General features: G+C 33.9%; 5 protein-coding genes and 2 long non-coding RNA genes across 11 annotated transcripts; 3 read left to right on the top strand and 4 right to left on the bottom strand.

Annotated features, from left to right (window-relative positions):
• Positions 1-1,239: 1,239 nt before the first annotated feature.
• LOC145594286 (uncharacterized) lies at positions 1,240-2,414 on the bottom strand. The gene is made up of 2 exons (XM_081650619.1): positions 2,400-2,414; positions 1,240-1,842 (listed from the first exon to the last, which is right to left on the bottom strand). The coding sequence occupies exons 1-2, from the start codon at positions 2,412-2,414 to the stop codon at positions 1,240-1,242; spliced, it is 618 nt and encodes a 205-aa protein (XP_081506745.1).
• Positions 2,415-2,458: 44 nt separating this feature from the next.
• Positions 2,459-4,723, top strand: LOC145593544 (uncharacterized). Its single transcript, XR_014102761.1, has 2 exons — positions 2,459-2,938; positions 4,555-4,723. It is a non-coding gene; the product is annotated as an uncharacterized LOC145593544 (long non-coding RNA).
• An 11,472-nt stretch (positions 4,724-16,195) lies between these two features.
• LOC145593595 (protein RIK-like) lies at positions 16,196-32,121 on the top strand. Of its 4 annotated transcripts, none has more exons than XM_081649869.1 (12): positions 16,196-16,384; positions 17,913-18,132; positions 18,582-18,683; positions 18,898-18,932; positions 19,034-19,109; positions 23,999-24,070; positions 24,187-24,273; positions 26,227-26,320; positions 26,486-26,603; positions 26,936-27,410; positions 30,362-30,462; positions 31,094-31,232. In XM_081649869.1, exons 1-11 carry the CDS (start codon positions 16,254-16,256, stop codon positions 30,455-30,457), a joined length of 1,506 nt encoding a protein of 501 aa, XP_081505995.1. In that variant the 5' UTR covers positions 16,196-16,253; the 3' UTR covers positions 30,458-30,462; positions 31,094-31,232. The 4 variants fall into 4 exon arrangements, with proteins under 4 accessions (XP_081505995.1, XP_081505994.1, XP_081505993.1 ...); XM_081649868.1 differs by having other exon boundaries at positions 30,332-30,462; XM_081649867.1 differs by having other exon boundaries at positions 30,308-30,462.
• Positions 32,122-32,988: 867 nt separating this feature from the next.
• LOC145595560 (uncharacterized) lies at positions 32,989-37,608 on the bottom strand. The gene is made up of 5 exons (XM_081651973.1): positions 37,453-37,608; positions 36,265-36,401; positions 36,029-36,097; positions 34,815-34,921; positions 32,989-34,223 (listed from the first exon to the last, which is right to left on the bottom strand). The coding sequence occupies exons 2-5, from the start codon at positions 36,398-36,400 to the stop codon at positions 33,525-33,527; spliced, it is 1,011 nt and encodes a 336-aa protein (XP_081508099.1). The 5' UTR covers position 36,401; positions 37,453-37,608; the 3' UTR covers positions 32,989-33,524.
• A 158-nt stretch (positions 37,609-37,766) lies between these two features.
• LOC145595511 (uncharacterized) lies at positions 37,767-41,112 on the top strand. Of its 2 annotated transcripts, none has more exons than XR_014102966.1 (3): positions 37,767-38,212; positions 39,771-39,898; positions 40,650-41,112. It is a non-coding gene; the product is annotated as an uncharacterized LOC145595511 (long non-coding RNA). The 2 variants fall into 2 exon arrangements; XR_014102965.1 differs by lacking the exon at positions 37,767-38,212 and adding an exon at positions 38,228-38,419.
• A 5,572-nt stretch (positions 41,113-46,684) lies between these two features.
• On the bottom strand, positions 46,685-49,564 carry LOC145593594 (exocyst complex component EXO70E2-like). Its single transcript, XM_081649865.1, has 2 exons — positions 49,264-49,564; positions 46,685-48,886 (listed from the first exon to the last, which is right to left on the bottom strand). Exon 2 carries the CDS (start codon positions 48,826-48,828, stop codon positions 46,864-46,866), a length of 1,965 nt encoding a protein of 654 aa, XP_081505991.1. The 5' UTR covers positions 48,829-48,886; positions 49,264-49,564; the 3' UTR covers positions 46,685-46,863.
• A 7,012-nt stretch (positions 49,565-56,576) lies between these two features.
• LOC145595287 (serine carboxypeptidase-like 25) lies at positions 56,577-65,621 on the bottom strand. The gene is made up of 8 exons (XM_081651671.1): positions 65,243-65,621; positions 60,891-61,094; positions 58,134-58,309; positions 57,745-58,032; positions 57,524-57,654; positions 57,336-57,431; positions 57,109-57,214; positions 56,577-56,992 (listed from the first exon to the last, which is right to left on the bottom strand). The coding sequence occupies exons 1-8, from the start codon at positions 65,514-65,516 to the stop codon at positions 56,849-56,851; spliced, it is 1,419 nt and encodes a 472-aa protein (XP_081507797.1). The 5' UTR covers positions 65,517-65,621; the 3' UTR covers positions 56,577-56,848.
• Positions 65,622-72,089: the final 6,468 nt, after the last annotated feature.

Below are 72,089 nucleotides of genomic sequence, written 5' to 3'. Positions count from 1 at the left end.
CTACCCCTCTTAAAAGAAGTTTCGTCCCGAAACTTAGCACAAAACCCCTTAAATTGCAAAACTTTTGCATAAAACCATTTCAAAATTTCAAAATTATGTTGCTGGAATTCCAATTGTGTCATAATATCGACACTAATACCTTTTCACCATCCCAATTTACGTACTTCACGGGATACGTAAACAATAAATAGCTATGAAAAGCATAAAAACACCACAAAATAGCATAAAATAGGGTAAAAAGCGCGAAATTATACGCATTCTACCCCCCTTAAAGAACAAGAGTTACGCCCTTGTAACTTTCCTCATTAAATAATTCAGGGTATCTGGGAAAAAAGCGCGAAGTTATAGACATTCTACCCCCCTTAATTAAAGAACAAGAGTTACGCCCTCGTAACTTTCCTCATTAAATAATTCAGGGTATCTCTTTCTCATATGATCCTCTGCCTCCCAAGGGGCTCAAGTTCTTCCTCACTTTTAGAGTGTACAAAAAATGTCATCAATAAAAACAACCACAAAATTATCCAAATACTCATGGAATATTCTATTCATCAAGTCCATAAAGATTGCACGTGTATTAGTCAACCCAAAAGGCATAGCTGTAAACTCATAGTGCCCATATCTAGTCCTAAAAGCAGGCTTAGGTATATCTGTATCAGCCACTCTTAATTGATGATAACCCGAACGTAAATCAATCTTGGAAAACACACTAGCTCCTTTCAAATGATCAAACAAATCATCGATTCTGGGTAGTGGGTACTTATTCTTTATTGTCACATTATCCAACTCCTTATAATCAATGCACAATCTCATGCTCCCATCTTTCTTCTTCACAAATAAAACTGATGTTCCCCAAGGAGATGCACTTGGCCTAATATATCCTTTATTCAACAATTCTTGCAATTGCACTTTCAACTACTCCCCCATCTCAGCATGTGTCATTTTATATGGTGCCTTAAATATTGGTGTTGTTCCAAGAACCAAATCTATTGTAAACTACACTTTCCTTTTTGGTGGCATCCTAGAAATCTCTTCAAGAAATACATCCAAAAATTCATTCACAATTGGCACATCTTCCACATTCACCTTACTACTCATTTCCAAGTCTTGCACACAACAAAAGAACAAAGGGTACCCCTTACCTACAAGCTTTAACAACTTCATCGCAGAAATAATCTCAATACCATTTGGTTTCCCAAAACGTCTGTAAGTCACAGTCACCCCCAAAGGACTCCTTACCTTCTATATCTCACAATCAATCTTAGCTTTATAAGTGGCCAACCAATCTATTCCCAAAATGACATCAAGGTCACCTAACTCAAATTCTATGAGATTTGATGGAAAATCAGTCTCTCCAATCCTCAAAGGTAAACCCTTATGCATCTTAGTGCACCTCACAACTTCACCAGTAGGCAAACTAATAGACAAGTCAATCGATTTTGGCTTAAATAGTCCTAATTGTTTCACAACAGAACTAGAAATAAAAGAATAGGTGGCTCCAGAATCAAATAAAGCTTTTACAAAAATAGAATGAATAGAAAAGTTACCAATGACAACATAAGAAGACCTTTCAGCTTCTTTCTTGATCATCATAGACAAACGACCTGGAGTGACATTCTTTCCTTGATTCCCGGAGTTGTTGTTGCCAACATTTCCGTTCTTTGCATTCCCATTTTGACCATTTGAATTCTCTCCTTGATTGCTTGTTGGAGTAAACTTGTTCCCATTCCCTTGTTGCTTTAGTTTGGAGAAACACTCAAACTCCCGATGACCCTTCTTGTTACAGAACCTACACACAACCAAGTTCCCATCACAATCTTTTCCAGGATGATCCTTGCCATATCTCTTTGTAATACCCGTAAAATTTATGTATAGTTATTATTTTCATAAAGGGGGAATTTTCTGATTTAAAATATTTTTTTGATTTTTAAGTTTGGAAAAGAAATTTTTGGTACGATGCAAATATTTCTAATAGTATGACAAACAGTTTTGATAAGGATGAAATGATTTTAGTATCTTAATTAAATTGATTTTATTATTATTATATCTTTTATGATTTTATTAATCTTTTTTTAAAAAAAGAAAAAAAAAGAAAAGAATAATGGAGACGAGAAACTGGATATGTTCACCAGTTCATGTATACCATGGGTTAATCAAAACTCCTCATCTTCCTCGTTTCAATGAAATTTCAATACATATTTCAGTTGTTCATCCTAATTGAATGCCTAATTATCCTTTTATCATCCCCAACCTTTCATTCTCCCTCCCTGCAAGTATATAAATACATCATCCACCAATTTTTCATGAACCACCCTCTTCTCGAAATTATACACTTATTGGTGAGTTCTGATATATTTTCCTTGCTAGAGTATTTGATTATCTTGTTCTTATCCTTTAATTACCATGATCGTCACCATGGTTACTGACGCAAGCACCGTTGCCATTCCCAATATATCGACTAATCATACCGGCTATCTTCCACATTCTTGCTCTCAAGTTCATTTTTCTTCCTTGTAATTGTGTTTTAATCTTATGGGATTATGAGATTTCTTTAAAAAAAAAAAAGGGTTTTCATCTCTGTAGTTCGTGAGAACTTAACAGAGGAAAAGAATGGGTTTTCTTTTTTTTTAAGAAAGCAAGTGTTTTTTTTCCTCTTTTATGATATTTGGTGGTTTTACAAAAAAAAAATTTCTTTTAGGTTTTTTTTTTATTTAAAATCGGATTGTTGCAATTTTGGTTTTAACTTGAATTTTTTTTTTTTTTTATTATTTATTAATCTTGCCATTCTTAGCTTTGTTAGATACAAGGGTACAATTTATATACATGTATGATATATGCACTAACTTAGATATATTTTTTTTTTTTACCCGCTTATTTATAGACGGAGGCTACATAGGAGATCGCTCAGGAAATTAGTAGGACAAAATTACGCGCTATCAAGGTAATTTTCGATGTCCATCAAGAACATAGAATCCCGTTAGGAAACCGTTTTGATGCGATTATGTGGTAGACGTGTCATATGAATTTTTTTTTTTGACAGCCGAGAAAAAGGGACTTAATCCCCAGAGTTATAACACTTCCTAACAGACGAAACAACACTAAAACAATGAAATTCACATAATCTGCTTCTGATGTTGCATAGCTTATCCCTCACATGAAGAGCTCCATTGAAGTCTGCTTCCAGCCATCCAGCTAATCTGAGATCCTTGGCTAAGACCTGTATATGCCACATCTTCCTGCAAAGTGCTTCATTGATTCCTTCCTGCAGAGTAGAAACTATGTCATGCACTTTATCACCTATTTTCTTAGTTCCTTCCCTCTGTATCCTGTAGCCATCTTGGTGTTCAATTTTCCAGCACCAAATTGTCCTGCTCCTGTTTTTTATGTATTTTATTTCTAAATTGCCTCTTGTGCATTCACTGTTACCCTGTATCAAAGGCACTGTCCTGCTTAGCTCCTGCTCCTCTCTGCTGCTGCTTCTTGTGTCAAACCCAGGGGGACCATCCCTAGCAACCTCTAAACCACTTGCAGCATTCTCACTGTTGTGGCAGATCCTGCATAAAGCCTTACCTTCCATTTTTTTAATAGTAGACCAGGCATTCTGGCTAATTTTTGAAAAAATCAGGTTGTTCCTTGCATCCGAAATGCCTTCAATTCCAGCTAGAAACATTTGAAAGCTCTCTTCCAAACCCCTAACCTTGTCACAAAGGATATTATGCCAATTCTGAATCCAAGTAGAAATAGGTATGTGTTGTTATATGAAATTATTAATATGGATGATATTACTTTTATTACTACTAGTATCTACGTATATGATAATATTGATTTATCTTAAGTATTGATACTTTGGATATGTTGTTTCGTATATGATGTTTTGATACGACGATTTTATACAATGTACTATGATACTTGATTTCTTTTAAAAAGTGACTTGGGTACTATCATTTTTATAAGTATAATCTTAGATTATGTGTGAATTTTATGACTAAGTGTTTAATTGCAAAGAATTTAAAATTATAATAAATTTAAGAAGGGAAATGAAACCCCCAAAAGGGTGAAGAACAGGTTGCCCTACTAGATGTTTTATTGGTGCACATATGTGGATACCCAATAGGCTTCTAGTAGGTTTGGTACTACATTTTTCTATCTATTATCTTTCATGAGTCTTCCTCCTAATACTTTTGGTGCGCGGTAAATTGCGGTTACCCATTAGATTAGTGAGGGGTGTGCACACTAGGGACATTTTGTTGACATATACTTGGCCAATACAGGGTAATACGCAACCCTTGTAAGTAGGTGGTTACTTGGGATTAGTCCCGGCCTACTAGCGTTCTCTTTCCCTTTCTTAAATATACGTTGTAAGTAAACTTGCGTGGTTATGTCATTTGTTACCTGTGCGAGTGCTTAACTTGATAATATTAACTTATTTTAATTTATTGTTTCACGTAAAAAAAGGTGTTTTCAAAACAAAATTATTTATTTTACGGGATGGAGTCGTGATTACTCAGTTTATCTGATTTTGGAGTTTCTCCTTGTGTTTCCTATTTACTTTTGCAGGTTGGTAAGACGGGTTGGTTCGAGTGAGGACGTATAACTGAATAAGACTATTTGACCTTGTCGTCATTTAATATACTTTTGGTTTAAGTTATGTTAAGTTTGGGTTGTAATAAGTTATACTTGTTTTAGACCACCTAGCTATGGTATAATAGTTTAATGTTTGTTTTTATCGAACTATCCTATGCCTCTTAGTAACACTTCCAGAGTTTGAATGACGATTTTTAAATTTTGGGGGTGTTACACTCTTGCAGTTGTAATGGCTCTCAGCTTGGCCATTATGTCTAGAAGATCCTCCATTGTTCTGAACATTCTTATTCTGGAAATTCTCACTCCTTGGCTTCTTAAAGTTACCTTGGTTACTCGAATTCCCAAAATCCTTACGCTTTTCTCCAACACTTCCACTCTCAGTTGTGCTCCTGACATTAGATTGTACAGGTGCGCTGCTCTCCCATAGACCTTATCAAGAGTCTTAAATGTCTTTCCAGCCAAGTCCTTCTGCAATTGTTTGGTCAAACCTTGCTCAAATTTCAACTCCTCAGTTCAGGAGCAAACCTTGACAAGTTCATAAACTTGTTATAGTACTCAGTAATCAACATACTGTTCATTTGCAAATTGATAAACTCTTGATGAGCCTTTTGTTTCCTTAAGAATGGTGGATAGAACTTCTCCCTAAGTTTGGTTTTGAAAGTCTCCCAACCAAAATTAGCCTCAACGAAGCACATTTCCATCATCCCTCCACCAAATATCTGCCTCTTCCTTCAAATACATGGCAGCTTGATCCACTCTCATATTCTCAAGGCAATTCAAAGCAGCAAAAATCTTATCAAACTTCCCAACCTAATTCTCCAAAAAAGTTAGGTCTCCACCTCCCTCAAAGTATGGTGGCTTGACTTGAGCAAGCTTCTTAAACATCTCACCCACAGGATCAGGATTATCATTGAGGTTTTGGTTCAAGTTCTCAGCTAGTAGCCTAATAGCATCAGCTAAAGCATCTTTGTTAGCCATCCTCCTTCTCTGCCTAGAAATATAGCACACTCTTAGTCCGACATCAACACGAAAAAGCTCTACTTGCTCAATAAATCGCATTCATGATATAATAATAATTCCCTTGATTCAATTCCCACCAAAATCCAAGCATTAAGCAATTTTCGGTCTTCGGTCCAATCCGGGTCGGTCCGGTCCGGTCCGGTCTTGGACCGATAAACAACCCTAATAATAATAATAAAGGAAATTTAGAAAGGAATAAGGATAATGCCTTAAGCTAGATGTAGCTATTTTTATTTGGATAACCCTTTTTGCTTATAAGGATGATAACTCCTTAATTAAAGTGAAATAAGAGAGACTAAGTGATATTTTTTTGACTTTTTTGAGATATTAAAAGAAATTAGTGCAAAATAAAGCTAATGAACCTTTTTTTTACTTTTGATTTAGGAAAATAAAACTGAATCTTGAGAGATAAACTTTTTATTATTTTAATATAGACTAGCTAGGAACACTTAAGCAATTAAACTAAATTTTTTCAACAAATATAATAAAAAAAATAATACTTGAACTTGAAATATTTTTTTTTGTGGTTTTTTTTGTAGGAATTAAAGATAATTTCTTATGGGTTACGAATAAATTGGGCCTAACTTAGTAGCATGTTCGTTTTAATAGATTTACTGTTTGTTTTTATTACATTTTGATTTGATATGAATAATTTAAATGTAGTAAAAAAAATAAAAAAAATAGGACCTTTAATTTTTTTATAAGCCTATAGGTTTTGCAACATTTTAAAAGCTTTATTTTTTTATTGTTTTCTATGCAAGGAGATAGGTTAGTAAACTATTTGACATGGATTGACTTTTGTACTTGGACCAAAGGTAGCAAAGATAATTTCTTATGGGTTATCCATGAATTGGCCTAATTTAGCAACATGTTTATTTTAGCAAATTTAATTTTTGTTTTTATTAATATTTGATATAGATAATTTTAAATGTAGTCAAAATATAAGAGTGATTGCACTAATTTTCTTAAGTGATCTTTCTTAAGCTGTCTCTATCTTTAATTTCTCTTCTAAGCTAATTATCTTGATGTCCTAATGTGATCGTTCTTAATTGGTCCTTCATCTCTCCAAAGCCAATAGACCCTATTTTCATCAGTTACTTTTCTAGAGGGACGACCCTCTCTTTTTCTTTCTTTATTTGAATTCATTGCCATGATTTTATTAAATGATTTCTTATATGGTCTTTTTTTCTCTGCCGCGTTTTTTATAAACCTTTTTCCTAAACTAATTGCATTTTCCTAAGCTAATTTCTCTACACTTCTTAGAAAAAATTAAAATTAAAAGTTCAAAACCCTTGAGTATAGAAAAATTCAAGAGATTGCACACTATTTTAACACTTTCTATCTGGTAGTAAGTTTTAAATAATGTAACACTTCTTATAATGAACATGATCTACAATAATTTTTATGGTTTTTTTTTTAATTAACATCAACTAAATCTAAAGTTCATATTTTTCATATTGCTCTAAATGCCGAAAAAGCTCTAAATTTTAGAACTTGTGAGCCAATAAATAATTATAATAATCATAATGTAATAATTTGTTGAAAGCTTCCAACTACAGACAATTTAATTTGCAAATTTCACTCAAATATTTCCATTAAAAAAACCAAAATAAAGAAATGAAAAATTATACGTGAAATTTCCACCAATGGACTTGCATAATTACCAGAGGAGCTAGCATTGCCTACTATTTTCGAGCTTTGCATGGTCCAACCTTCTCTTTCTCACACTTCCTCCCAACTTTCTTTAATTTTTTCCCTAGAAAATTCAACAATCACCCATAAATGTTAAACCCCAACAAAATTAAACCCCATAAAATTTATTAACAACAATCCTTAAAAATTAAACAAAAACCCAGAAAGGGAAAAATAAAAACCCATAAATCAATTCATTTCAACAATCAATTTAATCAAAAAATAGAGGAATTGTCTACGAAAGAGAAGGAAGAAGAAAACAACCTGGTCGTGACTGGATGGTCGTTGGCGAGGAAGAGGACGTGGATCTGGTGGCTGCTTGGGCCGCGTGATCTGGTGGTTGCGATCGCTGGAGGCGCGCGACCTAGAGTTTGCGATCCCTGGACGCGAGGTGGCTGGCTGGTTGCAGTTTGTTAGAATCGTGTGCCAAAATTGTGGATAATTGCAATATACTGGTGTCTTCGTGGTGGTTACCGGTGAATTGGTGATTGAGAAGGAGACAATGAGAAAAGAGCTAGAGAGGAGAAGATTGAGAGAAGAACGAGAGGAGAGAGACTGAGAAGTGATAGGAGATAGACATAGTCTGTACTCTGTAGTAAAGGAAACAGAAGAAAACCCGAGTTGGAAAAGTGGAACACGTATTGAAATGAAGGGTAAAATAGGAAGTTCACTGTAGATAAGGAAACCAAAGGCAAAATATAGGGGTGAAATTGTCCAGACACTGTTCATAAGGATTTAAGAGATTTAGGCACTTCTTATTTGTGATTCCCAGCTTTTATAGGGTAGGGAATAATTAAACGATAGTTAATATAAGGTTATGGCCTCATTTCCAAACATGAGGTTAAGTTTAATTATTTAGTTTTATAAGGTTGTAATAATTATCCATCTCCATAAAAATAAGCTTATATCCATTATAATTACCCAATGGATTAATTGACAATCGGATATGATTAAATAGTTCATTGTTCCCTTTTATTTGGAAGTGAGACCTTGACAGGTCTCGTGTTTTATTTGGTTAATTTTATTAAGCCTAAACACATAACCCTTAAAACCTTACAAAAATTACCCTTGAGTTTTTTTTAACTAAAGTGAGATTATATAGTAAACCCTTATAGTTTCACTTCAAAAATCCCTTGACCCACTAAAAAGTCGTCAATTGGGACACATTTGTTGAATTGTCTTGTTCAAAAGACATATTTGGTGATCACTAATTGGGGTGATTTTCCTCAACCAAGGTGGTTCATTTTACTTGTATGAGTGAATCTGAAAGATCACTACAATCTCATTTACAAAAATGACGTTTATGTCAGCTACCCAAATTAAAAAAAACCCAATGTAATTGGTTATTTAAAACACGGCATTAGTCCGAACTACGAAGGTTTTAATCCGTGAGTGAATTCAAAACCCCACTATGATCGGTACGTAGTGCAACTTTAATTTAGTGCTCAAACCTACCTTATATTAATTATTATATCTTTTTTATGTGATTAACATGTCTTAAACCTTGAATTTTAACAACGCAATAGTAAGAGTCCGTTCCTTAGCGTTCCTTAGAACGGAAGGGAAGACGAGTTCAAGACGTTCGATTCTCTTAACCTAAACCCAGAACCTTGTGCCTTATTTCTTTTTATGGAGTTAGCAGTTGATTTTTAGTGTTATTTCTTAAAATTGACTGTTTTTAAAATCCGTTCTTATTCAGATAAAAATAAGGTGGCAACTCTAAGTTTTTAATTATAAGTCTTATTAGACACTTAAGTAGAACCTTTTATAGACTAATTTGTTAGCTAAAAAACAGGTATTACAGTGGTAAAATCCAATTTTCTAAACTCTTTGTGGTGTTAATTTTTTTTTTTTTTTTTTTTTTTGTGTTAAAAAACTATTTTCAATCTTTTTTTTTTGGTGTTAAAAATCATTATTTCCTTTATTGTACTGTCTTTCCTAAATTTTTAAGATTTGATAATATTTTATTACTCCCTCCGTGTTTTTTTAAGTGTTACACTTCTATTTTTTGCCGTGTTTTTTTAAGTACTCTTTCTTTTTTGGCAAAAAGCTACATTAAAATATTATATCACTCTCCTTTCATGGTCCCCACCCAAACCCACTACTACTTTTTTTTTATTATATCTTTCTGTCACATTCAGTACTTTTCAATAAACTATTAACCCCACTATCTTTCTTTTACAATTTTTTAATACTCCAACTACCCCACTTACCTCTTATTTTATTTAAGTCAATTAAATTGCCTAAAATTAGGTGCCGGTCAAAATGTAACGCTTAAAAAAACACGGAGGGAGTATTATATTTCCTAAATTATTTATCCAAGTCGATTAATCAATTGTCAATAGGGTAAAATTTCTTTATATTTGTCAAGGTCTTCAAAGAGCTACGGAGTAATTTTTTTTATTTTCTAAATCGTTTTAAGTATTTTTTTTTTGAAAAATTATTATTTAAAATAGTAAAATAAAATAAAGGAAGGTTGTTTTTGGTAGTTCATACTTTAACACCAACTTCTCTTTCCCCTCGCCCCTCTCCCCTCGCCCCTCTCCCCTCTCGAGCTTGTTTTAAAGGGAGTCCCGTTATGCAAGAACAATTGCATAACGAGGGGTAAGAGTGTAATTGCACGTAATTTAATAGTTCATCTTGTTCTTTTTTACTTGACTTGTTTCTTTTATCACGCTTGTCAATGCAAAACTTTAACGAGGGGTAAGAGTGTAATTGCACGTAATTTAATAGTACTTATTGAGACGAATTCAAAATGATCCAACATGAATATGTTTTTCCTTACATATTATTCACAAAACACGGTCAAATGAGGGGTGGTAAATAGTATAAAAGTCAAAGCGGGTCAAGTAAAAAAAACAGAGGAAGTACTTGATTTTAGAGTAGTACCATTGAGTGATTGATAATATCATTGGGTGATCAAATAGTACCATTGAATATTTCAGTGGTTCTATGTATCCTGTAACACCCCAATAATTCTCTCTTAAAACCTGTGAGTAACCTGTATATAACCTGAACAATTTCAAGAGAATTACTGGCGTGCTACCGCCACGTGTTCAAAGGTTAAGGCTAACTCAGAATTTAGCAGCGGAAAACTTAAAAACAGTTATAAATAAACCTCAAAACCAAAGGATTAAATCAAAATAAGTGTTACAAGTTGGAACCATTACGGCCCTTATTCAAAACCCAACAAAAGTAGTAAGTAAATAAATCCAGTGTTCGAATAAATTCAAACCAAAAGAAATAGTGTCAAATAAAATCGAGTTAAAATAGATTCAACTTGCGAAAGACATAAACTGCAGTCAACCAACTCTCTACTCAAAATCCCACAACCCCAATGAATGCTGCATGTGTAAGATCCTGTGGTTATTCTGCTCCCCAATATTACAAGTGTAAAAATTGGATCGTCACAGGGTTATTGAAAGGCGAAGGCCATGACCAAAGAAGGACACACACAAAAGCACGCAATCAGCAAAGCTGAGTACATACAAGCTGCGAAATAGATTAAGAAATACCTAACATGCTACTAATAATCAAACATATGCATCATTAAATAATAAACTCAACACATGACTCAACTATCCAATTTATTAAGACTTCTCTAGTTACTAGTAGCTAACTCATTTCAATTTATTCATTGGATTTAGCAATAGACAAGGTTGTCCAACCCATGTCCCATTTGGAACATCAATAAAGAAAAACCCCTTGTGTAACACCCCCGATTTACTAGCTAATAATAAACAATAAATAAAGGAAAAATAAACAACCTTTAAATGCAATTGCGGAAGCATACACCTAAATCGGAGGTATTACCGCCACACTCGACAACCTGTCAAGTGTTAAGGCTTATAAAATCCCAATAATTACAACCCAACAAATCTAGGTGAGCTATTTATACACCTTTACAAACTTGTTATAACAAACTAATCGAAACACTTGAGCTCCTTTAGCTACGATCACCTGATCAACCTGCTAAAACAATCTTGTCTGCTCACCATTAAGGACAAATTCCAAAATAGATCATCACAGGGCCACCATAAGAAAAAGACATGGCCACAAACACAAGTAGCACAACAAAGCAACACACACGTCAGCAGTAATCACCATATATCAGAATATAGAGTATAATAGAATAATTAACATTACTAGCTCAATTAAATAATGTAGTTCAAAACTACATAACACATTGTACTCTGAAAATAACCTTTATCAACTCAACCTCGAATAATAATAATCCTTTACTCAACTCATAACCAATAGTGTGCCATGCTCTTTGTTCTATACCTAGCCTTGGACATAAGTAATTCGAATAAAACCAACAAGTATAAAAAAACTTGAATACTCCCAATAATTAGAAAACACCTTGAACCAGACCACATACGGGCCAATTCCCACTGTAGGGGACCATAGAAAAATAAATAAAGATTGTACCTCATTCTTAACTCATGATTATTATCCTCTTACCAACATGTCAAGGACTAAGGTATATAACGCCGAGCCTCAAACCAAGAACAAAACAATAATTCTCAACCTTTTGATCTCATACATCGATCAAATAATCTTTCACATGATAATAAATAATATCTCAATATTGGCACAGGTTCCCAATTCATATATGATGACATATTCGGTTCATAAAACGTCTTAACTCTTAGGGCAATAAAACTAGTACCCAAATATAATATTAGTAGCCCTAAAACCTCAAGACTAATACTCCTTAAAACGACAACATTAAAACCCTAGAAATAACACAATCAATCAATGCGACATTTAAATCATACAATACCACACACTAACCATATACATATAAATCATGATCATATATAATTCACAAATAATAAAATTTACATATAACAATACAAAGTACAATCAATACTAACAATTTATAATCAAACAAAATCAAGAAATAAGATTCGTGTGATTACCTTCGATCTGAAAACAATTAAGCAATATAAAGCACCATACTCCACTGATTCACGATTAACAACTCACGCAGTCACGCACAAGTACTCCACCATCACAACTAAATCTCACGCACAAAACTTGTACTTTTGGGGAAAAGTGATAATAATGGATTTAATCAAGAGTTATCATGAAGATAATACATATTATAGGAATTCATGGCAATTATGGCTACTGCTAGATATAAGCCCATGAAAAAAGAATTTTTATACCAAAACCTACGGCTGTACAAATAAATAATAGGGTTAAAGTAGTTTATTTACGCTTTAAAATAAAGAGTCATATCTAAATTATAATAGAGTTTTAAAACTTTTCGAACTCTAATTCGAACTCTAAAATAAAAATATGAGATTAGGAAAGTTATTTAATAAATAAAAATAACTATTTTTTTTAATAAAATATATAATATAAAATCATAAAATATTCGGGTATTACAATATACCCTCCTTAAAACAAGTTTCGTCCCCGAAACTTAAAATAGGAAAGTTTAGGGTATTACACCATGCCTCCTTTCGTAAACATCAATAAACATCCAACGACCACGGGCGCGACTCCGTGACCGTAGTTAGTATGAGATCTCACCTAACTCCTAGTTTTAAGAAAATATTTGAAATAAGAGACTCGTAGATCAGACGGCCTCGAGAAAAGTACACGGCTAATACCCCATGTACCCCAACCCCTGATTGTCATTACTCCAGATGTGCACCAATCTAGAGTTTTATTGTTCATCCATCTTGCACTTTACGTGATTTACAGGTTTAGACATGGTGATGACTCATATGCAACAACACAATCAATTCATAATCAATTAAATCAAGTAAAACAACTTTCCAATTCAAGTTCTTAATTTATTAGTGGCAAGCAACATTTTTATTTATTCCTTTACTACCTCGGTGTATAAACACCTTGAGTGCATAAGGCAACCCAAATCCTTAACCTTGTCTTATAAGACTTGAATCTTTCCTTTACTCATCCTATTTCATTAATCATGAATGAGTAATAAATAAATCATTTCACCAATCACATATCTTTGCCTCTAAGCGCACCTTGCATAATTAGAGCATAACCAACATTTGCAATAAAGAATAGTGCACATCAAATGAAATTCACAGTGTATAACCAAACAATTTAACCCAGTCATCCCTATACATGATACTAAGTTCTCGGTCCGTCCTTAACATGCACCTAAAAGTAAGGTTTTGTAACTTGTACGTACCTTGAGTAAACAATTCGATTGACCACTTTAGAAACTAGAAGTCGCCTTCTACAAAGTCCTCTCCTAAAGCAAACAATGAGAAATAAATCAATACTCAAGCCATTAAATTTACAGCAATACTAAAGTATTTTAAAAAAAAACCTCTCAAACCATCAAAATAAAGCCTTTAAATTGTTTCCATTAGTCAAAATTAATAGTACAACATTCCAATTACAAGTTTAAGTGTCAAATTCATGAAAATATAGCGTGTAATATAAAATTACAACAAGTTTAACTTACTAATACATGCTAAAAATTCGTTTTATCAATAGTTTTTGCGATTCAAATAATTTATATTTAGCATATTGCATAAATATTTGTTTAAATCATATAGAAGCATTCTAAAACCTTATTTTTGGCTCAAAACTTATAAAAATCAGATTATATCAAAACTGAAAATTAATTTAAATTTAAATTAATTCAAACTTTTAAAGATCTACATTAATAATTCAATGATTAGAATAGTGTATTACACCTTGAACCTTAAAACCCTTCAAATAAACAACATAAAACTCAAATTTTACAATATGTAATCTAAAAATTAATATACAACCAAAATAATCATACTTTGACATAATTTAAACATAGAATAATTAAATAACTTGCTTAGTACGTTATCAAGCCCTAAAACATGAAAAATCAATACTTTAAACCCTAAATTCATACATACTCAAATCTGAAAATTAATATAATAATTTAAACATGCTAAAACCCATAAATTTATAATCTTTTATAATCTAAACATACTATCAAACTATAATAACAATAATTTAGGATTGAAATCACATAAAAATTGAAGCTTTAAATCAAATTAACAAAGTAAGACAAGTGAAGGAAAAGGGGAGGAAGCTTATTGCTGTACGGTGGTTGTCGGGTGGGCGGCAGCAGCAGGGTTCGATTTTTTTTTTTTTCTTGCTGAAAATCGTGAAGAGGAGGAGAAGAGAGTGAGGGGTTTTACTCTGCTAGTTTTATTAGGATTGGACTTTGGGCAAATTTGGGTTTGGGTAGGAAATCAACTTTGGGCCAAATATATTCAAGAAAAGAAGTTGTAATTAGACTAAACTTAATAGTTTAATAAAATCTTATTATTTTCCTCAAAATAATTCATACTTATAAAATAAAAAAATAGAAGTATTTTATAAATAATTGTAAATAATAAACTAATACATTTTAATTATATCGAAAAATGTGAGGGATTATATATCCATTCAATGGTACTACATATGCATTCAGTGGTACTAACTACGTGCATATATAGTATCACTAAATAACTAATGGTATTATATAAACTTTCAATGGTATAATTAGAAGTGGTCCCACACATCTTTTTCTTTCTTTCTTTCTCTTTTTTTCATGTGACTTTTAATATTTTAGTATTTGTTATGCATTTGCAAATGCATAACACTACATTAGTAGGGGTGCTCAAATCCGGGTACCCGGTACCCGGAGTTTCGGGTAGTTTTGAATTCGTCCCATGTCCCGGCCCGAATATCTTGGGTACTCGGGTTTTGGGTACTTGAATTATTCGGGTTGGGACATAGGATACCCGGATTTCTATCTTTTTTTTTTCAGAAAAAAACACCATACTTACTTGTATTAATTTTAGGTATTTATACTTGCTGTAATTTAGTATTAAGTTACACGGATTAAGTTACTAGATTAGTCCCGTGCGATGCACGGAAATATAGAGTATATAAATTTTATGTATTATTACGTATCAGAAAAATTATTGAGATATAACCATTAGTTGTAAATGCTAATTTTATAAAATTAATTTTGAAGAAGAACAAACCGAATATGAAAATTTAAGCACATACATAAAAGTTAGATTTTTAATATACGAATTTAATTAAACAAATAAATAATGATTTTAAACTTGTAATATATACAGGAAAATAGAATAAATGTATACATCGTATTTTGTTCGATGAAGCATAAGGGAAAGATGTATTAGATACCAATAGTTGGTGATAGAAGAAAAATAAATAAATTAAAGAGTATAGATAAATTGAGAGGAGGATAAATTAAATTTGAAATTTGAAACCAAAGAAAATATAATGACGTCAGATTTTTATTTAGGCGGGAAATTTTTTCTTATAAAGCTGCCACGTGGACAATATGATGTCAGCAGTTGTTCCTTTAGTTTATAGACTAGATTAATCTTGTGCGATGCACGACATTAAAAATCTCTTTGATAGGTAGAGTATGTATTTTATGTATTCATTTTAATAATTACCTCATATAAGAAACATAGAGTATATGCTATTAAAAAATAAAAAATAAAAAAAATAAAAAAAAACAAAGAGTATACATTTTACGAAGTATATATTTTATGAAGCATAGGGGAAAGATGCATTAGATACAGAGAGTTGGTGATAGACTGAAAATAAATAAATTTGTGTGTACAGATAATTGAAAGGAGATGAAATTAAATTTGAATTTTGAAACCAAAGAAAATTATAGTGACATCATATTTTAATTAGGCGGGAATTTTTTTTTTTATAAAGCCGCCACGGACAATATGATGTCAGCGGTTGCTACTTTAGTTATATTTATAGATTTATAGATTTATAGATAGATAGATATAGATAGATAGATAGATTATTGATGGATTGATTCTTCTTTTAATCCCACATTTACGATCATCACAAAACGGAGGGAGTATTTAAGTCCGCTGACCCCAAATAGGCAAATACCCTTTGCAAGACAAAAGGGTAATAACAGAAGATTGGAAGACAGAAAAATGACGAACATCCCTTCAACACCTCACCTCCAGTCCACCGTTTGTTCTTCACCGGCGACCAAAATCAACGAACCAAAAGCTATGACTCAGGATTGCGTTGTAGAAAATCAACCTTCAATCTCCAAGCAAAGGTTTACTCTTCTCACTAAATTCTCTAATTTCCAATTTTCACCAATTCATATTATTCTCGTAATTTGTTTTCCAATTCCAATTTCATGAATTCTAACTCAAACTATTGTCTAATTTAACTTCTTTAATTCTCACTTATTTCTTCTTGTTATTGTTGTATAAATGGATCTATGTTGTTTTTTTCGATTTCTATTTTTTTGGATGAAGATTGTGGTTGAATACCAAGTAATTAACTTGCAATTGGGTGTTTGACCATGAGTTTATTTTTCTTTTTGATGATTTTTTCTGCAATTTTGATGAATTAAGGTGTGTATTCTGTAAAATTTACGAAGTATGATGGAACTACGGCATGGCGTAAATTGTAATTTTTGTGGATGATTGTTGGTTAATGGAAGCTATTACTTTAATGGGTTATAGACCCTAAAGTAGCATTGTAAGTTTTGTTACTAAAACTGTTGTATGTTGTTGGGTACGAGTACATAACATCGGACTATAGTTTAGACCATGGCCATATAGAGCAAAAGTAAATTGATTGAATCGAATACTTCTGTAGTATTTAACGACTGTAGTCAATCGAAGTAGGTAGTTGCCAAAAAAACGAGTGTAATTCTACAGCTTCATTCCGTGACATAAGGATATTCACTATCTGGAATGATATTGTCAAGATTCATAATAGGGAGGGAGTATGAAAATTGGCTAAGGGTATGAGCTATATGAGTATGTGACTTGTGAGAGGTTGTCTAGTGGTTTATTTTGTTTTAAGTGAGATCATCTTCCTGAGAATGAGTCTGATTTATTGGATAGTGAATACGTCTCCATTATGCATGGATGCACCTATTGTTGATTTGCTAAGTTCTTATAGAAGATGCTGTCAAACAGGGCTAGGTTTTGCCGTTTTGGCACTACAATATCAGTAAGAGGTTTTTCTTTTTTGGTGTTAAGAAAGTTTTGCAAATGAGGTTAAGCTCTCCTATCTCCTTGGTTTATTCAATGGGTGAGAAGGTAGTTAAGAGGATGGTTGTGCTTCATAATCCTAGAGGCAGAATGTGATTGAAGTGAGTTGACACTTGGTCCATTATCCAAAATTCCTAATTCCCCTCTTCATTGGATCCCTTTATGTCACTGCATTAGTTGTTATATTCCATTCCGTTATTTTAAGGTAGATACTCTTAAAATTTTTATTCCCCATTTTAAAATAACAAGATAGTGTTTGGAAGTAGATAATCTTGTACGATTTAGATATATTTTCCCAAGACCCTAGAATCACAACACTTGCAGTTCAGTTAACACTTTGACGGCTGCAAGTAGTCAAGTACTGATTTAAAACTTGTGAGGTGCTGTATCTGTGACACCCTGACTGCTACTGCTGTCACTTTTTACCCTTAATGATTAGTGTTCGAAGTTTTATCATTGTAAAAAGTTTGCTCTTGCTGTAACACCTTTATCACTTTAAGACTTTATTTATAGCATTATATTGTAATTTTTCTTTTTACTTTTATTTTTTGCAATAATGTTCAACAATTGTTGCAGAAAGAAGAGGAGGTGGGATCAGCCTGATGAATCTTTTGTCTCTTGTGGAGTTTTACCTGGAATGCTACCCATGAACACTGTAGCTAGCTCTGGTATATCTCTTCCAGGAGCGGTTTCAGCTTCGTGTGCTGCTTCAAACAGTTCCACGAAATCTTCTTATGTCAGTATTCAGGCCTCTGTGCAACAACAAGCTGCTGCTGTGGTACAAAAACTGATTGAGGTGAGCTGTGTAGTTGTCTTGTCTTAGAATTATAGATTTATGTTATTTTCTATATTTTTAGTTATAGTGGTACTTGATATAACTCTTGTAATCTTTTATACATACTGTATTTTTTCTTATTTGAGTGAAAGTCTCTGTATGCATATCAACAATTTTGTGATTTATCTAACTTGTGTGGCTGTGAATGGTGATGTTTTCTTTTGGTTGTCTTAATGAAAAGAAGATGGGTTATCTGGTGTGAGTGTCTGCATCCATGGTTTTTGGGTGAGCAATGTGTTTGTTCATCATGTGTATTTAATGAAACTGCTTCTCCTTTTTTTTTTTGGAGTGCATAATAATACCTATGTTAAGTGGTTGTCCAATTGACCAATCTGCTTGTTTTGTACTAGTTCAGGATTTTCTTGATTTACTTCATTTACTTATCTTTAAGTATCATTCTGGCATTATAGCCGAAGATTCAGGATGATCTCATAATAGCAAGAGAAATTGTTATAAATGATGCAGATCCAGCTATGCGTTACAAGCTGACAAAACGTCAGACACAGGAAGAGGTGAATTTCCATAGACCAATACTATTATTTTATTTTATTTTTTCCGCATTTCAGATGGAAATATTGTAATTTTTTGTTTCAAAAAACCCACACCCTTAAGTAAGGGGTACCAAGTACCAACTTGAAAGCATAGGCTGGCTGATGTAAACATCGTTTGATATAAGTATTATTACTTTACGAGGAGACTCATGCACTGTTTGGTTTACAAGTGCAGATTCAAAAGTGTACTGGTGCAGTCGTAATAACTAGGTTAGTCTGTTCTTGGAGGCTCTTGAAAGCCTTACTGATGGTTGTTTGTGTTATATCTTCTCCTTTTCATATCTTGTTTTTGATGACGACATATCCTCCAGGGGCAAGTATCGACCACCCAATGCAGTACCAGATGGTGATAAACCACTTTACCTTCACGTATCTGCTGGAGCTCATGTATGTTACGTGCCCCTGATTATCTCCCTCTTTTTCCCCTTTAATTGTATTGCCTTGTATTATTTACTTTTTTTAATGGAATGAAATGAAATGAAATGGCTAGATAAAGTAGAAAATGTCATTTCATGCTCATTAATTCATATATGTAAACTGGTAGTGTGTCGAAACTAGGGGTGATATTGAGTTAAGCTGACTCATAAACGATTCCATTGCTTGGCTCAAGCACGGTTCGGCAAACGAGCGAAGTTGAGCAAGCTTGAGCTCGAAAAGCTTGTGATTAGCCTCAACATAATTGTATTAAGGTTATTAAGTGATAATATTATTCATGAAAATTATAATTTTATTTGATGTAGCATTTTTAGGGAAGTAGTAAAAGTCCAATCTTTATTAAGTAATTATATTAAGGGATTTTCCATATGGTACCACTATACAATTGTCTTTTCCTTATGGTCGTCAAAATTGTTCTTTTTTCCTCACGGTACCACCAAAGATTAGTGTCAATTGAAACAGTAACAGTCTGTTAAACGAGACGTTACTTAGCTGAGTGGTGCACTATCAAAATCATTTCTTGATTATTTGTTATCAAACTCTAATAAGAAGCTTGCATCAGCCAACGATGAGCATCTAAAGATTCCACCCTCGTAATTCCAGACCAAAAACTCCAAAGTTAGAATGGACATCATGAAGAACACAATATTATCAATCCTTGGCTTCCCTTGAGACTACCACCCACTAAACAGTCAATCTCATCGACATGTGAAGGAGTGCACATGAATCATCTCACTTTGACAATTTCAATTTGATACTCGTATGTTATTGCTAATCGCAAAGGAAGACGAAAAAGAATATGGAGTAAAATTATAGCTCAAATCTATTTTTCCACCAAATTTAAAGCTAGTTCGTACATAAATTTTGGCCAAATTAATGCAAAGCTCACTTATAGTCAAGCACTAATTCATAATCAAAGACCTGACTAGCTGAACAAAATCAAAATTTCACCTTGAATAAATTATACTAATTCAAAGGTAATACACATAAACAAAATCAGCATGAAACGAAAAATCAAATACAAAAAATATATAGGAATCCTATTAAGTATTAACAAAGCATAAAACATTGCAGGAGTTTTCATGAATTGAAGAGAGAGAGAGTGAATTTGAAAAGGAAGAGAGAGAATAAGGAGAATGAACATGAGGAGGCGAGGAGCACTGAGTAAAGTTGAAGGAGAAAGGAGGAATGTGTAATCAGCTAAGGGTAAAAACGTAATTTCCTAGGAAGGACAAACATGTTAAATTATTGTGGAATGTGTAATTAACGTCCCAATTAACAGAGTGTTACAGCTGTTACCGTTTCATTTAACACGAATCTTCGATGGTACTGCATGGAAGAAAGAGCAATTTTGGGTCCCATATAGAAAAGACAATTGTATAGTGGTACCATATGGAAAATCCCTTTTATTAAAGCAATATATATACATGCTCTACTATTATGCTCTTGAAGAAGGGAATACAATAATTTTCTTCTTTTAAGTCATCCTCACATGTTATGTGTGGATCTAATCCTAGACCTTTAACTTTGGCGGTCGGATATAGTCATCAAGGTTCAAATGGAGATGTTGGCTAGTCACTATTGATGGTGGGTTGACCTTTGTTTTTGGTTGGAGAAGTTGGTGGGTATTGGTGTGGGTGATCGTGGAGGTCAGGTTTTGATGGATGTTGGTGGTTAGGATAAGGAATTCTCGGTTGGATGTGGGTTGGGTGACAGTAGGCTTAGTTTTAAAAGGCGCAAGGCGCACCAAGGCGCAAATGGTCCTTGCAGCCTAGGCGCGAGGCGCAAGGCGAAGGCGCGTGCCTTTTGTATGCAAGGCGCATGTATTTATATATTTATTTCAAATTAGATTTTACTTTGATTGTACTTGATACCAATTAAAAAGATTCATTATAAATTAAATAATGATACATGCAAACCTAAGGCAGTCTGAATTTGAAAAAAATGTCCACCATTCTTCAAATTATAACTTAAACCTTAGTTATTTTCCTTGAGGCGCAAAGGCGCACCTTACCCAAGGCGCTTTGAGGCGCACGAGGCGCGCGCCTTCCGTAGGTGTCTGAGCCTCGACTAGCTAAAGCCCATTTCCCAGATCCTGGGCCTGAGGCGCGCCTAGGCGCGCCCGAGGCGCACTTTTTAAAACCAAGACAGTAGGTTTTATGTTTTGTGGACCGGTGGTTAGGTGGTGGTGGTGGAGTACATGAAGGGGGTAGAGGATAATGGAATAACCCTTGATGTGAGCAAGAATTAAAATAGGAAATTGGGGTAAGGGAATTTGAAAAATAGCTAACAAAACAGCTTGAAAGGGATTTAGGGTCATTTTGTTCATTTAGGGGAAAGGGAATGAGTTAAAGAAAGAGGAAGGAGAAAAGAATGTAACTTACTTTGATATAGGGTGCTGTTTGGTATCTCATATCTTCCTTCTTTCATCCTTGCTACATTATTTTCCACCCACTCTCATGGAGTCATCACCACCCTCCATCCACACCACTCCCCCTCCTTACCACCATCGTCGCCACTCTCCTCCCTGCAACCATGTTGCTGCCGCTCTCCTTCTCCATCCTCATTCTTTAATTGTTTTATCACGCCATTGTTATCTTTTAGGTTTTGAAGGTCAAATTTGACCATGAAAACACTAGATTGTAGATTCTAAGGTTTTGAAGGTCGAATTTGACCATGTAAAACCATAATGGATGATATTAGAAGGTATGTTTTCAATAATAATCTTGGTATCTCTTTTCGAATTTCTAGGGTGTGGGTTTTGGATGGGTGTTGGTGGTTATGAGTGGGTATCAATGGATTTTCAAGGTGGGATTATTATTATTATTATATTTTCTTAGGGAAGGGTGGCTTTCGTGTGGTGGGGTATGGTTTTGGGACGGTGGAGTATGGGTTTTGGATGGTGGGGTGGTTTTGGGTGGGTGGGAGGATTGGTTTCGGGATGATTATCGAGTGGGTAGAGGTGGTGGTTGCGGGGTGGTGCCGGTGAGATGACAATGGTTGGACGGCGTGGGTGAAAGTGGCATTGTATGGCGTGCGGTGGTGGTGAGAGGCAGTGGTGGTATTAATCCATTAATCTCAACTATTGGATGCCTTCTCATATTAATCCCAACTATGGGTTATTCTAAAATAATCCCAACTATGGGAGGTGTCTTCTAGAATTGATTTGTGACCTATTTTAACTTATTAAACCGGTTGTTTGTATGAGGTGGCATATTGTGATTGGCTTATACTTTTTTTTTTTTTTTTTTTTTTTTAAATATGCAATAATATATCTTACAAAAAAAAAAATCGACCCTGTCCTTTTTAAATTATTGAGTTCAGGGAAGAAGAGAGAAAGAGAAGAGCTTAAATTGTTGATTGATCATGACAACAATGAGAAAAAATATAATAGCTACAATTTAATAATCTATGGCTTAGTATCTTGAAAAATTCCAATACAACAACATACAAGATACAACTACTGTACAATCGTTTATGATTTTTCATTATACTACCTCCAGTCCAAATTACTTGCAACTTTGGGGTATTATTTGTGAGATATAAAATATTCCAAAGTTGCGAGTAATTTGGACCGGAGGTTGTATAAATTATTATTGTTTGTCCATTGATTTAAATGAAAAAAAAAACAACAATCATTACTTTTGAATGAAGAGGAGAGAAATTAGGGGCAAGATGAAGTAAGGAAGTGAGATTGCAATGGAAATATGAGGGGTTGGAGGAGCTGAACTTGATCGGTGCGTGTTGAGTAAAAGTAGTAATACGGCAATACCTGATCAGTGGTGTAGATATGGTGTGCGGTGTTTTGTGGCTAACAAAGAAAGCGATAAATGGTGGTATTTGTTCAAACCACCCACCGAAAGGAAAGAATGGGAAGGTCGTGATCGCAGCCGAGGTCGTGGTCAACAGTGGCATTAAGAGGAGAGAGCAGCAAAGGAGACATTGAGCCATTAAGGGCAAGCAAAAAATGGTGCACGTACGTAGGTGGCTGGGTGGTGGAGGGGAGCAGAATAGGAGTGGTGGACCGGTGGTTATGAAGCTGGGCAAGGGGAGGAGAGAGAGTGATATTTTAAATAAAAATATAAAAAAAACTTTACCTGCTTAACCGGTTACAAGTCACACCGGATCATTTTTGGAAGACACCCTTCATAGTTGGGATTATTCTATAATAATCCATAGTTGGGATTAATTTGGGAAGACTATCAATAGTTGGGATTAATCTTGTGAATTTTTCCCCTAGTCTTTTTTTATTTTGTTTCATTGTTGGGCCGGATAAAAGAAAGGATTCTGGTGCAAGTACTCTGGTTGCTGTAATTTACTCATCCTGCCTCACGCAGTGGATGCAAATATTTTATATTTCAATAATTGAAATTTTAAATTTGATTCATCTATTTCTAGAAGTTAATTGATCTTGCCAGTCTAGGACGTGTACATAATGCCCTAGAATACCTTTGAGATTTGATCACCAACTAAGGAAAGCATTTTGTTCACAGATTCTTATGGTTCTGATACATGTTATCCTTAGTGATTTGCTAACCATGGAAAATCTACAATATTCTGTTTTGTAATTTGATTAAGAAAAACACATTGATGTGTTTTTTTTTTTTAGAGATTTTATCAGTTGGTGCATTATAAAGATAAATCCATCTGGTACACTTCTATATATAGTACTTTTTGAATGCTTTATAGAGGAGAGGATAGGGGGAGGGGGTGGAAATTAAAGAATGGATCTGTAAAAAGTGCCTCTGTTATGACAGAATTATGTTATCTGAGAATTTAGCTATTCAAAAAAATAAAATAAAAAATGTTATCCGATAATTTAAGTGTGGACTTTATTGCAGTTGAAAGAGACATCGGAACGGATCCTTGCAGTAGATCGTGCAGCTGCCATGGTTGAGGATATGCTGAAACAGGTTCGAAACTTGCTTGCTAGTTCTAGATCTTGTGCAGGCATAAACTGTACCAGAATTTCAAATTATTTGTTGAATTTTATCCAAAGCTAAGTTTTTGTTTATCACAATGTAATCAGGTATCTCAGCCATTTAGCACATGTATCTATTTGGGCTTTGATGCAGATCCATCACTAAACATGGTTGCAAGAATACGTGGTCCAAATGTGAGTCAATTTCACATCTTACACCTGCCTTCTTACTAATGTACATTAATATTGAAAGACATAAACTATCTTTGCTTCTCCATCCTATATTTGACATTCAATAGTGGATTACACCTATTTCGTAACAGGAAAAATAGTGCAAATAAAATCATGATCTTTGGTAGAAACTACCAATTAAATTACACACTTTTGTAATAAACTACCTTTTAATTACCAATATTAATTATTATTATTATTTTTTTTTTTTTTTGTAATGATAAGCTACCCAAAAATCTCAAAAAGTTTGGGTTGCGCTATTTACAAGTGGTTCCAACTAAGGGCCCTTATTTTTTTTTTCCTCTTTCGATTTTTGGCTTGTGAAAAGTCAGTTCTACCCCTCTTATTTTTGTCTCCCCCAACGTCCTCATTTCTTTCTTAGAGCATCTCCAATGGTGTTTTTTAAGGACTTGCTTGCAAATATGAAAAATAATAGAAGTGTTGCTTAACTATTGGAGCACTATTGAAATACTTGCTCTCTTGAGCAGTACTGCCGAGTTAAGCTACACTGCTTGGAAATATTAAATATTTATAAATTAAATTAAAAAAATATCAATATTTATAAATTAAATTAAAAAATATCATTTTTTATCTTTTTCAACAAAAATAATACTAAGATATTATTTTCATCATTATCACATATAGATAAGTGATATTGACTTTTTTTTGGTGAGAAGATTATTATTTTTTTAATAGGATTTTACAAGACAATAGGTTTCACGTAACAATTTCACTCGTAATGTAATGATTGTAATCTGTATCTTTCACTTTTCATAGTTTTATTTATTTATTTATTTTTTTTTTACAATTTTTAAATAAAAATAATATTGATGTGGCAAATCAAGCTAAAACTACCATTGAAGTACTTTGTAGCTTAAAAAGGTTGTAGCTCTAAAAGTTGACATGGCAAAGCAAGCTACAAGCCTTTGTAGCTTACCATTGGAGATGCTCTTATTGAAAGTGAAATCAAATTTCTTGAACAACTTTTCTCCAAAACTGTTTTATTGTTAAGTTAAGAAAAACCTTTCACCATGGTAATTGGTAACTTTAAATCCCCAAAATGAAATCCTCTAAGTCTACTGAAGAACTCTAATCCCCCTACTTGAAATCCCTAATCTTTAGAATTGGGTGAACCACAACTGTATATAAACCCTAACCCCTATATTCATGGATACATTATTAAAGAATCATGCCTATTGTTAAAGAAATCAATCAATCATTAAAGCTTTTGGCAGCTTGAATTAGTTTTGTGTTTTGAATCTAAGGTAAGAAGGAAGATATTTTAAATACAAGAGGTTTGATTTAGTAATTCATAGGTAGTTGGAGCCCTTGGAGGGAATAATTTAGTGGGCCCTTTGATAAATTTGGCGAAAAATTGTCAGTGGGAAGTGTTGCCTAAACTTTGATTTTGGGCGGTTTTTTTTTTTGGATTTTTTTTTTTATTTAAAAATAATATTATTTTGCTGATTTTTTAATATTAATTTCCAAAAGTGCGTATTTAATAGGTCATTTTGAACCAAAAATATTATAATATCATCTATAGATGAGTTTACTTATTATTCATTGCAACTTCATGCCATTGTGGAAAATGTTTATAGTGATATCACTACCGGTGGTTTCATTCCCCTCCCAAAAAAAAAAAAAAAAAACACTACCAGTGGTTTCATGTTTTTTGAGATTGTCTCAAACCATCATTCTAAAATATTTTGGTTGCTTTTGGATGAATTCTGAGAGTTCTGGTTGATAATATAGTTTCTTTTTTCTCAACCTTCTGATGAATACAATAAATTCTAATTTTCTTGTTATGCATGATTTATGCGAGAGTTTCTAATGTCTGAGCTTTCCCTGATGTCTCCATACATTGGGAGAGATGTTTTTTTTTTTTTGGTTGGTGGTGGTTGGTTTTTGTACTTGCAGGACCAATATATAAATCACATTATAAATGAAACAGGAGCAACAGTTGTACTACGTGGGCGTGGTTCAGGGTATCCTGGGAACATTCAGGGTGAAGGTATCCATTCCTCCATTTTTTTTTTTAAAACCTTTTAGAGCCGCCTCATTATTTTTTAATTATTTTTTTTCCAACTTTATTCTGTTCAGAGGCATCTCTGTCTTTTCTGGCAGTATTTATTAATTTAGAGCGAGTCTCACTTTGTTTGTTTTTCATGCTTCCTAGAGGGACAGCAACCTTTACATTTACTGTTGTCCAGTAGCAATCAAAAGAGCCTTGAAGATGCAAAACTTTTAGCGGAAAATCTTTTGGACACAATCAGTAGAGAGTGTGGTGCAAATAGGTAGTTCTTACGTATGAATATTTGTTTGATATGGTTTTGTGTTAGACTATCCTTTATGCAAATACTGGAAAAGTAATTTCGTTATATAAGCATTAAATTCAAATGCATTTTTTGAGACATGATATAGCAGGACGGGTGCAGTTTTTTTCCTCTTTTGTGTTGCATAACGTTAATTTGTGGCTGCATTGATTTAAATTGTTTGTATTGAACCAATCTGTGTCAACTTATCATCAGCCTTCCCTGTTTGTTGGTGGACTCCAATATGTTTTATTTATTTTCTAGGTATTAAAATTGGTGCTGTACATTGTATTAAGTACAGTTTTGTGGTACAGGGTCTCATCATGCAAAGTTTATGGTGCTGTTCCACCCCCACAACAATTGTTGGTCGGCGTTCAGAGTTCAGGGGCAGAAATGCAACCAAACTTGAGTTCTGCTGCAACTTCAATGCCAGGAGTAGCTGTTCCTTTGGTTGTTGGAGCAGTGGTTCCAACTTCCTTTTCTTATGGGCAGGTAGTGCAACATGGAGCCATGCTTCCTCCTGGCCATGCCCAAACAAATGGGCTTCCTTATTCCCAGCCACTGACTGCCTGTACTAGCTACAGTGCATATGCTGGAATATATCCGCAGGCCACACCTTTGCAGCAAGTGGGATTAGCTCTTAGACAGTCAGGCGCAGTCTCCTCTACAGTTGATCCTGCTACATCAACTTCAAGGGTGATGTCAAAAAGCTTATCAGAGTCAGAAAAGCGTAAGCGGAAATTCCAAGAGTTGCCTGCAGCTGTAAATAGAGTTGCTGTCTCCCAACAGGTACCCTAATTTTTGGTTCGTCCAGCTGGAGTGAGATATTTTCTATTAAATTTATTTTGTAAGCAAAGAATTTTCACTATAATTAATTGATTGACAAAAGTATCTCAATGAATTTTCTTGTATGGGCTGAAGTGGGTAAAAGTGACTGGACTTCTAGTTAAGTTGAGGGTAAGAATAAGAAGAATATTAACATTTTAAATGGTACATGTTTTTCACATAAAGAAGAAAGCTGTGTTCTCCATATCTTACCTGATTTGTTTTGTAAAATAGTAAATGTAGGAAAATATGACCCACCCACTGAATATAGAGCCCCAAGGTATGTTTTGTCTGCCTTGTTTGTTATGTAGATTTGAATGAATTGAATCTAGAGGACATTGAAGTGTAAAATTGACTCTTGTCCTTGGCCCTAAATTTTTGGTATTGATACTCTTCTGAATGAGGAGATCAATGGGGCTAGAGTCCACAAATGATATAAATCGGAGAAAAATGTTGCATTCAGATGTTAACATTGTGCAAGATTTGCACAGAATCCCTAAAGAGGTTGCTGAAAGAATATCTAAAGTTGCAACTTATTCCCATAAAGAAGCTGGACTAGACACATGTGTAATGTGTTTATGCTCTCTTCACGTGGTTTGAAATTATAAAAGTCTGGTATGAATCTGTCAAATTTGGTCTTGCCTGGTATGAATCTTTCTAGTCTGCTTTAGTCCGATCTTTTTTTCTTACTGAACTTTGACTACACTTCAACGCTATTTGTAAGAAAAGACATTATTGTGAGGGATCTTGTTAATCTTGTGTCAATGGGGACTTTCCACACATCTAAAATTTCATTACTTATTTAATAATACAAACTTAAAGATATTTGGTAGCAAGTAAACGTAAAAGTGATCTCTTCTGACCAGAATTCTGTTCTGGCCTAATTTTAACAAGAATTCGTTACGTTGCCTTGATCATGGAAGATCATACCATACCTTCACTAGTGATTTAATGTTTTGTGACAATTATGTTTTTCATTTCACCTTTTTAGAGGGAGAAATTGGGTGGTTGTCAGTGATATAGTGTTTATCCCGAGAACTATCTATATACTTTGTGTTTCTATTTTCCTAAGCACTCTGTAATCCAGAGCCAGGCATCATACGTGATACAAGTAAATAAGTAATAGTGAAGCACTTCTATGATGCAAAGACTTTTATTTAGGTGTCAAAGCTAAAGTACGTATTCAGTAGTCTGACATGGAATGTTCTTTATAAGTTGATAAAGGAACACTCATGAATATTGATGTGTTGGTATGGTCATATGGAATAGTATACAAGTGCAGTGTCCATATGCACATATACTTGAGTGGAATTTATATTTTATGAACAAAATTGAATGTCAAAGTGTTTATACGTATCTGGAGTGTCATTTATGCAACATAAATACTCAAGGTAAAATGAAGAGTTTAAGTATCATAGGCTCATAACTACACTTTGATGACAAGGTTTATCAGTTTTCATTGTCTAGCTTTAATAGGATTCTAATTACTTATCCTTAAAAACACTATAATTAGGGCTGCAGTTTTATAATGTTGACCATAAGTCTTTAACATATCATTAACAAGCATACCAGACTAGGCATTATTATTATTATTACTTGTTAATAATAATGGTAATACACTATGGTAACATTCTTTTCTACATTCCTGTTTCCCACCTTCATCAGTGGTTAACATTCTTTGATATCTCTTAGTCCTGTTCTTTCTCATATGAATTTAAATGTTTTGGAAAACATGGCTGTAATAGTTTGTCATTATTTTTTGTCTCCTTTTTGATAAACAACGCTTGGAAAATATATTATACTTATACATCCATGCATCTAAACTTCCACTGCTCGTTAATATTTGTCAAATTTAATTTTTTTCCGATGCTCTTAACTATTTTTTAGTTTCTTATCAATCAATCAATCAAAGCGTTAATCCCATATATTTAGTTTCTAATGTTTTTGAAGGAAAATTAGGTGAAAGTCAAAGAGAAAGCAAGCCACATTGTAAAAGGAGTTAGATTAGTGTTTTTTTTGGATTAAATATTCTATTTTTATACTCACACATATATTTATTATCCAAGTTCTCTCATGCTCTTAAATTTCCTTTGTAAGTGATTTTTTCACTTCTGTATGCTTCATATAACACAAATAAGAATTCAGTGCAGTTGATTTCTATTAGATAACCCATGAACACTTGCTATTGTTCATTTTTCTTATTGGAATATGATTTGACTTTGTTGGGGACCTTGGGGTTATGACAAAACTGCTTGCTAGAATTTGTGATAGAATTTCATACTTGTATGCACTTATCTTAACTAGCATCAATTGTTTGAGTTTGCATCATTTTAGTCTAGATAGCTTTCTTGATTGACTAACAATCCAATAATATTTTGGTTATTAGAGTGGATGTATCATTGCTAGAACTTGTTAGTCTTCAAAAAAAAAAAAAAAAAAAAAAAAAATTTTTAGTCATGATTAGCTCATACTGTGATGTGTCCTGGACCATGTCCTATTATATTGACACTCCTTTGACTCTCCCTTTGTTTCACCTTGACTGTTCTTTCCAACTTGGAATATTAAATGTTCTCCTATTTTTGTTATTCTGTATTATAATTGCATAACTCCAGTTAAGTATGCATGTTTTTATCAATGTGGCAGTGAAATTTTGACAAAAGTAGTAATTATTTCCTAGTGGCCATATTTGGTTCCCCTTAATATGCATGTTTATCTATGTGGCAGTGAAGTTGTGACAAAGGTAGTAATAATTCTTTAATTAAGCTATTCAAATTGCACACGCACACCGTTGCACAATTATTTTTAATTTAGAAAAGTTATTTCTTTCCATGATGGCTAACCTTTTCTACTGATTATTCCAGGTATTTTCTCTGATTTCTATGCAGCTAATAGGCCGATATGGACTGTTTTCACAGGATTTACAGCTTCAGTTGGGAGTAAATCTAATGAGGGCTTCAAGTGCTTTTGCTCCTTGTTCTATTGGATCAGTCGTTTTGATTGTTGGCTTTTAATATATGTATTTTTCCTATTTTCATTCTTCTTGACTCTATTTGTAGAGTTTGACATCTCTCATTCTATTTTGCACTTTTGGAACAATATTTTGGTAGCAGGCCTAGCTGCACCAATTTTGTCATTGCTCAGTTTCCAGTGCCTTCAAGTTTGCCATATTTTTTTTTCGTTTCCTCATTTCTGCTGTTGCTACATGTAGTTCTTTAAAAAGAGAATAGGTTGTTGACAATTCGTTTGTTGATCAGCCTTATGAATATGCAATAAAGGGTGATAAACAAACGAATCCTCAACAACCTATTCTCTTTTTGCTGATCCTATATGCAACAAAAGTCGATAAACAAACAAATCCCAAGCTATTCTCTTTTTGCTGAAATATTGTCTCCCTTGCATCTCCATCTCTTTTTTTAACTATATTCGTTGACCTCTGCTTGTTACTCTTCTTCAATATCTTGCAAGTTCAGACTATCTCTTCCTGCCTTCCTGACTTTACTATTAAAATATTTTACCTTATTAAGTGAAGCCTGGATACACTTTTACAGAGCAATGCCGTCATTTATGCTCAATTTTAGCTTTGTATATTGCGTTTTTGCCATCGTATACTCGTAAACAAATTTGTTGTTATTTTCACTTTGTTACAGGAATCAGATCTCCAGGACCCATGTAAAAAAGACACAAGTCTTCCACCTCCCTCTTTGAAGAGCATGCTTCCTCCTCCTCCAAGGAATAGTTCTACACCTTTCCTGGATTCAAGAAGCATGCCTCTGTCACAAAATCCACCAAAGAGCATGCTGCCACTACCACCTTCATCAAAGAGCATGCATAAATCTTTGCCTAAGTTTGAGTCAACAGTCTCTGTCAGTAAAGTGAATGACAGGGACACCATTTCTAATGAATTAAATCCACCCATTGTCCCAGGTAGCTGCAGAGCTTAAAATTTTTTTCATGAATTACTTCCCGGGGGAAGAAAATCCCTTCCATGACTGTTGAATTAGAGAAAAAACATAAAATATAATGTTTATTTTGCATGCTCAGACCACTGTATCATGTAACTTTTGTAACAAATATCTGAAAGTTTTTTTGTCGTTTCAGATACTTTAGTGAAGCTAATGGAATATGGGGACGATGATGATGATGATGATGATGTCGAGGAAGGTGAGAAAGAATCATGTAAGAACAGCGCCAATCAAGTTGCCTCTTTGAAACCATTCTGGGCAGTGTGAAATGACATCTGATGCAACGAAACTGAATGATATATACTTTGCATTGAAGAATTCGTCTATCCAGGCCATGTGAATCAAAGACAAGCTCCGGTGACGGTTTGCAGATAATGGACTCGCGGTACTCCTTGTCTAAACAACAAAGAACCAAAGTGAGATTCCAGGATCATTGTGGATTTCAGAGTTGAGAAGGTCACTCTGCTTTGCTAGTTTTAATATATGCTGTTGCTGTATGTTGTATGCTTGTATCCATTAGTTTTGGTTGATGCTATAATACCATTAGAAATCTCTTTCTTCCCCTTTCAGCATTAATGGATTGGAAGAAAGGAAATATGCAGATTGTAACGTCAAATTTTTTAATGAAATGTTCAGCTAGCTTCCAGTATTGCTACTGCAGCATACTGTGTTTTTATGGCTAGTGAGTATTGATGCAATGGAATTTCGATAAAGATGTACAGATAAAATTTGAAGTATTGGAGAGGTGATTTTATTGAAGAGGATTGATGAGAGATCACCCTCTAAAAATTTGCTATTTTCACCTTTTGGCACCCTTTGCTTGCTAGCCCATCTTGCCTTTGGTTGCCAGGCGGTTTGAATTTCAATTATAGCTGGGTGCAGGGTATGCATTTGTTGGTGATATTGGTTTACGTTTTGGAGATTGGGTTTACTCTGAGTTTGGTTTTAGGGGAATCTCTGTGGGATTTCATTAATCGTAAAGCTTTTAATTTGAGAATTTTGAATCCTTTAATTGGAGGAGTGACGTTCTCTGTTTTTTTTTTTTTTTTTTTTTTTTTTTTTTTTTTTTTTTTTTTTTTTTTTTTTTTTTTGACAGGGATTTCTCCATAATTAATACTCCATATTATTTATAACTAAGTTAGATTCCATACCTTATTTCAAAAAAAAAAAAAAAAAAAAAGGGTTAGATCCCGTACCATGCACGGTTTTTGACTCGCTGTTACATCATAGTATATTTTTTTTATTCAAGTTTCCTTCTATTTTGAACCATAAGATATTTAAAGTTAGTTAATATATTATTTTACGATTTTTTCTTAAACTTTCGAAGAAAACATTTCACATATATTCTCTATCTATTTTCTCAATATTTTAAAAGTTGACGCCTATCATTACTGGTGTGTCTTTTAGTATATTGATTTTTTTTATTTGAAAAGAGAAATAAGGCATATGAAATCTATATACTAATTAAAAATAAGAATAAAGCAATGATTATTAGAAAAATACGCAATCAAAATATTTATTTTCAAGCGTTCTCGAGCACACAACACTGAATCTACTTCTAATGATATACTTCCTCTGTTTTTTTTAGTTGACACCGTTTGACTTTTAAACTATTCACATACCACACTTTGACTCGCTTTTGTGATTGATAAATACGATAAAATATAATCATGTGGAATCTTGTTTGAATTATCTATATCTATATTTTATTAATATCCACTTCTCATAATTTCATGATGTTGATAATTGAAGTTATTAAGCGTTAAAAACATGCGTTGGTAAGCGTGATAATAGAAAGGTGTCAACTAAAAACCAGAGGAAGTATATGGACAGAAGTGAAATTCCAAATGTTGTAATTTGATTGATACATCCAAAACATCAACCTTTTACAATTCGAGAATTCCACAAGACCAAGTATTACTTTGTGAGAATTCCTTAAAAATGACACTCAAATCCTACAATAAAAACCCATCAATAGTCCTGTCAAATAGAGAGGGAAAAAAAAAAAAAAAAAAAAAAAAAAAAACGGTATGAGCAAGGAACAAAAAAAAGACATGTTCCTCGTAAATCATGTTGAACAAATTAGATAGTTCAATCATCTGGTAATATTTTCCAATCAACCAAACCTGGAATTGACACAGCCATTGCCATATATGTTGCCTCTAGTCTCATCCTGATTATTACAGTTATTGCTGGTGTCCAAGTTATGACCTTGCCAATTACCGTTGTCTTGTCTCATGGTATTATAAGGTGTCTTGCCGCTAAAGCTGTTAAAATTTTTATTAGTAGTGCTGTAGCTATCACCAATTCCATTGCCATCACCGCTACTGCTATAGTTGCCAGTAGGCCCATGATTACCATTGTCAAAACTACATCCACCAAATGCAGCACCATAACCACTCCCAGGACTGCCTCCAAAGTCGTTACCTGCATTTTGTATATAGTGCCCACCACCAGCTCCATTTGAGACATTATGGGTGTTCAAGTTATCAGTACTGGTAGTGTAATTAGCTGCTCCATTTCCATTGGCAGAAAAGCCCTCATATATGCCAGCGTTAGGCCTGCTGCAGTTGCCGTCACTGTATTCTCCAGTGTTTCCAAATCCTGTGTTACTAAAGGGATTATAACTACCACCAATTGCGTTGTCACTGTCTCTGCCACTGAACTTGCCACCAGTATGACTGGTAACGGTTCCATAACTGTCATTTCCTCTAAAGCTGTCACCAAAACCAGAAGCACCAGAAAAACTTGGACCAGGACTAGTACGCCTCTGGTCAGCAGCGTAGGCTACTCTTAGAAAACGGCCATGAAGGTCCTGGAAATTATAAATTGAACAGTGAATTAGAACTTCTAGAAGATAAGTGAACTCTGGAATTAGGACATCTGCACCCAGTAATATAGTGAACTCTGGAATTAGGAAATCTGCACCCAGTAATATAGCATTATAGCAAAGTGAAATAACAACACCACCAACTCTTAACTGAATTCTGAATCAAATATTATGGTTTCCTAAAGAACCAGAATACTAATGAAAGTTTGTCTTTCATAATTCTCAAATTTCTCAAGTACACAAACATTATCCAAAACCCAAGAGGCTATCCAGCAAATGGCTTCTCCCTGTCCCAACTTTTGTAAGTTCTGATTGACCAATGTAATATATTTTGTATGTTAGAGCTTAACAATGTAGGAGGAGGTGCTGTTTTCAAAAAAAGCAAAAATGTAGGAGGAGGAGCTAAAGTGCATGATGAATTTGTTGTTGTTGTTGATGTGTGTGTTTGCGCATTATGGTATTGCATTACTTTTGGCAAGTGGCAAAGGGCAGAGCTGCACTTAAGCCATTAATGAGGCAACCAGCTGCTTAAAAATAAAATAACCCTTAAAAGAAGACCAAATTATCAGTCATTACCCTTCCATCCAAAGCCTGGATGGCAGAAGATGCCTCTTCAGCAGATGCATAAGAGACAAAGCCAAAGCCTCTTGACCTTCCAGACTCACGATCAAATATAACCCTGGCTGCAAGAAACAGACACAAAAGTTGAAAATTCATCCCTGGTTGAAAAAACAAAAAAGTGTATATCAAAGATAAAACTTCAATACAAGATGAGTGCTAAATACACTCAGTTTACACTCTCAATATGCACTCACCAAGTTGATCTCACCAACGGGATTTTGTTCGAAAGAGGCAAAGAATTCAAGGGTTAGCTCCCTATAAGTTCAAACATTAGTTTGGGCGAAGGTTCCAAACCCAAGATTGCTAAAAAGCCAGGTTCTCCTATATGATGGGGAGTGTGGTTATGATGATGATGATGCCGGCCCTAGTGACCAATGGCTTCCTCTTGTTTGTTTTGTTTCCCCTTTGTCCCTCCCTACTCTTGTTTGTTTATTGTACCATCAAGTACGGTGCTCATTTCTTGTGTGGGGGTGTTGGGGGGGGGGGGGGGGGTGGGGTTGTTGTGACTGTTGTCACTCTTATTCGTGTGTTGGGATACAGGGATGTTGCTAGCTTAGTGTGGGGAATTCTTGCTTGTTTGTTGCTAGCTTAGTGTGGGGCTTGTTTGTTGGGATACAGGGATGTTGCTTGTTTGTTGTTAAATAAAGGTTCCTTTTGATGCTGAATAAGCATAACTTTGATTTTGAGGATTGATCACCCTTGCTTCACATTCTTGATGTAGAGACCGCACACACCACCCCCCCCCCCCCCCCCAAACCGAGAAGATTGGTACATCCGGCTATGCTCAATCATATGGTAGGTTCTTATCCCTCAATTCCATACACTTTTAATTGATTGATTTTTCCTAGTTGTTTAGTGCTTGATTTAGAAATTCGAATATTGAACATCTTTACCATATCCTAAGCTCACAGTCACAGCTTCATCTAACCAAAATATTTACAAAAAATTTGATTGAAAAACCCTATACCCTAAAATTATCTGATAACAGATTAGTAAGGAATATAAGTTCATGTGTAGAGAAAGGATGCATCCATCTTGAATAATGACATGGTGACCAAAAAGGTGGTAGCCCGTGAATCAAGATAAAACTATTATCAATGTCTCATAGTATCCCAACCAACAAGATTTTAGCAAAGAAATCAATGGTAAAAAGTGTAGAATTAACACACCTTCAACGACATCCCCATAAGGCATGAATGCTTCTCTTAAGCTGTTCTCATCTGTAGCAAATGAAAGACCTGCAACGAAATACACAGTCATATAAATATACAAACCAATATTGAACAAGCCACCTTGTCTGAATAATGTGACAGGAATCACAAGACAACTATAAGTCTATAACCAATGTCTGTCTTTGATACTGGTGGTTCAAAACAATTTGGAGATGAATTGAAAGACTTAATACCTCCAATGAAAAGCTTTGAGGAAGAAAAACATCTAATAGCCTGGTAAAATGATGCATTAGGAAATGATGGCTCCAAACTTTGCAGCTTGTGTGATGTTTGCTCGAGTACATTTCGAACCTTGTTGATAAAAGCCATCCTGAAAATAAAGTAGAGTTCAGAGAGAACACAAGCATATGTATGTTTGCTTAACAAAAAGGCCACGCACGCATATGACCCCCCCCCCCCCCCTCTTCTGTCTTTTTATTTTATTTTATTTTTTTTTATAAATAACAGGTGAATTTGCAGCACTGAATAATTGAAGAAGAAAAGTTCAATATATCCATCCAAATCATCTAGTTCCCATAGAAGCAAGTGGCGTTCGCTGAACTTCTTGAATCCAATATAATTAACATGAGATCAAGCTCAAGATTTTTATACCAAGTTGAGGCTATGGAAAAAATACAGCAACAAGTCACTGCTGTGTTAGCTTTTACAAGAATTCAATTTCGTATTTCAGTTTGGGAGTTTATGTGCTAGCTATATACCAAGAAGAATCATGAAGCAAATATCCAAAGGAATCCAAGTAATTGAATCCATTAATTCCCATCAAATTAATACAAGTGCATTCCAATTGTCATATGACACTCATATCATACACGTATTGCTCGTACCGGATATTATAAACCTACATTTCATACTTAAAATTTGCATGAACATCCAGGCATTTACAGCTTACAAGTTTATGCACAAATTGTCAAGTGTACTCAAAAAAGGAATATTCTCACTCTTTGCACAATAAATTGTGAAACAGCCAACTATGTGAGGTTTTGATTGAAAAGCCAGCGCCTTTTCAACAAGTTTCGAATTTCGAATGAATTGGGGTACCTTAAATTTGATAGTTGAGCAAATTTGGCTTATGTAAATATAACATTGCATAATATAATTACATCCAAACACTCACATTCCACTTTTCTGAGTCTTGAAACTTCAAATATTTGAAACCAATAATCTCAAATTAAATTTTATTGCTTTCTAACAACATTACAACCAATAAAATTTGACAAATTTAAATTCTTAATCATTATGTTGAGCTCAATTGGTTAATTATTAGTAAATTTTCTGATATATAATTTATACAAACTAAACTATAAATTTTAGCTAAAATAGCAAAATATTAGTGAAAAAAAAAAAAAGAAATTGGCACATACCCTTTGATTGAAAGATTAAAGGGATGAAAATGGAGAAGGGTTTAAAGAGTTGGAAGAATGTTGTTTGTATCTGCTTCTTGTGCTGGAGGTTGCGCTGCCGAGTGAGTAGGACTACCGGACAGGTGAAACTGGAAAGTAAGAATTTGGCTATTGAGTTTAAAGTTTAAACCAAGTTAAGTTTTTTTTTTTTTTTTTTTTTTTTTTTTTTTTTTTTTTGTTCGAAAGAGGTACAAACACCAAACACACAAAAAAAAAAAAAAAAAAAAAAAAAAAAAAAAAAAAAAAAAAAGCAAGCAAAACAACTAAACACCTAATTAGGGAGGTATAAAGTGTGGCATATCCCTAGCGTCCTCCTCTCAAATATGACTAAACTCTATCGGAACATTATTAATATATTCTAATTGAGAGGTTTGAACAACTCCGCGGTTGGCCAACCAATCCGCCGCTCGATTACCTTCTCGATATACATGAGCTACTCGAACTTGCTATCTTGGATCATTCAACAGCTTCCTACAATAGAGTATGTCATGAACGTTTTCTTCCATGGGCACCTCTTGCTTTTGTAAAGCTTGCACACAAGAGAGATTGTCCATCTGCACTTCAAGTTTTTACATTTGCAGATTCTGAGCAAGTTCTAAGCCTCTAGTCAAGGCCATGACCTCTGCTCTAAAGGCCGAGCAATAGCCAAAATTGCTAGCAAAAGCCGACACCAACTTCCCTGTATAATCTCTTAAAGCGGGAGATATCTCTTAGGAAAAATGTGAGGACAATTTTATCCTAAAAATATTAGTTTACATCTATGCCAACATTTAATATTATGTTAATTACCCTTTTTATTTCCTCTTTTCTTTCTCTTAAACGCTCCTCCTTCCTCTGTTCCTCCTCCGCCTCTCTCCTCTATTGAACCGACATATGAGTTCTCCATCGCTTACTATGCTTTCTCTCCTCCATTGAATTAGTTTCTAAGGTTAGGTAAATTTGTTTATTCATTTTTTAATTTTAATTACTGAATATCAATTTCACAATCTAGATTTATTGTAAAATTTTGTTGTCTACGTTTTTATATAAATTTGAGTAGCGAAGAAAACTGTAATGCATGCATTGTATTTCAAAATTGGCGTTTAATTATGCAGGTAATCACACTTTAAAATCCATGATTTCTGCTTTCTTCACTTTCTTTTGCCTTTGGTTTGATTGGATACTCGGTTGATTGAATTTTACAACCCTAATATAGTCGATCAAACATTGAATTGAGACGAATTGATTGTAGAAAGGAGTTTGTTTAGGAGATACCATTGTTGTCTAATATATACCATTGTACAAGTAGATGTTAATACAAACTCCTTTGGGGTTAATAAAAGAGCATTACCAAAGTAGATTTCCACACAAATTACCAGAGTTAGGTGCGTATAAAACACAATTATAATGTAATACTCCTTGTCAAATAGCACAATTATAGTTCCCAATATGATGTTTATCAACAGTTCATGTAGCTTAATCTTGCATAGCCTTTGCATTAGAAAGAGCCATTTCTTTAAAGGGTCGAAAATATATGGAAGAATTCAGTCGGATAGTACTGCGACAAAACCTCTTCTCTTATGATCGTAATGCTTCAATTCCATTTCCTTTTATGTTTTCATTCTTTATTTTTTTTGCTCAATTTAATTTGATGTTTTTGTATAGAATTAGATTGTTTTAGTGATTTTATTTGGTAGACTCCTAAATCAATAATGTATTGAACTAAGGAGCAATCGAAGGAAGTACGGTTCTCAAAACTCTCGAACAATCAGCATTTTCAAACTTGAAAGCTTCTTGATGGTTTGCTATTTTTTTGCTTCCTGGATAATTTCGATTTAGGGCCTGTTCACATTTACTGAACTGAGCAAAACTGAACTGAAGTGAACTTATTTGAGCTGAATTGAATTGAAGTGATTGGAGCTTAACTGAATTGAACTGAACTGAGCTGAGCTGAAATGAATATTTTATGAGAGAGGGAAATTAGGAGCTGAACTGAACTGATTGGAACTGAACTGAACTGATTGGAGCTGAACTGAAGTGAGCTGAAATTAAGTAAATGTGAACAGGCCCTTAGTCTTAATGTGAGGTTTTGATGAGTGATTTTATCATTTTATGTACTGCTTGTTATATGTTATTGATTCTTGATTTTCAATTCATCTTCTCCCAAATTCTCAGGCATTATGTCTTTGAGATTGAAATATCATATTGGTCTAGCGTAAAATTGGTGTAATTATGTGTGAATAAGTGTGATATTTGGTTTATATGGACTGGTTTTGACTTCATCTTCTATCTTTTTCCAGTTATGCATGTCTTGGCCATGATAATCTCTATCGTCAAGAAGCAAATTGAATGACTCTTGGGATGCCATTTTTGAAAAACGTGGGATAAGAAGCTCATGGAACTTTAGCTCTAATCTCCCTTAAAATATGTAATTTGCTCTCTTTTGTCTTGCATTTTGTTTTTACTTTAAACTTCGATTATTTATTTTATTATTTTTAATAAATAGGTTTTGGTTATTAGCCATATGTGTTCTTTTTCTTGGTATTTAGATTTAAAAAACTGAATTGTAGTTATGAAAAATCAAATATAAAAAGTATGAGTTATATTTGAAGTGTTTTTTTTCCCCTTCATAAATATGTTTAAAAAATATGTATGTGTGTTAGTTCTTGAAAGCGGAGGAAACTATTTTTGCTGGAGTTGAGTATGAAATAAAATGTTATTTTTTCCCAAAAAAAAAAAAAAAAGTAGCATGCCAAACAAGTTGGCAAATGCTTGTTATCCAATGTCTTTTCTCTCTTTTCCTTTGCATAAACTTGATTGAATTGGAGGCATTTGTTGTCTTTATATTATCTGTTGGTATTGAAGCATATCACTTGATTGATGCTTAGTTATACATATGAACTAAGACTTTTAGTCTAATAATGGAACATCTTTTAATTATATTATATACTGCATCTGATTTTATTATTTGTAATTTTGGTGTATTATTTATAAAAATCGGAGGTAGTACATATTATAAAGGCTTGTTTACTAACACTGCACACATTAATTCTGATAAAATATGTTATGACAAAAAGGTTTAGAATCCACATATAAAAATAACTTAATTTTTATGTGGTACTCACGGTGTTAGTCTTGTTGGTTGACTGTCTTATACATATTCATGGATGTACTTGCAGACAGGATAATAACTTCTTGATGAAATTGTAAGCACAACTAACTACTACTTCTTACTTATTGGAGAAGAGTTTACCATGGAAGATAAGCTCATCGCGATAGAACACGGTGCAATCGAGGTCGGTCTAGGTACAGAAGGGTGATCAGCAAGTATTTTGATGGTTGGAGGTGGCATATCTATCGACAAAAACCTGGTGCAAAATAAAAGATGAAGGAATATTATTCTTTGGTTGTTAAATTGGGTAGGGAGTCAGCCATATATTTGTGTTGTACAGAAGACATTTCAGCCATTTTCTTTTTTAATTATGAATTATTTTGCATTTTTCTCATACCTAAAAGTGTAAAATGAATATGATTGTAGATTTTTAAGCTCATATATATGTCAAGCACATCAATCTCATGTATGAGTTGAACACAAGTATGTTCTACTTTGATTCTAATTAATGTTCTTTTGTGGGACTTTCACTAGCTACAACACACTATAATTCTTCAACATTTAGGGTGCATAATCATATTGTATTGACGTACGCTTAGAAATTTAGAATTAGTCCAATAGAGCTCCAATTGATAAGGTTTTTCAACGTTATTAAGCAAATTATCACGAGCCTTAATAGTGTTATAACTACCCATAATGACCACACATTTGGGGCTAGATGTTTTGCGCGTATCGCGCGCACCAGACTCTCTAGTTGTATTGAAAGAAAAGGGATGTGAGGGTGAAAGAAATAATATTAATAAATAAAAAAAAAAAGTAGTCTTGGGTTTGAGTGAAATTTGTTACATACAGTTGGGTACAAGATGCACCAAGTGGTATTATGTAGGGATGTCAATGGGGCGGGCGGGGCAGATGTAGGCCTTCCCATACCCATCCCCACCTAACATTTTCATCCCCATCCCCATCCCCGTGGGTAGGGGTGTACATAAACAGGACCGGACCTGAAAACCGACCTGACCCGGACCTGATGGGACCGGACCTGATCCGGACCTGTTGATTCAGGTCCGGTCCCGGTCCTTGAAATTCAAGGATTCAGGTCCCGGTCCGGATCAGGTCTAAAACCGGGGTTTTCACGTCCGGACCTGAAACCCGGTACAAACATGTATTTATAAATAAAAAAATTAAAAAAAAAAAACATCAAAAACCAAAACTGGAAATCAGTTTTCGACTTTTCATTTCTAAACCCTAACTCCCTCACTCTCTCAGCCGCCACCACTCACAACCACTCACCAGCCGGCCCACCCTCACGCAATCACGCCGCACACACTTACTCACCCTCACTCTCACGCTGCACGCACTCACTAAACCTTCTCAGGCGACCACCAGTCATCGGCTAGGCATCCACCAACCACCAGGTAGCGCGAGAACCCCCTGCCCCTGTAAGCTGCATCACTCACCGACGACCTTGCTCGGTTTTCCTGATGAAAATGTAAATTAAATTATGTTTGGGTATTTTTGTATTCGAAATAATGAATTAAGGGTGAGAATTTATATGTTAATTCATGTTTCAATTGCTTATAATGGTTGTTTGATGTTTGCATGTTGAATTTCTATTTCTTAGTTCATCTCTTTAGAATTCTTGCTTTTTTTTGGGGGGTTTTGGAGTTTAATTAACTGTTTTCGATATTTTTTTGTTCATTCTTTTCGAATTCATGTTGAATTCATGCTGATGTAATTGCAACAGGTAATTATTTTTTTTTTAAAAAAAAAAAAAAAAAAAAAATCATAAAGCAGGTTTGTTCAGGTCCAAACCCGGACTGGACCTGATTGATCAGGTCCGACCCGGAACCGGACCTGTTGAATCAGGTCCGGTCCCCGGTCCTCAAAATCCACTGATTCAGGTCCCGGTCCTAACAGGTCCGATCCAGGTCCGGTCCGGTTTTGGACCGGTGTACAGCCCTACCCGTAGGGGGTCTAATATTCATCCCAATCCCCGTCCCGGCGAGTACAACTCCAAAACCATCCCCGTCCAAACCCCCACTTGGATATCCATCCCCACCTAATCCCCACCAAAGACCCGCCTAATCCCCACTCAAGACCCACCTAATCTCCGTCTCTCAAATATACAATCCTACATAATTAATACGGATAATAATAATAATAAAAATAATAAACATTCTTAATATTACACACATATTTGTTTATAATATAAGTGTAGTAAAAAGTATTATAATTAATATTTTATTTCACGTAATTATTTTATAAAACAGCATAAAAGTATATAATTTGCTTTTAAAGATATATAGATGCGGGTATGTGGTGGGGATGAGGCGGGTACGAAGTGTGGCGGGGCAGGTACAACTTAAAATCCACCTCCGCCCCATCACCCATGGCGGGTATGGTTTTTATCCCCGTCCTCGCCGCACCACCCGCCAAACCGAGACAGTGGGGCAGGGATGGGGCGGGTCTCCTACTTGACCCGCCTCACTGACATCCCTAGTATTATGCTCATTTGATATACTACCTCCATTAATTGTTTTGTGCAACTTTTGCCATTTCGGGATGATTGGAGTTATGTGCAACTTTCTGTTTTCTTTCTATTTTTAGCTAAAAAAAGCCTGAAATTACTGATTAACCCTTACTTAACTTTTTTTTTTTTTTTTTAACTTTACCCTTATTGTAATCTAATTACATTAACCTCAAACTAGTGCTGTCAAATTTCAAACCGAAACCGTTTAACTTCCCGAAACAAACCGACCCAAATGAGAACCGAACCGATTAAAAACCGTTTTTTTGAAACCGAAAACCGACCTGAACCGTATGTGAATGAACCTGAAACCGAACCGACCAGAATAACGATACAACGTATAAGAACCGAACCCGTTAATGAGCCGAACCACTTCTAAACCGAATTGAATCAAACCGAACCGAAAAAGAACCGAACTGTTTCTAACCCGAAACCACTTTCAACCCGAAACCATTTAAAACGGGATAAAAACCGCTTACACCGAACCGTTAACAACCCGCGACCCGTTTGCACCGAACTGTATTAAAACCGAACCGTTTATGAACCGGACCGCTTGCAAACCGAATCGTTTTATAAACCAGACCGCTCATAAACGAATCTGCTACAAACTAGTAAGATTAGTATGGCTAAACTTGAAACAAAATATGATATGTATATATAAAATCAATGAGAATTTGTATATTATGATGCCTATTTATGAAATGATGAAGTCTCGGCTTAATATAAACTTGTTAACCAACAAAAGGTTAGCAAGTACTATCAAATTTAAAACCAAAACCATTTAACTGCCCAAATTCAAACGACTCGATAAACAATCGATTTTTTGAAACCGAAAACCGACTCGAACCGTAATTTAGTAAACTCGAAATGGATCCGATCCGAATAACGTTAAGCCGTAGAAGAGCCAAACCAGTTATAAACTAAATCGAAAAAGAACCAAACCAGTTATAAACTGAACCGAAAAATAACCGAACTAGTTATAAACTAAACCGAAAAAGAACCGAACTGTTTCTAACTCGAAACCGTTTCCAACCTGAAATTGTTTACACCGAACCGTTAACAAACCGTAACCCGTCTACACTGAACCGTTCATTACCCAGACCGTTTACAACCCGAACCGAATTAAAACCCCTCAAGAATAAACCGAAACCGAATCAAACCGATAAATATTTAAACCGAATTGAAACCGGCCCGCGAGACACTTAAACCGATTTCAAACCGACCCGATTTAATACCGAACCGATTTCAAACAGAACCGAATCCGAACTGTCAAACCGTTTTGACAGTTTTACCTAAAACCAATTAAATTCCCTGTTTTACAAAAAAAAAAAAAAAACAATCATATTCCCTAATCTTATGACTCCCTCCATTTATTATCCAATTTCCCCCAACTCTCCTCATTAACTCACATCCCCAACCACCAAAATTTAATTTTTGATGGTTGGGTTCCTCCTATTTGTTCTGGAGTTTTATCTAGATGAACCCTAGTTCATCTTCTGGGTTTTTCTCTCTCCTCTTCATCTGCGATTTTCCACTTCCTCCCTCCAGATCTACTCTTCTCCACTTCGATCTTTCACAAAAATAAGTCCCCCGCAACAATGGTTAACCTAGATCCTTTACACGACACTTACATGGCGACGAATGACGAAGGTGAGGGGAAATTGATCAGAAACCTCAATCACTGCTTTGAGACTGGTTCTCCTTTCCCTCGCCAATTTTACGAGTCCAGCGAAACTGGTCCTTACTGTACATTGTACACTTACAGAGCTTTGGGTATGGTTCTTAAGAGTGTTGAGGAGGAAGAACGCATCAAGAGGGAGGAGGGTCAAGGGGAGTCCCGAGACAAGAAGTTCCTTGATTTTTTTTTAAAAAGATGGAGGGAATCTAAATCCCACCTTAAAATTCAAATGTTTTGAAAATTTGGTGAAAAATTAGAAGGGAATAACATTTCCACTAAAGGAATCAGATTTCCCCACCAAAACACATGGGGGGTCCCTACTTTCTCTCTCCTCTACCTTTAATTAATTGCATGTTACTCTCCTCTAATCAATGCCTTTCATATTTTGCATTGGCAGCCGTAAACCTCTTCAAGTTACACAAAACAACTAACGGAGGTAGTATTTTAGTGTTCATTTTAAAATCTAATATAATAATGAGCAAAAAAAACACCTTTGGGTGCACCTATCTAGGTGCACCCGAATGTATATAAAAAGTTTGAGTGGGACCATGAAAGAAAAAAACAATAATATTATGTAGTTAAATGTTAAAAATGGAAGTGGAATACTACATTAAAAAAAAAAAAAAAAAAAAAAAAAAAAAAAAAAAAAAATGATAAGTGTGACATTTAAAATAAAGCGGAGGGAGTATATTATATTCAAACTAAATCAACCAATGGTATTATTTTATTTTCTCATTATAAATCAAATACAGTAAACATATAGTGATAGAGGGAGTATAATACAATACGAGTAACTGGACAGGCACCAGAGCAAGTTCAGGTGTATGCTAGCCATGGTAATTAAGTATTCCGTACAATATATCCACATGACAAAGTGATGAACAGAAAAATTTTCTTTAGGCTTTTCATTGAGGACTTAAAAGCTTGATACATTATAGAATAAGAACAATCATTAAGTCTTTATGGAGCTGATTAAGATACAACAACACGTAGTTCACTTTATTAAAGAGAATGTTAGAATAATGATTATCTGTTGAATTAGGAGAAAGTTAAATGTTATCTTTATAGTCATATAGATCATGGCAAAGGAAGCAAATATACCAAGCTAATTTTATGTTGGTTGTTCATGCAATTGCTAACCCAACCCGAAAGGTTATTGTGAGAAAACCGTATCTAACTTAAACCAAAACCAAAACCAAAACCAAACCACCTGAACTCAACCCGATTTGGCCCATATTTTTGTACTGATAAAGAGAGGGTCAAGCTCCATTGTACTAATAGTAATATCTATACAAAATCTCATTGTTGCTTTACCACAGCCAAACATTATCAAATCTAGCCTAAGCTCGATCTATTGTCCCAGATTGTCTAGCCCGCTAACCCAGACTGGGTTGACCCGTGAGGGGTTCCGACCCTTAGTTAAATTGAATTATTGAATTAGTTAAATTGCACTTAAACCATTCTGACATATTATTAACCTCTGTACTTTGCAAGTTTGCATTATGACAGAGACAATTTATATAGAGCAAAAAAAGTAGTGTATAGATGAAAACATTTAATCCGATTTACTGTTTTTCTTCTTCTCATTCCTTATTAGCTGAGTTCGGTGAAATCTTCATCTCAGAAGACGAAGATGAAAGTATACATACTTTGCTCTTCTTGTAATGCTTTCTTTGGCAGTCGGTGCTGAAAAAGCTTTCATACCATGTAGTGAAAAACTAGAAGCAACTACATGTAATGCAAGAACTTGTAAGTCTGTAACACTGTCTCCCTGTTTCGGATGCAAATGCAGTTCTATTTCCATCTAATTTCGAAAGACAAGATCTAAGAAGAAATGTACTCTTATGTAATATAAACATCCAAACTATAAAATAAAAAATATGTGAAATACAAAGTATATCTCAATTCTGGACATTTGCCATACCAAAACCATCTGCTTTACATAATTGCCACATATTGTACAAAGTTTGAATACAGTGCGAGATTCAACCATTATTTATGTAGAGAACTCGAAAACAAAATCACAAAAGCGAATACTACAGCTGACTGTTGCTCTGTTCTAAAATAGCAAACAGATCATTTTCTACAGATATTATTCAATGACCTTTGAGATCCACTGAACAAATCTAGTATATAGTTTTCCAAATCATCAGCAGTGTACTTTATGTACTTGTCACTGATTTCGTTGCTGTGTCGTCCCACAAAGGTTCGATATGCTTGGATTACCTTAAGCGATGTTGAAATGCGCAAATCTTCCTGAAGCTGCTGATCCCTGACCAGCCATCCAGTTTGATTCCTATAGACCTCCTCAAAGGAAGCATAGAAGCTCCTTAACCTTTCTTTCAGAACATTTTTTATGCTTGAATTCGATCCAGAGTTCTCACTTCCATCATCTTTAAGAAGCGAGAGGATGAAGCTCCAGGTAGCTCTTTCATAATTCATTGCTTGCTGCTGAAATTTCCCATTGTGCCTTTTGATCCAGTCATCCCCAAATATATCTCTAAGCTCGGAATGTTTCACTTTTTGTGCAATGTAATAGATATTGTTCATGAGGAAGAAATGCTGTAAAGCAGGATCCTTGTATAATTTTGACTTTTCATCTATATTAGCTATGAGTGCTGAAGTGAGGGATCGGAAATGGAAAGCCATCGGAGTAGCATTGCAAGTGCTATCGAATTGGTTTACCTCGTCTCCAAATGCAACAGAATCAGCCATGGGAGAAAGAGATTCCTCTCTTTCAGCATCTTCAAGAATTTGATTTAGAGTGTCTTTGTAATCAGTGAGGAGCCTCAGGTAGTTCATGACATACCTGGTAAGATGGTGAGTCCCACCCCCAGCAAAAGGATTGACTGATGCATTGTTAGCAATAGCATTCCTAAATTCAAGAAAAGTCGCCCTCACTGCATCACCTAATCTCCTCAAAACCTCACAGAACTCATCCTTAACAGCCTGATCCTCCGCATACAAAGAATTAATATCAGGATGCAGTTCTGCTAGAACCTCATACATATCAAGGATACGAAACAATTTCTCAGGTTGCCTTGGGCTCAGAGCCACGGCATCCCCAAAACTTAGTAGCTGCATAACTGAAGCTTTAGATGAGTCGGTGAAGCACAAAGAGCTCAACGAGCCAAACTCCCCAAAGATATCGTCGCATAACCTTTTCTCACTTGCAAGATATCCCCTTACAAAGATTTTCAAGGCCCAAACCCATCTCTTGATTTGAGAATCTAAGCTGCCCCATTCCATCTTAAGTACATCATCAATGCTTAGTGGCTCAACTTCAAGAACAAAGAGGCATCTACTAAGAGCATGTTTTCTTGCATTAACATAAGCCTGGGAGCACTCATGGTCATAATTACAAATAAACATCATGTTTGCAATACACTTAAGGTCCGGAATCACATCTGGGTGAACTAAATCAACAATGTAATCCTCCAAGTTTTTGCCAACAGACTCTCTTTGAACTGAATCTTCTAGTGGATCATCCTCCAAGGAAATCGGGCTACCAACCATATCACCCCTCTCACTAGATCGAAAAGACTTGTGCTCCGGTTCAAAAGGTTGGCTATGCTGCACAATAATATGCCCAAACTCTTCTTCGAGTCTAGCCATTGCAGTCTGAAGCACATCATGAGCTTTCCTTAAAAGCTCCACTTCCTCATCATCCTTATTCAAACACAAATTCTCCAAATTCTCAGTCAAAACACGCGCCTCATCAACCGCCTTTAGGTACTCAGAAGCATCCTCCGGACCCATATCCCATATCATGGTCTCATCCGATACACGATTCGTTATCTTCTCCGAGACCAGATTAAGATACTCTTCAGTCTCACTAACCCCCTTAGTTGGAGACTCAATAACTTTTGAATCATCAACCATAGACATTGCGGTCAATCGGGTTCGAAGATCAACCAAGATTTTCCTCTCATCTTGAGACAAAATCTTTTTAGTCCCTAATGCTGCAACAATATGCTGTGCAGCAGCAACAAGGTCACCTTCTGCATTTCTTGCAGGAAGCTCAGATTCATAGCCCCCCATTATAGGTCAATGTTCACTTCTCTAAAACCCCAGAAATAAAACTAATGTTTTTGAACTTCTGAAACAGTAAAACCCTCAAAAGTATGAAATTCAAAACAAAATTAAAATAATCTACAAAACCCAGATAACTAATTTGACATAAACATCAGATAATAGCAACAGAAAGTACACTTAATTTAAAATATCCTTAACTATACTTTGTTTATTTAATTTGATATTAAAAACATCAATAATTTGAACAAAAAGAAGCTTGATTAGTAAAGTAGATATGAACAAAGCTTAAACCCACAAAAAGTGCAAGAAAATCAAGCTGATTTTATACAAAATTATGCAATATTTAAAGAAAACAAAAGATAGTTTATATATATACTTAATTTAATGTAATAATTACCATACTAATATGAAGTATTTGATAGAAAAATGAAAGAAACTGACCTTGAAGATCTATGACAATAAACTGGGACAACTGAAAGTGGGATAAGTTCAAAGAAATTGTAGTGTGAATATACTGAAATCTGAGGGAAAAAAAGTGGAAAAGATGATTATTAATGGAGAATTGAAAGTGAAAGTAATGTTTGTATAATGAATAATCAGTCTTTGTCAAAGAAAGAAAGAAGAAAGAAATTTGGAGATTTTTCAGAGATTAAATAATGAAGTATACAAAGTAGTATGGTGGGGGAATGTAGAGAGTAGAGTATTAGAATACTGAGAAATTGAGATTGGGGTAGCTACATCATTCAAGATGTTGACTAATATGGTCTATTTCTGACACCAATGTAGACGTCTGTTTTTGTTTGTGTAGATTATTCGTTAAACCGTTAAAAAAATTACGAGTACCTTTCAACCTTAAGATTTAGCGTTTAATTTTCACTTTAGATACTTCAAAAATGGGGATCCCTTATTCTTTTTCATTGCTTATAAAGTGTATACTCGTAAATACCGAACCAAAAAAGCCATGAAGGTTAGTCCTTCTCCTAACCTTTAAAAATTAAATAAACAAAGAATGAATTTTATAATATAAAGGACCTAAAAATTCATGAGAAATGTACTTGCATGTAGTGGTTAGATTAACATTTAATAAAAGCAAAAAAAAGTGAGAAGTGGAAATTCCTTTGAAAATGAGAATCACTAACTTTTATATATGGTTGGCCACATGATGGTATGGTTAGGCACCATAGGGTTACTCGGTTAGAGTTATAGGGGTTTCTTGGTTAATAATATACAGGTTACTCTGCTAATATTGTAGGAGTTACTCTGTCAGTCAGGGATACTCAATACTCCCTTTATATTTTAGGAAAAATTGCAAAAAACCACCTTCTATAACACTTTTTTTGTGAAAAAACACCTTATAAAAATTTTCTTGTAAAAACACACCTAAAACCACTTTTTTTTTTTTTTTTGTGAAGTAACACCTTAACCGGTTTCCGGTGTTTTGACTCGGTTTTCCGACGTTGACTTTGCACGTGTGGGTCACGTGATATTCTTCCTTTCTTTTTTTTCCTCTTTTCACTCACAGCCACCACCTCACCACCACCACCACCACCACCTCACTGCCCCCCACCAACACCACCTCACCACCACCACTAATTCACTACCACTCTCAACAACACCATCTCACCCAATATGCTCCCATGAAAATTCCACCCCGTTCATTCAGCCCCATCCACCCAAAAACCCCACTTCACCTCTTTATCCCCTTCCTCCATTGAAGCCTAATAGAGCAAGCACATACAAAACCCAAAAAAAAAAAACAAAAAAAATGAATTAAAGACCACATTGGTGTACATTGGCCTCTCGAAATTACTCCTAATTTCATCATTTGTGGGCAAAAACGAAGAACCATAATTTTCAATTACAAACCCTAATATAAGAATATTCGAAAACCCAATATAATTTACAATCAACTTACCCTACTCAAAATTAGGTTAATTGCAACAATTCATGCTTTAAAATGCAGATTTCTTCATCAATGGTGAATAATTTGGGTTTTGTTGGAGAAGAAGGGAGGAGAGAGAAAGTTAAATTGGAGAAATGGAGGGTAAATTGGGAAAAAAAGAAAAGAAAAGGGGGAACTCACCGGAACACGTGCAAGTCAATACCTGAAAACCAAGTCAAATTTAAAGGACGGAAACCGGACTAAGGTTTGATGTTGCAAAAAAAAAGCGGTTTTAGGTGTAATTTTACAAAAAAAAATTTATAGGGTGTTTTTTTTTTACAAAAAAGTTGTTATAAAAGGTGGTTTTTTGCAATTTTTCCTATATTTTACTACATGCTCCACTTTCCCTTTGCGGCCGCATTTTATAATTTCCTCCATTTTCTTTTTTAAAATTTTTTAATAATATTTTAATATTTTCTTCCCCACTATTGGTCCCCTCATATCATTTCTATATCCTCCTTATACTCACTTTTGCTTTTTCAAAATATTCTATTCTTCAACCAATCCACTTCCATCATATATAATTCTTTAATGGGGTTTGTAGAAGAAAGAAATACATAGTAATAAAATTATTATTCAAGTGGGGTTAATGAGAAAGAAATATAATAAAATAGTTCACCTTACAAAAATAATAAAAACCTAACTACGGGCATGTTCTCTTACGTTGGAACTCAGTTCAGTTCAGTTCAGTTCAGCTCCTAATTTCTTTCTCTTATAAAATATTCATTTCAGTTCAGTCGATCAGTTCAGTTCAATTCAGTTCAGCTCAGCTCAGTTTAATTCAGTTCAGTTCAGTTCAGTTAGTCAATGAGAATAGGCCGTAATCCTCCTAACATGTGGTAGGGTAAGTCAAGGTCAATCCAGAGAAGGTAGTATCAATATTGGGTTGCTATGAATTATAACAAGTCGAGTCAATCAGGTTGAAGTTATTGTACTACTAGCGAAAGAATTAAAAATAATAAAAATATCTAGAATTAAGTATCACCATTAGTGTAATGAATACAAGACAAGTTCCTACCCTAATCAATCAATTATATGTTCAAAGGGAAAAGTAATCCCTAGATAGTACCAAAGGTCTCTCTCGAGTTATCAATAACTTCCCTAATCACAATCAAGCCTATTTTGTGGAATCATGCAAAGTAGAGACATTAAGCACATTACTCTAGCTCCCTAATCATCCATTCAACAACTACTCTCGTGATGAACTTTAAACCCTTAATTGATCTATCCAAATCCGTTAAAACACAACTCTCGTTACAATTAAAACAAATAATAATAACATTACTAATTATCTCTAATTTGGCATAAGAGCACAATTAATTAAGCATGAACAAAATAAATAATTAATTGAGTTTTTTTTTTTTGAAAGATTTTAATTTAGAATTTACAAGAATAAGTCAAGCATCAATCATGGCTAGGGTTCAACCTAACCATAAAACAACAATCTACTCTAACATAATAAAAGAAAATAACATTGTAGGGAATATTTCAAGCATCCCAAACTTGAACCCTAATGTAATCATGCACTTAAGCATGGTAGCGTCCAAAGGGAAGGAAGCAAGAGGAAAAGAGTTGCCAACAAGTTTAGGAACTTGTAAATCGTTCATAGGGTGAAGGTTACACCCCATCACGATCCTAGAGATCGCTAACTCCATAATAGTCTGGAACCATGATTGGATATTTGGGGATGAAGGTACAAATCCAACCTAAAAGAGATTGAATCCATCCTAAAATAGGCCTCTACTTTATTCTTCTCATATTCATGTGCGCTTTCTGACTAACATACAATCAATAGGTTAGCCCTAAACCTGTTTAATCTATGTTGGTTAATTATTAATGCATAAATAAATCTATTATTGGCGATCAATTAATTAAATTTATATTAGCCTAAAGCAAACTATTAATTATGTTATTTAGGTGTAACTTCAAGTACAAATTCCCTTTAAACTTGCAGAATAGGCGTGATCAAGCAACAATAATAATATATATCAAACAACAATAATAATATATATCAAACAACAATAATAATGACACAACAAATCATCATCATAAAAATAATATCATCGTCAAAGTATAATAATAAGATCCAAGGCATGATACTAACAAGATTAATGAAAAAAATCCTAGCATGTTACTAAACATTAAAAGATCAAATTAAAGCTTTATCCCTAACATGATAGAAGCACCATAAACATGATACTAGAAAGCAATAAAAATATCCTAACATGATACTAGGAATTAATACAAGCTCAGCATGCTCTCCACAAGAAGGAAGTAAGCTAATAACTTACTTTGATGTCTCGTATCTCTTTCTATTAAAAGAATACACACGTTAGTAAACTTCAATTAAAATATTAAATTATACAATTAATTTAAATAATAATGGAAATAGAGAATTGGTACCAAACCCTCAGAAATTAGCAACCTTTCACGTCGAGGGCGAAGGCAACTTCGAGTTTGGCTAGCAGGTGTGTCTAAGACTCGTGAATGCGGTATGGTGTTTAGAAAAAGGTTAGGCTAGAAAGCATGAGAGAGAAAGAATAAGCTTCTCTTAAGAGAGAGAAGAGAGATGAGAGTTGTTGATGATTGTTGGTGATTGAAAAATCGGGAATAACGCCCCTATTATAGAGAAAACTGTCCAGAAATGATAATAAAGAGTTTGAAATCTTCTCAAAGTAAAACTGCTCCCATCGCGATGCGATAGATCTATCACGACGCGATAGTGATGCGATAGACTCCTCGCAGCGCGATGGCGCGGATATGATAAAAATGTTGTATGGAGTCCTTTTCCCAATATAATTAGGTAATTAGATTCCGTAATTATCACAATTAAAGTCAGTTTTATCATTAAAACACTTGTTTTATTCCAAATTAAATTCATTATCTTTTCTAAATAAAAGTATAATTATTACTCCTAATTCCACTAGAATTTAAAAGAACCTTCTAGATTATTCTAGAAGATTAAAGTCAATTTTAATGACTTTAGGAATAATAATTACTGGGTCCTCTACTTGATCATTGGTCTATATATAAAATTCATTTTGGGTCCAATTTAGTATTTTGGCCATAACTTCCTCACTGTTTATCGGAATTGGGCTTATAATATATCGTTGGAAAGCACTTTTCGAGCTCCATCTAACTACACCATTATTGGTCCCTTATCATGGACCAAAATAAACTGGACTAGAAATTTTTCATAAATAGGGTACAAAAAGAATTATTTTCGAAAACAGAAAGAAATATTATATTTATTAAAAACAGGTGCATCATGAGACCCTTCCACATTTTTTCTCGTTCGATAATCAATAACGTGAAAGATATTCATCACTAGGTTTGGATTTTGTGGAGACATAATCAGGTGTCTACAAAAACAAACATAAAATAAAGGAAAGAAGAAAATATATTGCTTGAACTGAATAAAATAAGACTGGAGAGAAAAATAGGGTTCTAAACTAATGGCTAATGAAATAATAAAACCAAGAGGTATTTATAATAAAGCTAGGAGTTTAGGATAATTAAGGAAATAAAAACGAAATAAATCGTCCAAAAATTGCCCACACACGCACATGCCACTAAAAGGCACGGAAGTGCCTTAGTTCACTCGTCAGGGCATGGATGTATTTGCGTGCGTAGCTCATCTTTAAACGGTCCTAACTTAAGATATGAAGCTTTGTTAGAAGTGTGTAATATATCGTTGGAAATATCTTGAAGTTTATTTTCCAATGCAATTAGATTAATTCCATTATCATTTGTACATCAAAACTTATGATGAAAATAGTGTAGGGGACACATATTTGTCAAGTCTTTCATCAACATTTTGCTTCATTCTATCCCAACTTTGCCTCGAAGACATGAGTTGATGAGATCCTTGAGCAATATTTCTTCATACTCCATGATTATTATACTCAAGATTAGACAACCATAATCCATTTGTATGTAAATCATCTGAAATTCATCAAAACACAGAAACGAAAAAGTGGTAGAGCACAACCTAAGCAAATAATGTAAATATGCACATAAGACCTCTAAATCTATAAGCAATTAAGAGTAGATATGCACCTAAAATGTATTTAAATTAGGAATTTTTAAAAATAAAATGGTTTTATTACAAGAAGAATATACGCCTTCTAACTATCATTAAATAGTCTAAAAAGACAATTTTTGCAAGTTTGAAGGAGAGGATATGGAAGAAGCTTAATGGATGGAAAGAAAAATTGCTCTCAATTCCTATAAAAGGAGTACTCATTAAGACGGTGGCACAAATTAATCCTAAATATGTGATGAGTGATTTTTAAATTTCGGAAGTTTCATGAAACTGATCATACTCTATTGGGTTGGTTTTGGTGGGATTCAATGCTTTAATTTAACCAAGCATTGCTCACAAAATAGGTGTCGCAACTTACAATGTAGGTGACTTTTTGTATCGATTTTTGGGATTTAGTGGCGATTGTAAATGATACGATTTCTCAAAATTATATAAATGTGTAAAAATAGTGTGGATATGTATTGTTATGTTTTCCATATCGATTTTATATGTGAAAACCATGGTGATTGTAAAATGATACGACTTCCTTAATTATTTCACAAACATACTTGCATTGTAGCAAATGTACAATCGCTACAAAAAGACATTTTTCTTGTAGTGTTAGTTTACACACTTTATCTTCCATTCCTAGTTGAACAAAACTATCATGTTGTTTCATATAAATTTCTTCATCAAAGTCTCTATATAAATAATTAACTAGTTTTTTGGCCCGGGCGATGCCCCGGGTTATTACATGAAACTAGCTAATCATTAATATGCATTGTAATTTATGATTTAATTTTCTAGTAATTAAGTTTGTTATTCATATTGTCATTTTTTACATATTAATATTTTGTATCCAAAAGATTACATAAATAATCACATAGCTTGGTAGTAAGATATTTAGTTTTAGAATTAGAAGTTGTAAGTTTAAATCTTAATGACTTGCAATGAAATTCAATGGAAAGGAGAGCCACGTAGCGTAATGAGTACTTGAATGGATATCGTGGCGTAGTGAAAGGAGCTTACGTAACACGTAGACGTTGTTAGAAACGCCTTTTAATATATTAGTATAGATTACTTATAAAAGGCTTATCAAATCCCAATGATTAAAATAATGTAATAGTTATAATTTAGAAAAATTACCCTTTTTTATTATTAATTTTTCATTTAGAAAATTACTTGAAAAACTCTTTTCTTCAATAATCATTAGTATACATTTTTCGTTAAAAATAGTAAAGGGGACTTAGCTTGAAGTTTTACAATAAAGTTGACCTTTGAATATATTGGGTGTATTTAAGTGTAATGTCAGTCTAATATACAACCAAGAGTCAAGCAAAAATTGGAGTATTCATACAGTATTCAAATTAAAGTTCGCTAGGTGCAGTATTTGAATCATCTTCCAATTTCTTTGAAGACTGAATTTAAAATATAAACAAAGTATGTTTGAGTCTTTTTACTAGACTAGAACAACAGTTGATTGTTCGAGTCTTTTGACTGGAAAAACAATTGTACAAGACTTGAATTTGTAGTGTCAAAACTAGGTAATGCCTGGTCAATATAATGCACACTTCTTTTTTCCTTTTCATAAAACGAAATTCTATGACCAATTGATAACAAATGCATCGTACAGTATTTATCACCCCGTTAATATAGGAAGAAACTTTAGGACAAAAACTATCTCGAGACTTCGTTATAGAGCACTTCATATAAATTACTTCGTGTTAAGCTGCAAGGGCTATAATTTGGAATAAATGTTATTTCTTAGCTTCTAATTCTCAAGCCAAATATTTCATACATCATTCACCTATCACTATCACAAGAACAAAGAAAAAATCCCCAATTTTAATGATACACTTACTTAACCAATACAAATTTTGAAGTCTTTAAAAGAGCTAAAAACTTTTCTAATTGCACCCTATTTAATTCTTTTAAATCAACATGTTATTTTCCAAACAATTTTTTTCTTGTTTGTTACAAAGGATTGTGTCACGAAATCATACCACCACTTTTGGTGACAATGAATTTCTAATATATTGCTGATGCTAAACCATGTTAGATCAAGACTTACTGAGAGGCTTGTCTCTCAAAAATGCTCTAAATAGCTCAAGGGCCACTCTTGGCTTGAACAACGGCACTTCGTGCCCTGCTCCTCTTACAGTCGCAAATGTCAGCCCCTCGTATACCTCTGTCCATCCTCCAACCTTGGGAAAAAAAAATACATGACAGAACAATTAGGCATATCATATGATAATTTTTTACTTGGAGTTCTGTTATACACGGATTATGCAATAAGTTGGAGCGCGTTTTATTTACTAACCTGTTTCTTAACATACCAAGGATACCATGGAATTTTAACTTTCATCTTCAATTGTGCAAGAGAATACCTAGTAGCTGTTACTGGCACCACTGAATCAACATCTCCACTGCAATGCATTAAGAGTTGAATAAATGACAGTATATAAATCGCGCATTCTCCTGTAATAATGTATTTAAATGCACAACTCTGAAGCAATGCATTACTTATTTCTAAACAAATTTGCATACCTGAAAACCCAGATTCGTATACCAGCTGCCATCAGCTGGCGATAAACAGGAAGAATCGAGGCCTCACTGTCATTCCAGTTCCTATTCAAAGTTTCGCTATATAGAAAGAAATTCAAAATTCACAACTCTGCTTGATATATTACAGATTAATGTATGTATTTACAGCTAAACAATTGAATTAACCTCACCTGCAGGCAGTCCACTTATACGGAATTTTAGTGGTATTAGCATGCAGAGCCTTCTGCACATCTGGCCTGTTGTAGTATGTTTCAGCATACTTTTCGGTACATGGATCATACCCAGATAACTTTCTCAAAATCTGACAGGAATCAAAGAAAGAACTCACTTATGTAACACAACTTTCAGACTTATACTGGTGTAAGCATAACAGTCTAAGACTTGAACTTACATGATGAGGACGGTGAGGCAACTTCATGCTCCTGTGGGTTGAAACAGCAGCAGAGCCATCAGAGTTATTGCAGGGTGGTGCATAAATGTTGTATTGATCGATATTGCCAAATTCTTTATCCATGGCATAAGAATACAGTGTTTCACATTCGTCAGAGTTCTTTGCCCGGTGAAAATCACAAGTGTTTACCAGTTGATGAAACGTTTTATCAGAGATCATAGCGTGACTCCACCAATATGTCACGGTCCCTAAGTTGTCGTAGTAGTTGTCTGTAACAGCATTTCCTACCTGAAAAAACAATGCAGTTCAAGAATGTACATGTAAAAAAAATTTAAACTCGTAACTGAAATAAATTTTCAAGGAGCAAAAATAGGTGCAAGAATATTTACCATTATTCCTTTGAGATTTAGGGGATGCTTGGAGTTTGCATTGTAGCTTAGAATTTCTCTGGCCAACTGAGGGACGTAATGTCCTGCATAGCTCTCACCGGTTATGTATATTTCTCGATGCTTGTAGCGTGGGAACCGGTTCATCCAATGTACCAAGAATGCCAAGGAGTCCCTGGCTGAATAGCATGAGACCAATTTGTTAGATTCCATAATGAAGTGCAAGTTTAGGACCATAAGAATTGTGCATTTCAAATTTTACATTGTATAATATCTAAAACTAGTCTATTAGAAGTTCCATATTCATACTTTATTTATTCATATAATTCTAATGCAATAATAGAGCCCAATTTATTATGAAGCACTTGTGAAGTTGTACATTTTTAGTTTGGAACTGAAGATTTAAAGTCAAGTAACATCATTGAATTGGTAACTAAACAAAATGTGTTTCAAAATTTTAATCACATTCACATCAAATTAAAATTGGAAAAAAAAAAATGACAAAATCAATCAAGCATTCACACGTATTTGTGATTAGGAATATATATAATTTTTCCCCCCACAACTTCGATACAAATTAAACCAACAAACGTATATGAACAAGTTAAATTTAAAATTTTGAGAAACTATGTCTAGGATATTAACAAGTTATATTTAAAATTTTGAGAAACAATGTCTAGGAAGAAATAGAGACAACGATACTAAATAAGTACTCCTTCCACACAATTTTACTTTCCTCATTTGACATAAAATGCTCTTACAAAAAGGGTCAATTAAGACGAATTGATTTTTTTTTTTTTTTTTTTTTGGTGCACACGAGGGACAAGCCCCTAATTAAGACGAATTGATTAGTAAACAAGAAAAAAAATATCTTAATATAATTATTATGTGGGATACATGCGTTATACTTCTTTTGTTAAATTTTAGTTACACCGTACCACACAAACCCAGAAACTCTCACAAAATGAGACAAATAAAAATATAAAATACAATATTGAGAATATGACTTTTCAAAAGGACAAAATTAATCATTTTTCTACATGTTTGAACAATAAATTAGGTAGTTGGCCGTATAAGCTATTCATGTGTCATCTTTGATTCTAGATCATGAGATGTGATTACATGAGCCCACTATTGAAAATTTCGTAGGACCCATATTCAAGCCCAATCTTAATCTCGTCATTACTAAAAATCACAAATAGCACTCATTTCTGTAAGTCACGTGGGAAAATGTATGGTGATTTCTTATGATTGATAATTTTCATTAGTGGAAAACTAAAATCTAACATTATACAACCTCCGTTAGATATTTTCCCTCTCTGCTTTATGTGCAACGATTAGATATTTTCTCTCTCTGCTTTATATCAAATTGTTACACATAATCTGTGACGGAAGTAGTAGATGCAAATATGGTGAAGTTTATTCAAGCCAACATCTTTATATTATTTGTAACAATCTCTTAATTTGAACATTAAGTGCATTTACACTCACAGATGCTTATACAATGTTGTGTTGCTTCCCTCGTTAAGAAATTCGTGAGGCTTTGTTATACTCTACAATCTACCCATAATAAGAAAATAAACTAGGAGGGAGATTCATTTCCCGTCCTTTCATTGTACTATCAGACATTCATAACTAACAGTTATCTTACATTCCTATCACTTTTTAGTAGTTAGCACTTAGCAGTCACATTACGATTTCAAATTATTATTCAATGATTAATTCAAAATTAGTGGAGTGTGTTGGATATATAGGATTACAAGGTAAATCAAGAGGTGTCAATTCAAATGTTCGGATCGAGTTCAGTGAGCCGGGTCCGATTGTATCAAAATTTAAAATTGTATTTTACTCCCTCTGTTTTTTTTATATGCATCAGTTTGACCATCACATTTGCCGAAACGCTACTTTGACCATTAATATCTTTAATTGTGCATTAGTAAAAATTATAACTAAATTATATTATGAAACTAGACATTATGACAAATCTAATGATATATTATATAATAACATTTATTTATTTTTTAGAGGTGAAAAAGTTAAGTCAACCATGGTATGTGAATAGTGCAATTATCAAAGTGATGCATATAAAAATAAAAACGGAAAGAGTACTAAACTATTGTGTCCACATGAGTCGAAATAATTCAGATATTTTTTTAGGTTGGTTTCGAATTAGATCGGGTTGAGTGTATTTAAACACCTCTAGATATATGCTCAGTATATGCCAAGAGGGCGTGTTACATCAATATAAGTGGAGCAACTTAAACGTGATAATGGTATGGGCATTTTTGGCTTGGTGGGGGGTGGGGCAAATCCACGCTCAGCAAATGCGTCGTCCTTGAATCCTTGGCTGCATGCGTAGAATTTGCTACTCTATCGTTTAAAAATATCTTTCAAAAGGTGGTTTTTTTTTTGTTTAAATTATTATTATTATAAAATATATTTGGTTGCTAGCGTACGCTTATTTTACCATTTTCTAGACCTTGTAACATGTTATCAACATACCCATCAAAAAAACATGTTATCAACATAACATAAACTTGTAACATATTATCAAAATCAACATAACATAAACTTGTAACAACTTGTAACATATTATCAAAATACCCGTAAAAAAAAACATGTTATCAACATAACATATACGAAGTATATGATAGTAATATAAGATTAAAAAGCGGTTCAAATTCATTTATATTGTTTTTGTGACTCATAAATCGTAATTATAATTGAAAGAATATGATAGCTAGGGATACGATGTCTTACCAGTGCGGCGGTCACCAGTATCATAGAGATCGGACGACGTATTGGAGTAAGAGAAGCCAACACCAGCAGGAGTTTCCAGGAATAGAAGGTTTGCATCCAAATTCCAAGAGAATTTGTTCATGTACAATCCGGATGATGTCTTATTTATCTTAAATGGCCCTATCTCTTCCGATGCACCGTACGCCACTGACGAACATCCTGGCCCTATTGCAACCAATATTAATTTAACTTTCATACATCTGCATTACCTACCGTTGGATACTACGTAGTAGTTACGTACCTACGTACAATGCACTTTTAATTATATCATGGAATAACTAAATATACAAATTAAACATCAATTACAGGGTTTAACCATTGGTTAAGTTGGTCTTTGGACATAGTATAAAGTAGAGTCATCTTTTTTTTTTTTTTTTTTTTGACAATAGAGTCAGATGACATATACGGATTATGTCAAAAGTTTAAATCTCATTTATGCACTTTTGTAGAATATCTAGTGATGAGTATAATGGGAGGCCTAAAGGCCCTAAACTGCATCAACACTTCAAGTGCAAAGGTTTTTGGGCTACACTATGAAAGTACATGATAGGATATAAAACCAATAATGAGTTTCGACCATTAGTTTTAAGTTTGTGGATGAGTTATTACTCCATATTTTATGAACATCTTTTGATCAAAAAATTAGAGAAGCAAGACTTTCATTACATACGTGTCGAATTTAAAGCTAAATACATATTTATATTAATGGGAAAAGATAAGCACGCTTAGATGGACAAAAACAGTACGAGTTTAAGAAAAAAAATTGACATTTAAGAGGCACATTTATATCTTTATAACTAGATGTGGAATTGTGGACGCAATTTTACTGTTGCATTCATGATTGCACTTTGTTTGCTAGATTTTGTAGATATCCTTAAAGAGAGAATATACCTTGTTGCAATATTCATTTTTTCCAAACTACGGTCTAAAGAATAGTTTACAACTTACACAAGAATATTAGATTGACGTTTGTAACAAAATTTTACTATCAGTATTTTCCTAAAATTATGTGCATACAAAAGCGAGAAGTATTCTCTACAAGAAATAAAACGTGTTTTGGTGATAACGTATTATGCATACAAAAGAAGTAAAATGAATAAGAAAAACCTTTGTCTAAGGTTACCAAATTAAAAAGTTTCTGTATTCTAGTTCTAGAGACAGACCGTATAGTAAATGTTATACACATGTTTTGGTCAATTAACCGAAGACATGTTTAACGAGTAGATAAAGAACAATTATGATTCTTCAGTCTTCACAACCAACATTTTGATTGGTCCAAGACACCAACTATTCCTTTTTGCCAGAGAATTAATACTATGAATAATTGAATATAGTGAAACTGTGACACACATGATATGCAAGTTTCCACCTTAAATTTTTATCAATTTGATTAATATTATACTCGTATCAAAAAAACTGATTTAGATAGCTCACATATATATTATAGTATTATACTTAAGTTTTAACAATTTCTTTATAGAGGAGGAAAAGGTGTTACATCTTACATCATAATTTATATCATGCAAGAGCATGATAGTAGAATATATTTGAAAATTATTAATTTAAACTAATTAATTTTTTTTTTTTTTTTTTGAAACAAATTAAAACTAATTAAATTAAAACTAGGGATCACACTAATTTTCACATACTATTATTCTAGTCTTCAACTGTACATGGACTGCATGATTTCTTATTTCATGAAATATATCACTACTTCATAGTCATAGTACTCCATATAATTTTAAACCCTTATGATCAACTATAAGGGCCTAATAACTCTATAGGTCAACCAAACATCTAAAAGTAAACCACCTTACAAGCGAGTACATATATGATGTAATCTAGTCTAATACGACGATGAGTTTTGAAATACTAAAGATAAGATTGGGTAATAAATAGAGGTAGTTACTAATAGCTTGCACCAGCTAAAGTAACGTTATATCAATGTAATAGTTAGCTAAAAGCAAAAGCGTTGATCATATGGACCTAAAAGGGTGCACCTCTCAATCTCATCAGCTAGCTAGTCAGATTATGAACATTATAATAAATGAGATCGTGATTTATATTTGGTTGCTCAGCAAGCATTGATTTTGTCTGATTATAACAACATGCATCATGTTTAATGCATTATATTCAGTCATTGTTTTCTGGACACACCCATTTCTCTCATCAAGTGGTTAGGTCATAAGTTATGATACAATTTGCGGTGATGTGGGAATTGGAATTAATGTTAACAACAATTATCGGCCAATTACTATACTGCCATATATAATTGCCAGATACTCCATTCAAGTACAATCTTGTCTACCTCATAACTAATCACTACGTATACGCCGCAATATTTTATAAGTAAAATAAGATTATTTAAGTTGAATAAATAATTAATCAATACGGAGTACAATTTACAGGAGTCAGGTCTCAATTGACCCAGTAAAAGATCTTCTTTACCTACAACAATCTTAAAGGAGTGGAAGAAGTACTATAGATTTAACTCTATCGTACTATTGAAATACTCGTAATTACGCATGGCAAGGCTGCATAGGGTAATATATAATGACATGATAATAATTATAGAGGGTCGTAAGATAAAAAAACGTTGTATGACATCTATGTGAAAAGTGAGCAAACTATGCTTTGAAATATAAGACAATAGTCATTTTTTCACCATTTTACCTAGATATATAGGAAAGATGCTTCCCACAATCCCACGGTTCATGTGGTCAGGGAATTGGAATTTTACCCATTAAAAATAACATAAATGAACAAATAAATCAGGAATTAGTAGCCTTTGCCACACTTTTTAATTAATTTATTTTTTCTTCTAAGCAATAAATAAGTTACATATAAATTCGTATTAAATGAGTATACTCCGATCTCGTCAAAAAAAAAAAAATGAGTATACTCCTATAAAACACATTTGATTTTCTTTAGTTTGACTATCATCAAAAAAAAAAAAAAAAAAAAAAAAAGTTTGACCATCATCAAAACCTTGAAGATCCCATCAATCAATATAATTAATTAAAGAGAAACATTTTTGAAAATATAGTTTTGACCCTATATTTTAAGGCTTTTTCAAACAGTGATTTTTTTTTAAAAAACAAAAATTTCAAGAGCACAAGTTTTCCTTCATATAATAGAATATTTTAAGTGACATAAATCATTTTGACTAACTACCAAAATACGAAGTGATTGATAATTATACGTTAAATAGAAAATAAAAAATAAAAAAATCTAGTGTACCAAAAAAAGATTTAACTAATGCAGAAATTCAAAATGTAAAATAAAAAAATCAGCATTTATAACTTAAGCCGTTAGGCGGGCTGTGATTTCAAACTTTGTTGTGTACTTCGTATTTTTCAAGTGGTAGATGTGTAGTGAGGAGGTACGTGGGGACAATTTTGCATTATTTCCCCTTTCATTTTCACTAAATAGTTGATACCACTATACTGTACTACAGTGCAAAACTGCAGAGGAGTTATACCAAGGGTAAAAATGGAGGTGTTTAGATTCAGGTTGGGTCGGGTTAGTTTTAGTTCGGATTTGAATTATGTTAAATAATTGTGTTCATACAGGTCTAAATATGTGACAATTCTAATTGGATTAATTAAGTAGTGTATTCAATTCGAGTTAGTTCTTGACACTTTTAAGTGGAAATGTATTCTTTTTATTTTGTGTTTTACAATTCAAGTAAATAAACACTGAAGGTACACCTAGAAGCAAAAAAATGTCTTCCATGCTAATTGTAAAAGGCTTAATGTTTTAGACCGTTTTATTTGTTGCTACATGTATATAGTTTAGGTTTTGACATGAGTGAAAAAGAATGTAGGAATATAGGTAAAATGTTAATTTTACTCTGTATTAAACAAAACTTAAGCTACTTCTAATCTAATATATAAGTATGAGATTAATTAGCATGCAGAAATTCAAGTAAACGAAATAAAAAAAATCCCTAATTAATGACTTTATGCCCTTAACATCCAATTTTTTTTTTTTTTTACAAGTTTACACTAACAATAACCACTCAACACTAAATGAAAGGAGAAATTATGTTTCCCTTTCCTCAGAAATTAACAAAACGGCTTTATTTTCCACTTAACCAACACCAATTTACTCTAACAAAAAAGATAAAAAATAACAAATTATCATGACTTTAGGTGCATTTATATATTCATACATACTCCCTAGTCCCTCCTCCAAGTACAATTTACAAACTCGTGGACATAATACAAACTAGTAATGTGACAACTAAATCTAAACGGAGGTACAGTAATAGAAATATACGAGTAGAGATATAGATTGATCGAGAAACTTACCTCCGTTGAGCCAGATGACCAAGGGCTTAGAAAGAGGGTTGGAAACAGCTTCAGTGAGCCAATAAAAGAGGGATCTTCCAGCAACATGATTAACCGTTACATACCCTGAAAATTGCTGAAATGTTACTTTAGGTTGACCAGGAAGTGATACTATACGATCTGCTTCTTCTTCTTCTCTTAGTTTATGGCTAATTCCTATACCAAAATATAGTATGAATAATACTAACATTACTTGTCTTTTTTTCTCCATTATTATCAAGGTTTTTTTCTTCATAATTATGAAATTACTTTAGTGGAATATTTATAGGGGAAATTGAAGAAGAAAGAAGGAAGTTGGTCAGTTTTATTTTTCCTTGTTTTTTGTAATTTAGGAGGGGAAATGAAGCGTGTGCCAATAAATAGGGGCATAAAAGGGGTCTATCATTTATTTGGTTCCGAAACAATATCTTGTTTTATTTTATATTGTAGTGAAAAGTTTAACAGCTTTTACTCAAATTTAGATTTGACCTTTCGAATTCTCAACTTGTTGTACGTCAAAGTTATTATTCATCTTTTAGCTTTAGAAAATTATAGTCCATCAATTCACAAGTATTCCAGTTTGATTGGTATATTAGCGTATTACTCCCTCCGTGTTTTTTTTAAGTGACACACTTTTCATTTCCGGCCGTATTTTTTTTAAGTAAAACACTTTTTCTTTTAGAAATTCCTTATATTTTTATAATATATGTTCACCCCACTATCTCTTAATTTATCATTTCTCACTCTTTTTATGGTCTCCACTTCCTCCCATATTCTTTTACTTTATCATTTCTCACTCCTCCAACCTACCCTACTAACATCTTATTTTATTAAAGTCAATAAAATCTTCTAAAACTCTGTGTCGGTCAAACTGTGTCACTTAAAAAAAACACGGAGGGAGTAATATTTACCAACTCGTAATTTTGAAATGACTCTAACAAGTACTCCCTCCGTTTTTAAATACTTGCTCCACTTTTTTTCCAGCCGTTTTTAAATACTTGCTTCATTTCCTTATTTGGAAAGCTTTTACAATATTTAATTAATTTCTCTCACCAAGTGGACCTAACAATATTAATTCTATATTCTCTCTCCTCCAATTCTCTCCACTACTTTTGGTTTATTACAATTTTTCCCACTACCTCCATATTTTATTACTTTATCCAATTTCTCCTTAAACTCCGCGCATGGAGAAATGGAGCCAGTATTTAAAAACGGAGGGAGTATACATATAATTAAATCCGTCAAAAACTAACCCGAACTGGTGAACCCGAACTGTTTTGAAAAGAAACTGAACCGCTAACAACTCGTTATTTTAAAACCGTAAACTGACCTGATTTGACCCGATTTTTTAAAACCTGAAACTGAATCGATCCAAATATTAGTTTTCAAATTGTTAATGAAACGTATCCGTTATCAAGTCAAACTGATACAACTCGAAACTGAGAAACAACCCAAACCGAGTACTTTCAAACCCGATAAAAACCTGATACCCCGAATTGTTTACAACCCATAACCGGTTATGATCGAACCGTTTACAACCCATGAATGTTATGACTGAACCGTTTACAACCCGTAACCGTTTATGATTGAACTGTTTATAACTCATAATTAGTTATGACCAAAGCATTAACCTCTTAACTTGTTATGCCTTAAACATCTTCATATCTGTAGAATTTATTTTTTATTTTATTTTTGGTTTGTTTTCTCAATAGTACAACATAAAGGTTTGAATTATATATATTAAAGAGCTTTGGAATTTTGATGTCACTGAAAATCTGAAATTCATGTGCCAAAATATTACTTCCTCCGATCCGTTCCTTAGGGCCTATTCTGTTTAGCTTAATTTCAATTATGTTCAGCTCCAATAAATTTAGTTCAGTTCAGTTAAACTCCTAATTTTCTTCTCTCATAAAAAATTCATTTCAGCTTTATTTAATTCAGTTCAGTTTAGCTCTATTAAGTTCAGTTCAGCTCAGTTCAGTAAATTAGAATAGGCCCTTATTGATAGTCCCTTATGGGCAATTTTCACGGGAATTAATAACATAAATAAAAGTAGTAAAAGTATATAGAAAAGGTAAATTTATATTGTGTATTACTACCTCCGTTTCTTATTAGTTGACACGTTTTGACTTTAGCACTATTCACACACTCCTCTTTGGCCATGTTTTGTGATTTATACGTAATAAAAAATATAGTCATGTGGGGTCTTGTTAGATTCGTCACGGTATATATTTTCAAAATATCAACTTTTTATAATTTTTACTTATCGGTAAGTAAAGATATTAACGTTTTGATTTGTGCATTGGCAAACGTGACTAAAGAAACGTGTCAACTAAAAAGAAACGGAGGAAGTATTATGCAAAAAATGAAAGTAATAAAAGTACATGGAAAAACAAAATTTACAAGAGAAAGTTAAATTTGCATAAATATTCTTGCAAATTGGAGGGAATTTTGGTTTAAAAAAATAATAATATGATTGGTACTTGAAAAAAACAAATGGGACTATTGTAGAAAACTAAAAATGTCTCCCCAAAACCAAATTCGATGATGAACAACCTTTCACCACTATTATTGGTCGGGTTGAGTATTTTAATCTTTGGAGTGCTTAATCTATGTTTCCATTCAATACATTTCATAAACCAACTCAATTCTCAGCCAATTTCCCCACACCATAACTTACTTTCCACTTTACGCATCCACATCACAAAACCGAGAGAAACTGGTTTTGTGGATATATAATTTTGATCCAATTATTATTTATTTTGATAGGTATTTCAATAATCTTTCCAACGGTATATCATAAGCCCAATTCCGATTCAAAACGAAGAAAGATATGAGCAAAACACTAAACTCGGCCCAAAACCGGCATCCTTCTACTAAAACGGCCATATCATAAAATCTACAAATGATTTTGACCTGATTCCAATTGGGTTGGAAATTATACTTGATAAGCTTTCCAAATATATATTATGTACCTTATTTCGAGCTACGAATCAAAAGTTATCATAGTTTTAAAAATCGTGTAAAAAAATAGAATTACCGCGCAAGCAGCTGAAATGCAGCGTCGCAGCAAAAGCTGACGTGTCTTGGTGCCTTGTACCGTGAGACGGAAATCTGTACCTTGTCGTGGTACATATACTGTGACACGGTGTTTTTTTCATGTCTTTTATTGCATTTTCGAATGTGGACGCAATTTTGGAGAAACAGTTGACCGCGACACGGTAATTTGTACCATGTCACGGCAGCCAGTGACCATGTCACAGCAGACTAGGCCGTGTCACGGTGCCCCAAATTAGGGTTTTTATCCTTTCTAGGGTTCCGTGTGACCCCCTACTCATTTCCCCTATAAATATGAGCCACATTATTTCAGCAGTTCGGGGCACCAAATTATTCTCTTCTTCCTCTTTAGCCTCTAATCCCTAGCCACCATATTCTTCAATAATACTTCCCTTAAGCACTCCAAGGAGTCCATACTTAACCTAAGGTTCCGTCCTTAAACCAAGGCGTGAAAGGTAGAATTAACTGAGGGTTTGGACCAAATCAACTCTAATTTTTATTAATTTAATATCCATTTGATTTATTTTTATTGAAATTACTAACAATTTATTCATGATGTATCAATTTTAAGGAACGCGCGGAATGTGAGTAATTAATTAATTTAATTACTTATTTTATTTTATTGCTAGTATCATGATTAGGGTTATTATGATTTGATTTGACTAACGATATTATTGGTAAATTGCTTCCAATATTAATGTCTATATTATTGTTATTATGATCACCATATTGCATGTTTAAACGGAATATGTAATTGAAAATCACGCCTAATAAGATAATTTGAACAACCGGTTTAGGTTCTTTTTTAATCTTGTTGTTTAATCAAGTAATCACGATATTATAGAATAATATGTTGCATTAATGTTCAACCAATTTAGCTTAATAGTAGTTTAGAGCAAATTGAATCTTTGTTTTCATGCCTTTGAGATCCCAGGAAATACTTTTTACAATAAGAATCGAGTATAGGTCAATACGAGCGAATATGGCTCCATGACTCACTTCATACCATCATCCCTGATCCTCTTTTCGTGGTTCCGAACCATATGGAGTTAGTAATCTCATGGATTATGAATGGGGTGTAACCTTCACGGGTCAATCTTGTTGCCTATTGTTGTCCCTTTATTCATGGTTGCCTAGCTTTTATGATATGTGAACAGTTTACAAGTTCCTTAAAAAACTTGTTAGCGGCTCCCTACTTTCCTTGTCCCTAATCGTTGTCCGTAATCGTATATGTAAATTTTGACTTCCTATGACTGCCAAGTATATTCACAACATGCTAACGTAGGCGCGCTTCGAACGACTCCTACAACTATCAATTTGGGACTAAAAATTGGCCATAAGGGACTATCAATATAGGACGGAGGGAATATATTGTATATACGAGTAATGGCTTATAGGAGGACACTATATTGTATCTTGAAATCAACCCAACTTGTTTTATGATCCTTATTAATTGTGACTTTGAAACTTTATGACTAAAGCTTTTCTAACTTGCTACAATGCTATCCAATTAACCTAACGTGTTTAGGATTAGACCATTTACAACCAGATATGATTTGAACTGAAAGTAGCTTCAAAATGGATAAACTAATTTTCAAACCGACCTAATTCAAACCAAATCGATTATGATCTGAACCAAATAGCTAATGACCCTTTCCGATTTCACACAATTTGTTCAGAACTAAAACCCATTTTCAAATTGGCCTACTTCAATCAGCTAAACTAATTATGACATGAAACGATTTTACCCAAACTCGTTTAAATCGACTGAGTTCAACCTGAACCAATCATGAGCCAAATCGATTACAACCCGACCGATTAATACCCAATCTATTTTGACCTGAAACCCGCTTTAAACTGACAAACCACGTCTTCAAACCGAACGAGTTCGACCCGAACCGATTATGAACCAAACTGATTATAACCCACCCAATTAGGACTCGATTTGTTTTGACTTGAAACTCGCTTTAAATTGGCAAACCCCATTTTCAAACCAGCCGATTATGAACTAAACCGATTACAACTCGGCCCTATTAGGATCCGATCTGTTTTTACCTGAAACCCACTAGCTTTAAACTGAGAAAACCCATGTTCAAACCGACCGAGTTCAACCGGAACTGAATATGACCCGAATCGATGACCTGACTCAAATGGAAACCGTAATAAGAAAAACCCAAACCAAACTGACCTGGATTTTTCTTAAAACCGGCCCAAATTGACCCGCTAATATTTGCAACCCGATATAAACTAACCCGTTACAAACCGAAAACCGATAAACTAAACCAAAAACTGAACTGTAAACGCGATTGACACCCCTACATATAATTATATTAGTATGTTTGATAAGATGATCATATGTTTATCTATAACATAAATAGAATTGAGATCATGTGAGAACCAAGGTGAATAATAGAAACTAGGATCCAATCTCAATCTTTAATCGCGCTCCATCTAACGGTTCACTTTTCACCCGTATTCATTAATGACCATTTCGTAATTTCGAGGCTTTTCAAACGTTTTTCCAATTTTTTAACTTTTAAAGCAATTTCATTTACTTTATGAGTGATTTCATTTACTTTTACTAACTTTTCATTTACTTTTACAAATGAAACTGAAAATCACTATATAAAGTTGAAATATAAAAAAAATGCCGTTAATGACATGGAAAACATGTGTACGATCTAATTTATATTATCTAAGGGCCTAGATTAGTTCATAGTTTTTATTTTAGTCTTGGTTTTCATTATAACTTTTTTTTTTTGACAGCAGAACGAAAGAGCAACTAAGCCCCAGAATAATGTGTACATTTTATAGACAAACAATGAAAATAGGGAAGTAGAGAAGTGATCTTCTGTAGTTTTCCCCTAGCATGTAGAGCTCCTGCTAGATCTCCCTGTAACCAACTCATTAGTCTGGTACTGTGAGTTATAATTTCCAAGTGCAGCTGCTTCTTCTCCAAAGCCAAGTTGATACCTGTCAAACACAAGTCAATTAAACTGATCACACTGTCAGTGTGCTTGTTATTATTTTGTCCTTGAAAAACACTCCCATCTGCATCCATCAGCTTCCAAGTCCAGACATTGTGATCTATTTTCCCTGCTTTCTTCAGGGACAGAGAAGACATCCTGCATTCACTCCTCCCCGCAATCAGCTGCACATTTTTGTTTTGCCCTTCCTTCTTCTTTCTTCCAGTTGTGACTTCCTATCTTGGTGGTAAGTCCTTGCCAACTTCAGAAGAATCTATCCTCCCAGGTGAGAGATAGTTGAGTTTATGATCAGCCAGCTTCTGCTCCATTTTCTTGATGATGAACCTAGCATCTTGTTTTAAATTCTTGAAAATCATCTCATTTCTTGCCTCCCATATGCTCTCTATACCTGTAAGGAAAAGCATATAGCTATCTTCCAACCCTCTCTTACTGTCACATAAGACTCTTTGCCAATTATGTATCCAACTAGCAATTGGAATGTTAGCTTGGTGATCTACATTTATACATAAAGCACAGCCTCTCCAGATATGGCTGGCAAAAGAGCAATCACGAAAGAGATGCTCCAAAGTTTCCAATTCAGAGTTCCCACATTCCGAGTCATTTTTGCAAAGAAGACAGTAGTGATCCGATCCCAAACCCCTTCTTCTTCTTTCACTCCCAACTGGAAGTGCACCTTTAAGAATTTTCCAAATTAGGATTTTTTGTTTCGGGTTACCAGGGCAATTCCAAACTCTCTTCCAATTAATTCCACTAACATCCCTTGGTTGAGTAGGCATGTAATTTGT

This window comes from Chenopodium album, chromosome 19, assembly GCF_948465745.1.
Source record: "Chenopodium album chromosome 19, dcCheAlbu1.1, whole genome shotgun sequence".
In the NCBI taxonomy this organism is placed as follows: domain Eukaryota; kingdom Viridiplantae; phylum Streptophyta; class Magnoliopsida; order Caryophyllales; family Amaranthaceae; genus Chenopodium; species Chenopodium album.
This window is presented reverse-complemented; position numbering and strand designations above follow the sequence as displayed.

What these genes read in the sequence shown, in the direction of transcription:
- LOC145593595 (XM_081649866.1), top strand. Translation starts at nt 16,254, where the DNA reads ATGACGAACATCCCTTCAACACCTCACCTCCAGTCCACCGTTTGTTCT. An exon ending in AACGTCAGACACAGGAAGAG is followed by an intron (nt 18,684 to 18,897) that starts GTGAATTTCCAT and finishes TTACAAGTGCAG; the next exon opens with ATTCAAAAGTGTACTGGTGC. An exon ending in AGAGAGTGTGGTGCAAATAG is followed by an intron (nt 26,604 to 26,935) that starts GTAGTTCTTACG and finishes TTTGTGGTACAG; the next exon opens with GGTCTCATCATGCAAAGTTT.
- LOC145595560 (XM_081651973.1), bottom strand. Translation starts at nt 36,400, where the DNA reads ATGGCTTTTATCAACAAGGTTCGAAATGTACTCGAGCAAACATCACAC. An exon ending in CTCAAAGCTTTTCATTGGAG is followed by an intron (nt 36,098 to 36,264) that starts GTATTAAGTCTT and finishes ATTTCGTTGCAG; the next exon opens with GTCTTTCATTTGCTACAGAT. An exon ending in TTATGGGGATGTCGTTGAAG is followed by an intron (nt 34,922 to 36,028) that starts GTGTGTTAATTC and finishes TGTTTCTTGCAG; the next exon opens with CCAGGGTTATATTTGATCGT.
- LOC145593594 (XM_081649865.1), bottom strand. Translation starts at nt 48,828, where the DNA reads ATGGGGGGCTATGAATCTGAGCTTCCTGCAAGAAATGCAGAAGGTGAC.
- LOC145595287 (XM_081651671.1), bottom strand. Translation starts at nt 65,516, where the DNA reads ATGAAGAAAAAAACCTTGATAATAATGGAGAAAAAAAGACAAGTAATG. An exon ending in TACTGGTGACCGCCGCACTG is followed by an intron (nt 58,310 to 60,890) that starts GTAAGACATCGT and finishes CATGCTATTCAG; the next exon opens with CCAGGGACTCCTTGGCATTC. An exon ending in TATAAGTGGACTGCCTGCAG is followed by an intron (nt 57,432 to 57,523) that starts GTGAGGTTAATT and finishes CTTTCTATATAG; the next exon opens with CGAAACTTTGAATAGGAACT.